At 49.5% G+C, this 70,882-nt stretch overlaps 2 long non-coding RNA genes across 2 annotated transcripts; both read left to right on the top strand.

The window, feature by feature from the left end:
- The first annotated feature begins 16,333 nt into the window (after positions 1-16,333).
- On the top strand, positions 16,334-19,627 carry LOC309449705. The gene is made up of 3 exons (XR_014185992.1): positions 16,334-16,367; positions 17,041-17,138; positions 18,001-19,627. It is a non-coding gene; the product is annotated as an uncharacterized lncRNA (long non-coding RNA).
- An 18,632-nt stretch (positions 19,628-38,259) lies between these two features.
- LOC309449619 lies at positions 38,260-70,574 on the top strand. Its single transcript, XR_014185978.1, has 3 exons — positions 38,260-38,346; positions 69,113-69,221; positions 70,466-70,574. It is a non-coding gene; the product is annotated as an uncharacterized lncRNA (long non-coding RNA).
- The last annotated feature ends 308 nt before the right edge of the window (positions 70,575-70,882 follow it).

The following is a 70,882-nucleotide window of genomic DNA, read 5'->3' as shown; positions in this document are numbered from 1 at the left end:
CACTGGGTCTGAACTGCAGCGGGAGAGGAGCAAAGTGTGCAGTGTGGAGGAAAGGACACAGCAAACCAAAGGATGCGAGGGAGCCTTGTTGCACTGACTTTCAAAAGCCAGCGCCTCCAGACCTTATAGATTAAGAATGGAGTAGTTTAACTTATTTTAGGGCTGGACTCAGAGTTTGAAAGGTCTAGAAGTGGGTGGCATGGTCACTTTGGGGACATCCCCAGGGCCATTTTTTCCACAGAATCCCAGACTGTCAGGGGTTGAAGGGCCCTGGAAAGCTCATCCAGTGCAATCCCCCCATGGAGCAGGAACACCCAGATGAGGTGACACAGGAAGGTGTCCAGGCGGGTTGGAATGTCTGCAGAGAAGGAGACTCCACAACCCCCCTGGGCAGCCTGGGCCAGGCTCTGCCACCCTCACCCCCAACAAGTTTCTTCTCAAATTTAAGTGGAACCCCCTGTGTTCCAGTTTGCACCCATTGCCCCTTGTCCTGTCACTGGTTGTCACCCAGAAGAGCCTGGCTCCATCCTCCTGACACCCCCCCTTTCCATATTGATCCCCAGGAATGAGTCCCCCCTCAGTGTCCTCTTGTCCAGCTCCAGAGCCCCAGCTCCCTCAGCCTTTCCTCACACGGGAGATGCTCCACTCCCTGCAGCATCTTGGTGGCTGCGCTGGACTCTCTGCAGCAGTTCCCTGTCCTGCTGGAACTGAGGGGCCACAACTGGACACAAGATTCCAGGTGTGGTCTCCCCAGGGCAGAGCAGAGGGGCAGGAGAACCTCTCTGACCTACTGACCACCCCCTTCTAACCCACCCCAGGTCCCATTGGCTTCCTGGCCACAAGGGCCCAGTGCTGGCTCATGCTCACCCTGCTGTCCCCAGGACCCCCAGGTCCCTTTCCCCTACGCTGCTCTCTAATAGGTCATTCCCCAACTTACACTGAACCTGGGGCTGTTCCTGCCCACATTCAAGACTCTACACTTGCCCTTGTTCCATTTCATTACATTTTTCCCTGCCCAGCTCTCCAGCCTGTCCAGGTCTCGCTGTGCTGATTCCAACAGACCATCTTCAATTTGCAACCTTCCCTATTTAAACATGAGGAGGAAGGTACCTTGGCAGGTTACACCAGGTAGAAAAGAAAGCTTCTCTTCCTGATTCACACCCATTTTGCATTGTACAAATGACCCAGTTGAAGCTCAGGTGGGTGACAGGGGTGTCCCCGCAAAGCCAGGCTTGTGTAGTCCCAGCTCTAATCACAAAGTTTCTCTCTGAAGGAGGTGGGTTTTGTGCTTGGAATTGAGCCTGAAATTGGCCTTTTCGCCGGCACACCGGGCGCTGGTGGATGCGGCTCCGGCTCCGAGTGTGCGGGAAACGCTCCAATCTCCGGCGTGCGGCAGCGTCCCAGAACGCCTTGAAAAGCACAAAAAGTCAAACTTCGTGTTAGCAGCTCAGCTGCTTCGAATAGCACAGAAGGAGATAGCAGAAGAAAATAAACAAACCCAGATTTTAACAAATATCTGCTGCTTCGAGCCCGTTCTGTGTTTGTTGGCAAGGTGAGCGCGCTTTCCAAAAAGCCTCTTAGGGCTTGGATTATTTTTTGAATGGTAAATTCAAATCTTGTGCTCACTTGAGGGGGAAATGACAGAAAGCAGGAATGGGGCAACAACCCACACACACTTTATATAAATCTCATCAGCAGCCTGAAAGTAGACATTAAAATTACAATATAGCTCTTGACTTTTGGTAATTAAAAGCATTTTGTGATTACTCGCTTGATTAAAACGAGATCACCCATTTAAAATGAAAATTCAGAATGAAAATTGCTTTTGTTGCTCCGATTATTCTATTTTAAAACTCCTTGCTGTTATCACCCTAATAAAAAGCTGTCACTTCTTCTGTCAAGTAATTCACAACACGAGGCATTTGCATTTCTCCCTGGCTTGTGTTTATTGCAGTAATTACAAATGGATTCGTCTTCCAACCCCCTTCTCCCTCCATCCTTCCCTCCAAGCCCAGCACAGGGTGAGCTGCTCCCTCCATTCTGGGCAAATACAGAGAGATCCCATGTAGGGAAATTAAGGAAGGAGGAAACAAATGATCTATCAGCAGGGTTGATGCTTTTTGCCTATAACAAGCAGCGGTGGGTTTAACCTAAAAGCCAGCAAACCCCCAGCATTGCTGCTTGGCTGATGGGGGTGTTGCAGGGGCTGTCCAGGGCTTGAATCAGACACATGGCAACTATGGGTTTATGTTTTTAGGGGGAAAACAATATCTCTGTGCTGAATGGAATGATAATTCCCTGCCGTTAATTGAGATTTTGATGGACTAGGCTGAACAAGGAATGATAAAAGCCGGTTTTGTCTTAAAGATCATGGATGAGATTGTGGGGGTGTGTGAGAGAGCGAGCCAGGCTTGGGGAAGATGGGAAATAATTCCAGTTCTGCTGTTAGCCTTTCCCTGTTGGATTCAGCTCCCCAGGCAGAAATGGAGCCAGCAGTTCTCCTCCTCCTCCTCCTCCTTCCCCCAGATGTGACTGTCCCCACCAGATGTGACTGTCCCCCCCCCCCCAATGTGACTGTCCCCACCAGATGTGACTGTCCCCCCAGATATGACTCCCCCCCGATGTGACTATCCCCACCAGATGTGACTGCCCCCCCCCAATGTGACTGTCCCACCCCCAGATGTGACTGTCCCCACCAGATGTGACTGTCCCCCCCAAGATGTGACTGTCCCCATCCCCACCACCTTCACCTCCGTGCCCTCCCAAGGGATGCTAAGGGGACCGCCACTTGCTAGATGTGAAAGGAAGGAAATAAAGGAGTTAATCGAAAGGGATAATTAATTAAACGGCAGGTGACGGAGGAGCTGCCGCGTCCATCCGGTCTGAGCTCGGCGCTGCTCGGCCGTGGGGAGGCACAAGCATTGAGGTTGTGGGATATTCCTTGCGCTTGTGTGTATATATATCTGTATGCATGCCTATCTAATTGTATTTTGTACACGTGGAGCTGTATGCGTGGGTGTATAATATACAAATAAATACATATGTTTCAAAGTTCTGCGTTTTCCCATCTGAAAATCATCCCCGGCACGCAGCTCAAGACATAAAGAGGTCTCCCTCTTGGCTTTTTATCTCCCTTTCCATAGGCAGCTGCTCCTTTTCCCCTTCTCTAACCTGACAGCACCACGACACGGGTCTGTATTCCAGGGCTGGGGGTTTGCAATGTATCTGCACGAAGCACTTGTGCTCAATCCGAAAGCAGAGGGACAGGAGCAGGGCAGCACCGCGGGGCTCGCTGCTTTGCGTTCACCTTTCCGTTCTCCTTCTTCTTTTTGGATAAACTGGAGCCAAGGGCTTAAAAAAGGAAGAAAATATTAGAAAAACAGCCAGCTTTTGAAGGGCAGAGTGCTTGCTACTGGTGGGGTTTTCTTTCTCCTTTCTTGCGGTGTATTTTGCTCTAATATTCCTGGTTCTTGGACACAGCATAACCCTCCTCCTCCACCAGTTCTTCCTTGTGATAGAAGCATCTTGCAAAGCTGTAAACTCTGGGAGAAAGGCAAGATAATGGAGAGGATGAGGGGAGAGCCTCTGAGCCACCTCCGAGCCAGGCCGGGGAGGGAGATCCTTGCTCTTTGTGCTTTCCACGTATCCAGAAAGCTCCTGTTCCTTCCAAGCATCTCCCTACAGGAGCATCTCAAAGCACCTCGGCCCCTTAGTCAAGTACTGAGGTTTCCCGCTGGGTACCACCAACCACACAAGTTTGGGATGAGCCAGATCTCAATACTTAAACACAAGTGAACCTTTCCCTGGGGGCTCTTTCAGCTTCAACAGAGGAAAACTTGCTGAATTTGGCAAAAATAACCTCTTTGGAGGCTTTTTTTTTTTCCCCTGCTTTCCTGTGTGCACAGCTTGCAGTGATGGAAATGAGAAATAGCAACAAAAATACCGGTTGAGTCTTGCATGTCCAGGTTAACAATCAGGTGGGAGAAGGCAGATCCAGCCAAGGCACCGGTACAACTTGCGTTACAGGAGCACACGGAATCGTCTGTGTTTCTTTCAAAGAACAAAATCAAGATGTAAGGAAGCAGCGAGGGGGATGAAGGGGGCACTTAGCGGGCTATGATTAATCTGTAACCTGCTTAATCGGCCTCAGGATAACTGAGAGTTGTCTCTGGATAATTGAGATCAATGGAGCGTCATTAGAGACCGCGTTAAAGAGCACCCGGCTTCAAACAGCAGCAAGGCAGGAGGAACCAGGGGAGCGAGGACAGAGCCTGGGAGCGGAGGAGGATGCTGAGCAGCGACAGGGAAACGGCCCTTGTGCTACACAGGGGGTGTGCAGGAGAAGCTGGTTTGCCGTGATTTCATTTAAGGTCAGGACCTGTGAATTTCCAAGCACCTGATCTCTGCTGGGGGGAGAATATTTGGGAAAGATGATTTTCTTGCAGAATACACGCTAAGGCTGTAATTCATCCTCGTGCTGTGAGGCCGGTGCATTACAGATGTGCTGACGAGTGTGCGCTGTGTGTCGTGCGCTCCTGAGTGCACAGATCTCTTAGTGCTTCCAGCTGCAGAGATGCGTCTGCTCAGCCCCAAGGGCAGGATGATCTGGGGCTCTGGGGGCCACACATTCCTCCCGTCCTTCTGCAGCAAACCCAGAACCTCCTGCAAACACGAACCTCTCAGTTGATGCAGCTTCTTGTTGGTCTGACGTGTCTCCAAAGCACAGTGCTCATGTTGTATCAGGGGAGCCCGTGGTTACCCCAGATGCGAACATCCAAACTTCTCGGTTTTGCAGGTACCGCATCTCCAGGTTTGATCTGTGGATCAGGCATTGCCATGAAGGGTTTGCTTCCCTTCTGCCTAAACTGCGTGAAGAGAGAAAATGCTTCTAGTTTTTTGCCCCGCTGTGCCAATGAGGTCAGGGAAACAGGGCTGTTATTTCCAGAGTGTACAGGAGGAAGCTTTTAGCCATTGGTTTCTGTCCAAGGCCTGGCACAAGAATCAAATACCCAGAAAACAAGACCCTAGAAAGGGGGAGAAAGTGTCATTTCGGATCAGGGAAAATCCAACGGCTGCTAGGCACAAACAAAAGGCGATTTGGCAGCCGTTGACCGGGATGGCTTTTTCTTTCTCCTCTTCCCCAGTGGCTATGGAAACTGGCACTGTTTGTCGCCTTCCCGAGGACGGTGGCACGGCTGGGACGCCGAGCTCCGCGCGGACGAGCCTTCCCAAAGCAAAATAAGCCAACACTGGAGCTTTGCCCTCATGAGCACGAAGGGCTGCGGGACGGGGAGGTGCGGGGTGCCCAGGCAGGGACAGACACCTACGGCCACGTGTGACGGTGCTTTTCACCATCTTATCCAGTGAGGGCTTCTTTTAATGCAAATCCCTTGACTCCAGAAGCTCTGGAAAAGGAAAAATAACTCTGGAGAGAGTTGAGCTGCCAGGCTCAGGGATGGGCGTGAGAAGCCGGAGGTTTACAGATTAAATATCAGAGAAGCTGTCGCGGCTCCGGGGCGGTTTCGGATGAGCGTGTTCGGGATCAGCGGTGTGTACAGCAGGGACTCGCTGTGAGGAATTGCTCTCTGATTAGAAATACAAAGGGCGGTTTGGGACCATCCCTTCTCTTGCCCTGTGTGTTTTGGGCTATGAGAGGCTCCTTCAAGCCCCTACATAAGCCCTTGCTCCAAAGGAAGTCGTTTTTCAGCTCTTTTGAGCGGTTTGCAAAGGTTAATGAATAAGGAATCAATTAATGGTTTCTTAGCCTTGCACTTTCTCTTTTCATTTAAAGGGTTCCCTTTTTGAAGATTAGTTTAATGTTAAGAATAATCTGGTTTGGCTGAGAACTAATTAAATGTAGCACCATCTCTCCTTGCCCTGCTCTTGCTCCTTAAAGCAGACGGGGGCTCCGGGAGCTGCTCTTCATGGGTAACAGCAAGGGGCCCCCAGCCCCTGGGGGGTCTGGACCAAGGGGCAGCAGATGGGGGTTCAGCTCCCCCCCAAATTTGGTGTTGCAGCAGGAAATGCTGAAGTATTTGGGGGTATTTGGGAGCTTAGACAGTTCCCTGCCCTCTGGCTCTGGCTCCAGTTTGTGACGGTTGTGGCTGCAGCCACAAATGTCCCCAGTGACGCTCTCAGACACTTGCCGGGGTTGCGGCACCGGGAGTTGCACGGGGTTAATTAAACTCACACGTGGGTGAAGGAGCCAGGAGCAGTTTCTTTCCTGTCTCCAAAGGAATCCAGACTGAGCCGCTCAAAACTGGGCATTTCCTCCAAAAAGCCAAACACGGACCAGGAGCAGCATCAGAGGGATGCGGGAGAAGCTCATGGCTGTGACCCCAGCTGGATTCAAAACTGGGGTTGATCCCATTGCGATGCCCAACGTGACTCCTGCAGCCACAGCTCACTCCGCATTTCTTCGCACCAGAATGTTAAATTCCCGCCGTCCCTCATTTAGGCCCTGCTTTTCCAGAACATCTCCCCACCGAGGAGAGTCCAAGTCCTCACCATTTTCTGTGGTCTGCATCCATTTACCCACATCCAAAGCCACCAAACGCACGGGCAGCCACCCACCGAGCTCAGCATGCTTTGGTTGAGCTTCTCCATCGATCTGGCCCGTATAATACAAGACCAACCTCAAAGTAAAACCCTCAGCGCACATTAGCAGTGGTAGTAGCAGCACCAGCCCCTGAAAACTCCGAGTTCAACCTGGCGGCGGTATTTAATCAAGAAAGTGCTTTTATCTCCCTCACCGCATTGGAAACCCATCACACCTGGTCAGAAAGCCGCTTGGTTCACGCTGCTTGGCCAAGATTTTTCTCTGATTTATTACAGCAGCTTCCCCTCTTACCAAAGCACTGGAACAGAAACACCCATCAAAGGTTTAAGAGCCTAAATGGGTGTTAATTAGCCCAGCAGGGAAGGCAGAGTTTCAATGAGGTTTATCTTTAAACTACTATTAAGTTTGACAATGAAAAGAGATAAATTTGGTACTTAATTCAAGCCTCGCCTAATCAAATAGATTATGGTTGTTACCCGTATCTAAAATGTAAATAATCTTTAACTTCGGGGAGAGAGGGGGATGGTTTATGGAACAGTATCATACTGGTACTGGTGACAAAGCCCTGCTGTCCTATATCTGCCCAAGGGCCCCATCTCTGTCCAGCCCACAAGGAAATTCTCAGCTTGAGCATCATGTTGGGGAGGAAAAGCCACTTTTCGAAACCTCTGATCCTTTTATTTCCCCCCTTGTGTTAATCTGATCATTTTGTGCAGGAAAGGAAAAATAAAAGGGCAGATGGGAATTTACACGCAGCAGGATTTTCGCTGGGAGTTTTGGACACTTACAATACTGTAAGGAATTAAAAAGCCCGTATAGATTATGGACTTAGAAACCAGACAGTGTGTATGGGCACCGAGATATTAGCCACAGACACAGAAAAAGAGCACACAACAAATTTATCTTTACCACTCTTAAATTATCTTTCAGTTGACACTTATTAACCTCCTGCCAAACTCATTATCTACGTGAATAAAACCCGAGCTATCAAACAGAAACGGTTCGTAAGGCTGCTGCCCATGCTCGGCGAAAATTTGCTTGTGAACAGGCAAGCTGAAACAAGGCTTTTTGCTATCATTTTATTTCACTCTCAAAAGCAAACTCCCAGACCTTGCTGAAAGGGGCTCCCGGCACGCTGCACGCAGAGCGTGCAACGGGCAAATTAACAGACAGAGAGCTGTGAAATGCATCCTGCTCTGATTTTCGGTGTGTGTCTCGGAGCAGAGTCCCGCGCCCCTTCCAGGCTGCGGTGGTGGCTGCGTGTTTCCTACAGCCCAGGCGTGACATTTAGAGATCAGGAGCAGAGGGATTTCACTTGCTAATAAGGAGGATAATTTGGATCTGGGATTTGCAGCCTTGGGGAAGAGGGAATATCTGTTACTTTGTAAATATCTCTTAATTCATCAATGGAAATGGGTGTTTCTTTTTGCCTCAAGGATTTAACTAGTGGGTTTACTCGCATTTTTCATCCTGCTCTGGCAATAACCTTCTGGGCGACTTTGCGGGGAACAAACATTACAGACACCTTTCAATACAGTTCCCGCTACAGGCACAACAAGCGTTAATGCCTATAAAGACCAAGGCATGGATATTGTTTAAAGGAAATAAGGGGCTTTGCGTACCCCACATTCCGGAGAGGAAAAAGCTCCCCCACCCAGCAGCTGCGTGTCGAGCTGTGGCATTTGATGGCTCCAAATTAATCGAATAAACAAGGTACCTCCGTGCAAAGAGCAATTAGAGGCAGCGAGTCCTGCTCCTTTCCCAGCTGCCTGTGTGACAGGTTAAAAACCCTTCGGTAGCTCTGGGAGCACGGTCGGGCTGACAGCCGGGGTGAGATTCCCTCGCTAAGGCAGAGCCAATTAACCCGATGAAAAGGAGGGAGACGGAGCTTCTGCGGGGCTGGAAAAACCTTTTTGAGTGGGGGAGAGGAGCAGACAGAGAGATACAGAGAATTTGGGGGTCCCCAAACCCCTGCTTTGCCTGGGCTGGTTGTTTATAGGATACCTTTCTCCAGATACCCCTACAGAGAGCAGTATGTGATATTCCAGTCCTTTGTTTCCTATTCCTCGTTTTCCAAGCACTGTCTCCTCCCAATACATGTATCCCAGCTACGATTTCCAGACCAAGGTCACCGTGGCTGTTTGATCCACGTAAAAAACATAACTGTGCGGGTGGGATTGGTATTATACCAGTGCCCACGCTCACGTTTCGCATGTAGTTTCATGTGGTGGATGTGGCAGATATCTCCACGAGCATCCCAGTTACCTAGATACACGTAGAAGGGGACAGCAAAAGCAAATCAGTGGGAAATGGGAGTGTGGTCACCCCCGAGCACGAGGGAACATGTTCTGGTGTGTGCGGGGCTGAGCGGACTAACAGCGACACACCAGCTCATTGCAGCTCGTCCGTGCATGAGCGGCATTTGTAGCGTAATTGCGTGTAGTCGGTGTATATGACTGTGTCCCCACACGCCATCTGGCACACGCATGTGTGAGCCATGTCACAAACGTGTTTTAATGTGTGAACTGCGAATGCTGTGCATCCTCTGAGAGGGCAGTTAATGAAGCGATGCCAGAGGTGGGAGGGAGAAGCCATCCTGATGCCGAATCCCCATGTGTTACCCTTCGTGAGTTAGGAAAACTTGTTCATCTGCAAATCCAGCTGAAAATCGAGCCCTTTCTCAAGCAAGCCAGCTTTCAGGCTGAGCCAGGGCTTTGTGGATTTCCCCTCATTAGGCTCTAAATTACTTCCTTCATTTTCCCCATCGCTCTGGAGTTGTCTCAAGCCCCGGGGCTGCAGGCATGTGCGGGTCTGATCCTTCCTGAGCTCTGCTGTCTGCTGGACTTCGGACACACGCAATGGACTGAGGCATCATCCATCACATCCACTTGAGACAGCTGTCAGCGCTGCTGATCATTCGCCGCCCAAGCCATGTTCTCCCTGCCTCTGGGACAGGCTGGTCCTTCCTCTGTGCCACTGAAGGGAATCAGACAATTGCTGAGCGCGGAGGGAGCCAGTGGCCCCAGGGCTGAGCCCTTTCCTCCTGCCTGTGCCACCGTCCCACCCAAGCGGCAGTTGGCAGGAGCACGGATGTGAAATTGGGGAATTTGGTGGCGGGGTGAGCCCCCGCCTGTGTGCTGTGCTGACACCAGCCAGCAGACTCACATCCACAGGAGCAATAATCACAACCAATATCAGTTTAAGATGTTAAGCCCGTCCCTGTGCTCCACTCCGAGGCTGGGAGGCACCACAAATAACAGGGTGATATCATCCCCTGCTATGGGAGGAACCTGTAGATTGAAGTCCTAGCTGTTTTCATATCCAACAGCATCAGTAAAGAGCCGCCTGTCGCATTATTACACATCAGTTTGGTCGTGCAGGGTGCTCCCCAGGGACAGTGTCCTTTTGCTGAAGCCTTGGTGACTGTGCCCAGCTGAGCCACAAGCATTTTGTGCCTCCTCAGTCCCCATTTGCAGCAGAGCCGCTTCTGCATGGTCAGACACAGGGGTCTCCCAGTTGGGATTTGTGAAGGGACCCAGTGGCTCCGGCTGCAGATCTCAGCATGCTCTGGGGTACCAAGGAGCTGGGAAGTGCCTGGGACTGCTCAGCTCTGTCCCACAGATCCCAGCAGTGCCAGGACGGTGAGGCTGGCGTGGGAAGGGGACACTGGCACGGACACCTGCCCACCCGGCATCCATCCGAGCAGAGGAGCAACCTGCCCTGAGCTGAACTCCCCGCTGGAGACAGATGAGAGATTGCGGCGTGTTTAATTCATGGCCCCGTGTTTCTATTTCTGGTTGCTCTCAGGCCTCGCTGTACTAAGGAGGTACCTCTCAGGCACTATTTTCCTTCTTCGCGTGCTTCTCTCCCAGCCGTGCGTGTCAAGTGCAGGGCTCTTGGTGGGTTTGGGGTGATCTGGGGATGCAGAAGCAGAGAGGACAGAGTCCTGCTGGAAAGGGACACCCAGATGCGGAGGGGCTGCAGCTCCAGGGAGGCTGGACCCGTTTGAGCCCTGTCTGAGCACTTGGCACCTCTCCGCACGTTCATCCTGTTGGTGCTCTAAGTGCTGATTCCTGTTTTAAAGACAGGAAAACTGAGACACGGAGGTGTCAAGGTCACACAGGAGCATAAATTTGAGTTCAGGTTGCCCTGAGTGTGAGAGAAGGCTGGGGATGAGCTTTGATGGGCTGGGGTTTGCAGCACCGTCCGGGGATGCAGCCACCGCCGCATCTACCTTTCCTCCTCAGACAATTGCTCAGCCCGAAGATTAATCTTTAGACAGAGCGACCTGCACAAGGGCAGGTAATTCATGGCTGCAGATGGGCTGTTGCATCACTGTCTGACCTACAGCACTGCAGTCTCACCTGCCATTGGCTTCTGCAGGAATTTCCTGGGCCAAGGCAAGCTGCAAGATGTATATATATATGTATATATATATTTCTCTCTCTTTCTCTCCTACAAGCTGCTCAGGAGCAAAGTCATAGGCACAGCATAAAGATGGAGCACGCTGGGCGTCCGCCGGCTAAGCTGAATCCCCCTCCACCCCATGCCGTTTCCAATTTGTAGCCCATATTTTAATTCCCTGCCCCATTGTTCCCTTCCTGCTCTCATAAAAGAGACCGGCCCGCCCGAGCAGCGGCTGGCGAAGCAGCTGCCATTTGCACTGAGATAATGATGAAGATACTTTGGTTCTCATTGGGGTTCCAACTGCGGGAGCCGGGCGCTGCTGGCACCAAAGGACAAAGTTGTTTCTCCTGCTTTTATCCTTTCCCCCCCCCGCTCTCCTTTAACTGCGGGATTGGTTTTATTTATGTATTTTTACTTACAAACTCTGAATCCCGTTCTGTTAGTGATGGAGGAAGGGAAACATTTGCAAAGTAGACACTGCACTAGAACTGCTCGTAAAGCATCCTCGTGCCTCCTGGGGTGGTGCTGAGCAAAGGCAGAGCCAGGCCTGATTTAAGAGCAGAAAAGTGCTGTTGCATCCTTCCTCCCCAGCGCGTGATCCAGGATTTGTGCCGAGAAGCGAGTCTCGTCCCACCGCCCGTTTTGAAGTGCTCGGTGGATTGTTTTTGCAGGCAGAAGTCTGGGAGGGGACAGAGGGAAGAAAACACGGACGTCACACAGGCAAGAATGGGCACGCGGTGGGGACCGCGCTGGACGGAGCATCCTGTGCCCTCCAGCTCCCTCCATTTCAGCTGTATTACAAGAACCAGATCTCCCACAGCACAGCTCTGCTCCTCCTGAACAGCAGGGGCAAAGGGCGAGGGGACCTGCAGACTGGCAAACATTAAAAGTCCAGATTAGACCGCCAAGGAGGAGAAGTCCTTCCCACCGCTCCTGGAGAAGCAAGATAAGTCCCTTTTCTTGTGTGGTCAACAGGAGGCAGCTGGTCCTGTGAATCCTGGGTTGAGAGGAGCGGAAAACATCGTGCTGGGCTCCCTGTGGTTTTACTCTGTGCTCTGGAAGGGGAAGCAAGACACGAAAGGCAAAGGGATCTGGCCGGGGTGATTCAGCAGTGTCACACTACAGCTGAATATTGTCCTGGTTTCCATCTCAGCTCCTCTGGACTATCTTTGCCTGAGACAGATGGACAGGCATCAGTGGATACTCTCTCTTTTTCTTTCTTCTGCTGGCTCATGAGTAAATTCAATAAAACTGTGAGAGATTTGTTAGGATTAAGGTCAAATAAAAAGCGAAAAGGCGATTTGATTTGTTTTACGATTGATTATAGAAAGTGCAGATATTTATTAACAGCCAACGGGATAACTGTCAAAATGATTCTACATCAACAAAAAAAATCAGAAGATGAGTCAAATGTTTTCAGCATTGTGGGAACGAGATTAAACCAAATAAAATTGATGCAGCAAATAAAGATGCCAATGTTAACAGCTGCTATATAATTTCAGCTGGTCAATCTCATCTCTATTTATTTAAATATATAAATGCATATATGCATTTTTTATCCTTTCCTCTATAAGGAGTCTCTGCCAATTGCAAATACTGTTGGTGCCTTGGGTCAGGAGTTGAGTCATCTCGTCTGTGCAGCATCTGATATGTGTCAAAGACACGGAGCAATGAAGAGCACCCAGTGTCATGGGGAGGGTGTCACGGGGACCTGGGAGACCTGCTCCTGCTCCAGGTGCTGCCACACGACCCTGGGCCGAGGACTCAGTTTCCCTGTCTGTAAGCACCTTTGCTTTTTAAACAGCGCTCTGAAGTCGCTGGATGAACCAGTACTTGGGGGAACCCGGGAAGCCTTGGATCATGCTGCCTCCTGCGCCCACAACGGCCCATCCTCAGCCAATGCCACCCCAGAGGGTTATTATTTTCCTCTGCAGCCCCAGAAAAGCACATCCGTGGTGGCAGGGGGTGGCCACCCAGGGTGCTGAGCCTGCCCAGCCTTGGACCACCCAGCCCTCCCTCCCCTGGGCTACTCTGATCCTCCTCCATCCATCTGCAAGTGGCTTTCTATTAGTACAGGCCCATTAAAATTCAAGGTCGGATTTGATTCTATATTGATCATTACCAAGGAAATTAAAGACATCTTTCTTCTCTTCTTCTTGTGTTACAGTGCCAAGAGGCATCCCGCTGTTCGCTTTTATGGGCTGAGCTGCTGTCTCGGTGTCTCCTTGGACGGGAGCTGCTCCAGCCACGGAGGTTTCGTGTTTCCTGTTAAAGAGAGTTGCTCCAGGTTTAAACAAAGCAAAAGTGATTGTAAGTTTGGAATATTGTTAAAGCTGTTGTTTAAGGAGAGGTCTGAGCTGTAGCTGAAGTCCAGACTTATTGCATGCCAATGTGAGAAGGAAAAGTCTCTGACAAGTCCCTTTCTAAAGCACCAGGACAAGCATCTTCCGCATTATTTCTGTTTATACTTTGCCAGTGACTCATACTTTGATGTTCTGTCCTGTAGGTTACTCTAAAAACAGGAATAATTACACTGCTAATTATCATTTGAATTATTCATTTTGTCCCCCTCTTCCTTTCTCCTGGAAGAGGGAGATGCATTGTCAGTTGTGGCTGTCTTTGTGCAGCGTGATTAGATGCTTTCTGTGCACTGACGGGAGAGATCTCATCAAAATCTGCTTCCAAAAATGGAACAAGGACGAGGAATTTCACAGGTTTCGACAAGCTAAAAACCTTTCCCCTTCAGAGACATAAATATGCACCTACATATGCACACGGATGCACACACCTTAACCAAACACAAAATCACATTCGCCATCAAAATAAACCCTTTTGCTCAGCTGGAGGAGAAAGCAGTCTCTAATGAGACTGTGAGTGTGTGGCACATGTGCTTGTGTGTGTTTTCCTAATTATCTCTTTTCAAATAAGATTAAACAGCCTTTGAAGCTGGACATCTTTCCAATAGGTGAATGAACTCCAGGGCTGATGGCAACATGAAAAATTCTCCCTGTCGCAGGCAGACAAACAAATTGTGGGGTGGTTTTTTGCTGTTTGTTTGTTTTCCTGGTTTTTTTGTTGTTTTTTTTTTTTTTCCTTAGGAAAAACATTGCAGTGAAATCACGGTTCTCTTGTTGTTAGAAACCCAGTTGAAGGCAGCCTGGCTTCTCACTCAAGCTGGGGCAAATTGGGACAAGGTGCAAAGGTTTTTCTAAGATGAAGGAGGCACAAAGCTGGTTTGAAAGGTAACTTTGGCACCTGGTTCTTGTTATCAGACGGAATATCTCAAGGTCAGGGCCCTGCTGTATGGATGCTATAGCTGGGGACAAATCCTTTATCATTCCCCTTCTTTCCAGAATGTGCATTAGCAGCCACAGCCAAGATCCTCATTCGCTTCACACATCCTCTCCAAGCATCACCCCAGGATATCCATTAACTCCAACAGGCTTTTTCCTTTATCAAGGATTCCTTAAGACGATCTCGGCTGCCTGGAAAGCCCTGCCTGTTCTTCAGACAATATGTCTGCACTTCACAGCTTTATTTGTTTAACAGGTCTGATAACAGCTCTGCCCATTGCACCAAGAGCCGCCTGCTCAGGCAACAGGTTCGTTCCTTTATCATGCATCAATCTAAACTGATTCCACCCTGGAGACTCAGGTGCTCAGTCAGGTTATTCTTCTAACAGCTTTATGTTGATATCATGTCGTTTTTTCACTGTATTTAAATCACCAGGAAAAAAAAAAAAAAGGACAGCGTCTCCCCGTCTCTCTCTCTGTACCATTATCCTTTGCTGAGACAAAGTCTGAGGAATGTGCCAGGGAAAGGATTTATCAAAGCCAACAATCCAATAGTTTTATTTCCTTCTTGTCAGACACAGGGGCCTTATTCAGCTCTTTTACAGGAACCCTGGGTTTGCCAGTCTGGATCAAGCCCAGTGCCTGGCTCTGACAGCAGCAGTTTTGTTGCTGCCACGGCAGAACGCGGATCCTCGGTGGCAGAACGCGGATCCTCAGTGGCAGAACACGGATCCTTGGTGGCAGAACGCGGATCCTCGGTGGCAGAACACGGATCCTCAGTGGCAGAACACGGATCCTCGGTGGCAGAACGCGGATCCTCGGTGGCAGAACGCGGATCCTCGGTGGCAGAACGCGGATCCTCGGTGGCAGAACACGGATCCTCGGTGGCAGAACGCGGATCCTCGGTGGCAGAACACAGATCCTCGGTGGCAGAACGTGGATCCTTGGTGGCAGGAGCGCTGGTGTGACCCAGCAGCATCCTTCCCACCTCCGGGAACACGCAGCTGATGCGCCGGAGCAATAAGGTTTACGTCCTTTCTATACATTTTAACGCCCATTGATCCGGTGCCTTTGCCTCGTGCTATTGTTTACTCCAGGAAAAAAGCAAATAAACCCCTGCAAGGTGCCCTAAAAGGCCATTATTGTGATTTGAAGCGGTTTGCACTGGTGTAAGTCATGTCGCAAGGCAGCCAACATGTGAAGAGGTGGGTTTGATCCTTCCCGTTGTGACCACTGAATATTTTAATGACCTGCACGTACAGCCAAACATTAATTGTGTTAGTTTTGCTTTGCCCTTGGTCCAAATGGGATTCTGAGACCAGGCATCCCACAGGTTAACAGTGAAGCGTTGTGACAATTTCTTTCCCCGTTAACTGCCCAAACTACCAGCCTGGAGCTGGAAGCACCAATATACACCCCTGGAAACAGGGAGAGGAGGAACTCACTGGGTCCCACTCAAAAGCAACTGACTGCGAAGGGAAGCGGGTGTGGGGACAGAGAGGGAAGAGGAGGGAAAGCGCTGAACAGATGGCGGGGGAGAGATGGTGGAAGAGGCGGGAAGCAGCCAGATGGAGGACAGAGAGGAGTGGGGTGAGTGACACAAGCAATTCTCTACGCTTGTTCATATTTAATCAAGAATTTGCTGCTGCCACTATTTGCATTTTGGCGTGATTTGCTTTACAGCAGCATTTAATCAGGCCCTAGCAGAGGCCGGGCCCTGGGAGCGGTGCTGACAGCGGGTCCTGCGGCCCCAGCAGTCCAGCTGCCTTGCACAGCTGGAACCGGAGCGAGGGCACCCCTCTGACACCCAGTACAGAGCCACAGCATCCACACCCATAACACCTCAGGAAGGAGGCAAAAAGCAGCACACTCCCCTCAGTGCCGGGGCTCGAACTGCCCACACAGCCCCTCACAGCCACCACTGAGGGGAAAATGGCAGCTCCCGGGAGGCGGGGGACAGCTCCCTTACTGGCCAATCAGCTGCTGCTACGGCGTCACCCCAACCAATCCCGTGTAGCCCCGCCTCACGGGAGGCTATAAATGCTGCTCGGCCGGAAGGCCGTCACACTGTTGGTGGCTATTGGCAGGTGGTCGGTGGCTTTGGACAGGTAAGATGTAAAGGCTCGGTGTGAGTTCTCTGGTTTTGCCAGCTGAGAGCGGACAAAGGTTGTAACAGCGTCCTTTTTCAGCTGTCTCTGCGCCTGTCCTGCCCTGCTAGTCACAGAGGTGAGGCCACTGTGGGCCTGGCTGGGCCTTTAAGTGAGGCCTGTGTTCCCTGTGCAATGTCAGGGCTAGTGGGGAGTTGAGAGGGATCCTCAGTGGTGTCTGTCACTGTTGTGGCCAGTGTGGGCTGTTTAGGGGGTCATCGCCTTCTCCCAGCCTTTCTGAACACTGTATGTAGTGACAGTCTCTTGCAGCTTCACCCTCAGGGCAATGCAGGGCTTTGTGCAGGAAGCTGTGGGCAAACTGGGGCATGGTGTGGTTACTGCAGGGTTCCTCTGCTCTCACAAGGGACTCATAAGCCAGTCTGAGAAGGGACCCCGGGAATCGGGGTGACTGGCTTGTGATGCGCATAGAATGCGCTTGGGGGCTGAGGGGGCAACACTGGCAGCAGAAAATGTGGGGTTTTTCTGCTCAGCAAAGGACTCTTAGACAGAAATTCCAGCTATTTCATTGTCCCACATAGAGCATAATGTCTTGCTACTTTGACATATCTCTAGCTGATTATGTCTTAGGTCAATTCTAGGAGGAATAATAAGAATAATCATTATTATTTGTCAGATCTAATCCAGCCTTATATCCTGTGGGATCTCAAAGCCTGTTAGCAGAGAACAGGGCTAGTTCTGCTCATCTCTGCCACCTGTGTCCTGCTCCTAGAGGTAAGTTTTAAAATAAACAGTATATACCTGTAGATCTCCTTTGGGTAAAAATAGCAAAACAGCGTTAGCTCCTGTAGTGTCTTCTACTCCAAATGTGAAACTGAGGCACAAAATGGGTAAATTTGCCTGTAAGCAAGTTAGTGGTAAAATGCAGAAGTTACCAGTCTAGTTTTGCATCTTACTGGAAGCTAATGTTGCCTAGTGCTTTATCAAAAGGGTGGGGGGGAAAAGAGAGCAGGTGGCTTAAGGAGGTAAGGAAGGAGGATGGACTTTCCAAAATGAAGCTCAACTATAATAGTTTTTGCATAACAGTAAGTCAAAACTGCCCTCTCCTCTTTTTAATATGTTTTTAAAGCAATTCTTTAATTTCTGTGTGACTGAAGACAAAAGCATTTGAAAACCTCTCCAGTTTTCTCTTGCTCTGATTTTTTTTTTAATTGTAATTATGAAACTGTCCCATTATCATATTGTGATGCGGAGCTTTTCAAGTAATGAGAAATTCAAGTGAAGTCTTGATTACCTCCCCTGAGAACAAAATGTGATGGGGAGGACAGAGGGGAGGGGGGGGCAATACAGACAAGTTTTATAATAATAAAATAAAGAAAAAATTAATCATGGATCCATTAGTGTTAATACAAATGCTTTATGACTCACCTCAATCATTTTACATTATTTAATAACAGAAAGTCATTATTTCCTGAGAGAATTAGGATAAAGCCTGTTGGGGGTTTTTATATGGTTTTTGGTTTTTTTCAAACTAACATGGTGACTAAAAATTGGATTTTAGCTGTAGTCATGACAAGGTGGGGGGAAGATGTTTTAACCCCTCCCATCTATTACCTTTGAGCTTCTTGTGTTCCAGGTGCCTGTGGAGGTCATTGCCCACTTCAGGTGATCCAAGAAGGGAGAGATGACACCTGGAGGAGTGGGGGGAACATCTGAAGAGTTGCCCTGGAGCAGCTCCTGACAGCTCAGCCCGTCGCTTGGTTTTGGTGGTTCCTCAGGTGTTGGCTTTGCAGAAGCAGGAGGAGGGTCAGCTGCTGGTTCGGGTGCTGTTGTGTTTGCTATAGATGGTTGGTGTGAGCGGACGGACATTGGGACAGTGAGGCCTGCAGACTGGCTCTGTGATCCAGACACCCAGGCACCTGTAGCAGACGTGGGCTTTTCCTCTGAAGTCACTTAGTCTCTTTTTAAGCTGACCTCACATCTGTCTCCTCTACTTCAGGCTTTCTCTTTTTTCCAGAGATGGTGCTACACTCATTAATGTTGTTGCTTTGTAAGTGGCTTCTAGAACTATTGCTGTCTGCCTCCAGGCTGGAATTATGACAGTTGTTCTATGGGAGAGGCATCCCCAGAATGAAGCAAACTGCCTGGTCCTTGGCCAGGTGAATAGTTCCCAACTGTACCACAAAAGGAGCACAGAGAGGCCATAATCTGGGGCTGGCCAGGGGACCCTCCACTGATTTCAGTGGCCCAGGGTGATCCAGTGTATCATTGCTCTAGGAAAGCAGATACATGGAAAGATGGAGGAGCTATAAGCAGGATATTATCTGTACCCAGGCTGCTTTCCCTCAGCCTGTGCCCAGTGTGGGTGCTGCCTGGCTGTGTGGTGACATGGGGACGTGTTTCCTTGCAGCTGGGACTGTAGCTGAGCCCTGTGCGCTGGTGGGCTCTGTGGGAGGTGAGTGAGTCAGCTCCTGGAAGTGGCCTCCTCTACGCAAAGCCTGTGTGAGTTACGATTCTATAAAGGGACCGGAGGCATCTCCCAGCATGGGAAGTGGAGCAGCACAAGGGTGCTCTCTACTGATTCAGCTTTTCAGGTTGGGGGAGCTCATCTGCCCCTGAAATGCAAAGGCTAATGGAAATTGTGCTTGTGCTTGCTAGAAGGCAGGTTTTAAACCAGGAGGTTACATGCTACCCGCACACAACCCGGTGAATTGCACGCTAAAGGGATTACATGCCGCTTAATCTGGAGCTTTGGCTCTGTGAGCAATTAAACTCCAGTGATTCCACAATGATGAAAGTTCAGCCTGGGAGCGTTGCATTCCTCCTGTTGCCATTTTGCCTTTTCTTAATGAAAAGGAAAATGAATGTTACCTGTTTTTGTGGAAACTTGCCACATGGGAAAACAACAAAGTCGCCTTTTGACAAAACTCCTGCTGAAGGGAACCTGCTGTGGTCCTTGGGAGAAGGGCTGGTTCAGGGTGCTGGGCTAACCCTCTGATTAGCTGAACTGTTGGTTCTGTGTCTCTGGGAGGGGATTCAGTTGGGTGACACATGTGGTTTGGGTGCTCAGGAACCAGACGGATCCACAGCTGGTTCCTTCTAATCTACCACCCCACTCCTCTGTGCCTCAGTTTCTCCACCTGTAACATGGGCAGAATTAAGTTGATACAGATGTACTCTCTTGTAAAATGCCACGGCATCTCATTGGAAAGCATTGCTTCTTGAAAACCTATCTGTCCATCTGAAAAGAAGGTTAAATTAAATATGTTCTACTAAAACAGGATTTTTGTCTCATACTCACAGAATCCTGTGTGAATGTTGACTTAATAACAGCTTGAAATGACCTTGCTGTTGAAACCGAAGCTGTTTATATGATGAGCATCTTCCTGCCCCCTCAGGTACTGCTGTCGTGGGGTCCTGGGTCCTTTACGTGCTCAGGCCAAGAACAAGTATCTGCCTCAAAATGCTTACAGGCAGTAGGCTAAGGAGGAATTATTCTTCTCACCTCATCATAAGGAGCTGAAGGACAGAGGCGGAGATAATTTTCCAGGGAGCTCAGCTTCTGTACCAGGGCCAGGGAAGGCACTGACTTCTGTGTGACTCAGTCTAGTATTTTAAAGAAGAAAAAACCTCCATCCTTTCTATTTAGGGAGAGACCAGCTGCTTAATCCAGCTGTGGGAAACACAACATGGGCTGGGGAAGCTGTGAAAAGCTCCTGCCAGGGCGAGGGCATCCTGAGGACACCTTGCAAGTGTCTGTTTACCTGAGCACTGTAATTGCTCCAGCTATTTGCTACACCGGGAGTTGAGGAAGTGACAGAGGCAAACAAGACACCCAATTTTCCGTGGAAAGTTAACTTTTCCAATTGCAGTTGAAAGCTTGGTTCTTTTGACCTAATTTCCCACTCCAAGGGTTAACTGCTCTCTGTGGTACAGCAGGCCCTCCAGTGAGTGCAGCCAGACAATGCCATTTAAGTGAATGTTCCTTGCCTGCAGAAGTCCTGGAGATAGCTCCATCTTGCTCACAGTAGGTGTTACATTAGCTGCTCAAACCATATTCCAGTAAATTAGAGCTGGGCTGATTTAGACAATCACTGGGTCATTCTTTCCTCCAATTCCCAGTCTCACACAGAGATAACAGCAGCTGGGGGAAAGCAGGGAGGTGGACGAATAGCAGTTTGCTTGCTTATTAGGGGTTAGATGCAGTCTTGAGTCTGTGATTTGCAGAACACAACTGATACCAGCAACAAAAGCCTCAAAGTTAAATGATGCAGTATTTGTTTCAGGTCTAATAAAGACACTTAAACAAACGCCAGGCACTTTCTTCCTCCGAGGCAAGTCAATGTATTAAAATGCCTTTATAAAGCAGAATGAAGCCTGTGGTGAGCGGGAATTTAGGAGTGAGAACTGGTTGGTCCACAGCTGGGCTGTGGTGCACGTGGGAAAGCGTGGCCAGAGCCCTGGACTGTGAGGGGCCACCTCGTCGGTGCTGTGTGCTGGATGACTCCTGATGTGTGTGTGCCTCTTCATATCCTCTGGCTGTCATAAAACTTTGCAGCGTTTTTGTACATCAGCTAGTGCCAGAGGCACCTGATTTTCCTTTGGCCTGTGAATACAACAATAAAATGCTGTTATTGGAGTGAGTGATCTGACCTGCTTGTGTTGGCTGGTGAGTAAGCAAGAGAGATTATGACCCTTTTGAAATCCTTTTATGTGCTTTTTTTTCTTCAGTCAGAAATGTGTGCTATGTTTTTTAGGAACTCAGTAAACTGATATCAGAGAAATGTTGTACCAAGGAGTTCTGCAGGTGTTTGGGGGCCTTTTTGGGTCCAGTTTAAGCCTCTAGTCCAACAGAACATTGTGCTGAAATAGAAGAATCTGCCTTAGGGTCTGTGACTGAACAGATTGCTTGAAGCTGAGCTGCCGCGGTGCCATGCAGAATATAGAGAGGGGCTGATGCTGCTCCCCAAGGCAGCCAAGCCACGACCTCTTCTCACATTGGAATGTCCCTGGCAGTGTAAGAATGCAGCCCAAATGCTCTGAAAAGCGGTGACTGCAGGTGTGCAACAGCTTCAAGGGATTAAGAAGTAGGAGGAAGCAGCAGAAGACAGGAGCCAAGGTGATGTGTAAGTGCCTGCAATTTAAAGGGGAAAAGGCTGTTTAGCTCTGGAGGATTGGTTGCTGCTTACCCTGATGTTTTCAGCTCTGGTGTGAAATACTGTATTTCTGAAGGTGTGTCCAAGGCAGAGAGCTTCAGCATACAAATAGAAAGGGCACCATGGAGAGAGAATTATTTCCCTATCTATTCCCATTGCTCTCTTTAAAACTCACTGTAATGATGTTGCTATGACCCAGGCCTTCATAATATGTGCCTCAGGTAACGCAGATTGATATATAAATACCTGGGTTTATTACACTTGAAAGACCTTTTGAAAACTCAGGGGGAGAGAGAGAAATTGTGGGATCTAATGTACCATCCCTGAGGGAGAAAATTAGCCCATGGATAGTACTAAATGATACAGTGGCATTTGGATGTTGAAGGAAGAGTGCACTGTTTATGAAGTGGGTCAGCTCTGTCCTGGGGAGAGGACCCAGGCTCAGTGGGATTCAGCTCTGAAGCCCCAGTTCTCAGCGTGCCACCCTCTGGGGATGACATAGGATCTACTTAAATCCCGGTTGGGTTTATGTGGCCCTGGGCTGTGGCCTGTGGTCCTCTCTGCTCTGATGTCAAGCGCTGTGTGAGATTAACCCCCTGCCCTGCTCGCAGTCTGTGCAGTGAGCAGCAGTGGCCCAGGGTGGCCCCTGGTGCCAAGGGGTACCAGGTGCATGTCCTGGGGTGTCCCCTCCCCATGGGACACCAGGAGCTTGGGGACAAGGGGTGACCCCCTCTGGGTAATCTCTAACAGCTCTGTACTCAGTTCCTAGCCGTGTCCACGCTGCCATCCCACCCGCTGGCACCAAGCTTGGCCCAGGGCAGAGCCACCACGGTCCCCGGCCCCACGGGTGCCAATGGGCTGTGGGCAGGTCTCCCCGCCACTACCACCTCACTTGCACACCAGAGACACTCATTTACCTCTGGATTGTTACCAACCTGGGCTGGATCTGGATCTGAACTGGCTCAAGTCTCCTCTGTACTTCCGCAGCCCTCACTAGTGGGCAATCTGCAACAACAGCCTTTTGTATAATGTACTCAGTAACAGATAGACCCATATGAGAGCCTTTTAGATAAGACTATAATTCATACTTAAAACAAAGGTTATAACCTGGGTGTTAACTGAATCCAAGAGGTTCCTGTGTGTGTTAAACTGATGCTGTCCATTACAGGAACTTGATCTTATCACAGACACAGCATGCAAAGTGGCCTTGATGCCGTTAGTGTGTGTACTGGGGTCACCCTGGTGCGATGAGCTGAAGAAGTGACAACTGGGGGTGGTTCTGGTTATCAGTGTGAGTTAAGTCAGGCCTTGCAGGAAGCTGCTGAAAGCTGCTTGCATGCAAAGCCAGGCCCAGCCTGCACCAAGATGTTCTGTAAGAATGCTGGAGAAGGGTTAGACTTAACATGTGAGAGCTGCCCTGGCAGGACCTGCTTTTATTCCCTGCACTGCAAACACTTGTTCTGGTTATAAATGGATCCATGAAGAATTTATTCCTTGCGCTGTTTCTGGGTTCTGTATTCCCCTGCTCAAGTTTTAGAGCACAGAGGGGTATCACTCTTGCTTTGTGTTTTGCTGTCCATCTCCTTCCTGTGCTCTTTCTCTTTCCCTCCTACAGCAGAGCCATTTAGGCATCCATAAAACTCCAATAAAATTTTCTCTCCCACATGCTTTTGCAAGAGCAGAAAAATGTCTGCTTCACTTCACAGACATTTTGATGGGGGGGTATGGACTTCATATTAAAAAAAAGAAGAACACTGAGTAAAATAACAAGCACGGAGAAAAAGGGCAACTTTCACAGAGCTGCTGTACCCCCACCCGCTCACCTTCCGAGCATTTCTGCCCTGCAAATCTCCCTTTTACAGAAAGAACCATGGCAAGCCCAAACCAGCACTAGTCATTTCAGCTTGTGTCCTGCATGGAGAAACAGTATGAACACAGCTTGGCTGTGGGCCAGATGCCTGTGCATGGAAACATATTTAAGCCATCAAATATGCAGGGTATAAACAAGAATTTTCAAAGTTTGGTGTTTTTTTTGCAACTCCAGGCAATACGAATTAGAGTCTACAGTTATTAAGTTCCCATCTGGTGGCTTCTTTATGAAGGAATGATATTTGCATGTTTCCAGCAGAGAAAAGCTGTTTTTAGCTCGGATAAAATGGAACATTTTGCGACGGTATGGGAAATAACAGATGATGCTGATTTTAGCAACTGGGGTTGTAGGTGTCACCAGCTGCCCTTTAAAAACAAAGATTCCTCTTTAAGTAAGGGGAGCCAATGTTTTTCCTAGTGCCCTTAACACCCATTGACTTGGAAGACTTTGGCCAGAAGGAACGATGGCATCTTGCAGAGAAAGGGAACAGCCCATCAGGTTAACTTCTGGGTATGTTGGCCCTCGGTGTGTTCTTTTGGTCTTTTCATTTTGGGAAGGTGCAGGGCCGGTGTAGCCAAGGGCCTGATTATTTTCTTTCTTGTTAGAGAGCGGTTATCAGGAAGGATTCGCAGGCACTGCATTGCTGCTGCAGGGATTGTTAATATTCAAAAACGCACAAGGCAGGAGCCGCATGGATTAACCTCGAAGGAAGCCAGTGCCTGGATTGTTTTGAAACATCCTCCTCCACCACTGCAAACTGACTGTGGCTCTGGAACCAGCCCCGGCTTTCCGAACCAGCCTTTTTCAGGCAGGCGCTGCCAGCTTCGAGCCTTGCAAACCGTAAATACAGCTTGGGCAGCGCCGGCACCGCAGCGCTGCTCGCACACAAGTGCTTTCCCACCCAAACAGCTGCTCTGCTTACCCAGCCAAGAGCGAGGGGGAAATAACATCCCCGAGGAGCTGCAGCTCTGGGACCAGAGCTCCAAACCGTGCCAACAGCATCCTCCCCGCTCCGCACCCAGCTCGGCAAATGCAGTGGAATTAAGGGGGAAGAAACGGTGCTTTGCACACAGGCAGTGGAGAGCGTTAGCTGCATGTTTGCTTCAGCTGTGGACACAGCTATTGGAACATGTGTGCGCAGGCTCTGTTGGAAGCAGCTTAGCCGTACAGCGGTGCCCCATACTGCCTAACTCTGTAAGGGTGGCAGTTTTCAGTTGGAACTTCAGATATTTGGAGCCCTCTGCTAGTGGAGTGCTTTAGAAGAGGGCAAGTCAGCTATTCCCAGAGAAGATCGCTTAAAAGATCATTGGGGTGTTGCTAGGTGTGCGTAGGGATGCTAAAGTGGGATTTGGGGAAAGCTTTGTCTTTGCCGTGCTCCTGCTCTCCTCTTTTGTGGGAAGGAAAGACACGGATCCTGCTGAGCTTGAGACTTTTGCCAGCGGTGGTAGTGTCCAAGAGACCCCATTTTGGGAATCCCTTCAGCTCTGTTCTCTTGCTCCTGTCCTAAAAAAGGTCAAATCCTTCCTCCAGCACTGAGAAGCCTTGGCCTGGCTCTGGTGCACAGAGTTGTAGCCTCCACCTTTCTCCAGCTGTGCACGAGGCTGGAGACGAGCTCAGCTGGTGGGACCTGGTCCTGGACTAAGTGATGCTGCATTGCAGAGCTGCAAATATTAGTACATGGCTGCAGGGTGAAGGGGAGAAAGGAGTCAGTTCTCTTCAGCACACTCCTGAGGGCAGTTCAGTGAAACTTTTCTCCTTCTTGCCTCTTCAAGGTTTTCTATTTGTGCATAAACACAAGAAGCAACAAGTTTGTGGTTCTGACTGGCCTGGGAGCAGCTCTTTCCAGAGATACGGGTACCCAGACGGCATTCGAGAGCTCAACCAGGTATGTGTGATCTGGACCCTGCAGGTCGCCTCCTCACAGGTTCTGACAGCGGAGATGCCCGAGCCGCTGAGTTTATTTCATTTTGAACTGCAATCCAGCAGATCCCACGCTTTGCTCCAGGCTGGCTGGGCTGCTCTGCAGATGATCTTGCAATGTTATGACAGTCCAGAGAGCCATTATTCCGAGCGCTTGCCAATCACCAGACTGCTGCCAGTCTGTGTCAAATGAAGCATCCCAGGCCCTGTCACATTAAATCCAGCAGCTCTTTCATTTAGGGTAGAGCAGTTTGTTTATTTGTCTTCCCTCCCCTCCTTTTGGGATGCCATACTCAATCATCTCAGGGGTTTGCTCTGCCTGTGTGGAGCCTGTAACCACAGCGAAACTCAGTGCCCCTTAAAGGGCCCCTCGACCTGGGGCAAATGATGCTGTTGAGTGTTTTGCTGTGGTTTTGTTTTGGAAAGAGATGGGTGTAAATAAGGGGGAAGACGCAGAACGCTGGTGTGGCTGGGAGCGCTGTTCCAGATCCGTCCTCGTCAGCCAGTCGCACCAGTTCAAGGGCAGGTTGCCTCAGCCCCATGAATTGCGCAGCTGCTGGGTTCTGTTGTAAATGAGAATAAAAGATGCGGAGTAGCGTCACATCTGTTTGCACCAGTCAAGGCTGTGCAGCACTTCCGTGCCTCAGTTTCCCTGCTTTGAGGGAGGAGTGGGGAGTAACCCACTCTCTGGAAAGGGGAAGATCAAGCCATCTGGAGCGGGGGCTTCTCGACTCTGCTGCTGCTCGGGCAGAAGTGACTCAAATGGTCCAGTTCATGCAGGAACTGCAGGTGGAGGGTGTGGAGAAAGGTCTGTACAGAATGGAGAAAAGAAGGGAAAAATGGTGATGAGCTGGCTGGAAATGAATACAGGGATGGATCAGGATAGTGCACGCAGTATTCCTCAGTCATCAGTTCAGATTACCCTGGCCCTGCAGGAAAGCCTCTTGAATCAAGTCTCTCTATGTAGAGGATGTGAAGCCTGGTCAGCTTCTATTGCCTTCTTAGCTTGGGAGAACGGGAAAAAGATATTTATTCTTTTATTCATTTATTCATTTATAATGCATCTGCTGTAAGAGGTGGTTCATTTCTTGTCATTACTTGCTTTAGTGTTTAAATTGCTTCCTGTAGGATTTGAATTCAGATGTTATGATGTTTTTTTTTTTTCCCTTTACAAGAATTAAAAGCAAATGCACAGTTAAAAAACAGAGTTCCAGGGCTTCCAATCATTTGACAGAATGAAGTCTGCAAGCCAAATTAACTGCGCTTCCTCATTACTGTTGTCACTTTGTGTGCTGCCTGAATGCTCTTGAATTCAGCCCTCATCCATTACAAAAAATATTTCCCTTTTCTTGAAGGGGCCCCCAAGCTGATTAAGAGCAAAAGAGATTTTAACTGGGGTTTTTTTTCCCCTTGAAGAGCAGCTTTTATCTGTGGCTCCTTGTTTCACAGGATAGTTTCTGGTTATTTCATGGTTATTGTGCAAATTCATGGGGAGAGTTTCCCTATGGATGAATGGAGATCTCTTCGAGGAAGAAGGATGCCTGCTGCTTTGAAGGACTGTCTTTTCACAAAACGCTACACAAATCCCCATTTGAGGTGTCACTTCCATACCAATGTCTCTTTAAGGAAGTGTAATGATAAATCTAGCTTCATTATCCAACATATCTAACAATCAGCCCAGTGACATCCTTTCCTTTCATTACATGGAATAAAGATTGACTCATTGGGTGACTTTGCTTTCAGTCGAAGCCACGTACAGTAACTGGAAACCCAGGGAGACTCTGCGGTCTCCATGGAGACAGCACACTTACAACTTAATGTGATCAACAGATGCTGCAATAATCTTGAAAGATGGAGAAAATGTTTCAAACCGAGTGTTGTTTATGGTGGTTGGGTGGATGTTCGGATTTGCTCTGTTGTGACTGGGCCCCGTGTAAATGCACACGCTTTTGAAAACACACAGACGTGGGTTGGGGGAGCGATCTCTGGTGTGGATAAAGCGAGGAGAAGTGGGCCAGCGCTCTTCTGTTTGCAGCCTCTGTCCTTGGGGAGGTCACCGTACCTTCCTCTCCTATCCCTATCTGTCTGTAAAATGGGGCAGTGCTAATCAACCCGTTAATGGCTACAGCATCGTTTATGCTCTGGGGTGGGTGACTGTAATGAGATGAAACTAGAAGGATTCTGATGAATGAGTCAATAAGCTCAGTGAATTGAACAGGGATCTCCCTCTGTGCTGCATGACCTCATGTTGGAGCTGACGTCAAGATTTCCAGTGCAGATTTATACTTCTGTTTCATTTTCCTGTGAAACCTCTAATGAGTGATCATTTCTCCCTGAGTCTTATAAGCTGTTGTAAAGAAATGACTTGTTTTCTATCCCTCCCTGTCACCCCTTGCATCAGTCCCAGGGCAGGGAGCTGCAGTCTCAGAAGGAAGGGCCTGCAGGTGCTGGTCCCCAATCAGAGGAATACCTGCAGTGTAGCTATTAAAAAGGATGGTCCAGATGCAAGGGCTGGCTCTGAGAACCTTCATTTCAGTGATTGCTGGGAGCTGGGAAGGGATAAATTCAGGCTGTACTTGTTTGTTTCTTGTTCTTTCCCTAAGCATCCTCTGCTGGCCACTCTCAGACACAGGCTGCTTGGTGGGGGGGATACCTGCTCTGAATTCCTATTTTGCTCTTCATATCTAATGACTGTGGAGAGTGGAGGGATTTTTGTGTTTTCCTGTGTTCATTGGGTTTTTCATGAGGGTGGAATAATCTTTGATCGTACAGTGGCATTTAGAGCTGTGCCAGGTGCCTTACAGACGTGAAATAACCAGCTTGCCCTTGTTCAACCTGGCTCGCTGCTAAAAGGTGCTCAGCATTGTGAAGTCTCCCCTTCCTCGCACCTCGGGGCCAAGAGTTTCCAGGTAGAAAACAACTCTTGACACTTCTTGGACATCCAGCTTGGAGAGATCCTCCCCCGCGCAGTCCAAGCCAATGGACTCCCCATCCCGTACTGGTTTCCATGTCACTGTACATGGAGCAAGGAACTGGGAGCCACAGTGCAGCTAAAAATATCAGCGAGGGTTATTGATCAGAAACTGCCTCCAAATAGTGTCAGGAATGCATCTCCTTTCAAAAAAGCACAAGATCTCTAATTCAATGAAGGGAATTCCTCGATGAAGTCCCAGATGGGCCCATAAGAACAGCCTGATTATTTTTTGAAGCCTTGGTTGCTCTGGATAAGGCTGAAAATTGAATTAGCTCCGAGAGAGGCAGCCCTGGCCAATCACTCAGGGAGGCTGAAGGACAGCTTATTGATTTTCATGTTTCGAAAAAAAATTAAATGATATCCCTTTTTGTTATTTAAAATGCTGCTTAAGCAATTTAGTAATGTGATGTTGGAGGCCCAGTTCCAGGCTCTAGATGGGATGAAGGAGGGGGAGATATTTCCCTTGACAAGAGAGCTAGGTGGGAGAAAGATTTAGTGTAATTGCCTTCCCTTCCAAATAATTGATAGCAGCAAAAGAATGGCTATATTTTGTCAGCTTCCTTTCCTGCATACCATTTATTAAAGATATAGTAATTAACTATGTAAATAGTTGATTTATAATCAACAGCACTGGTAGTTAATTGATTTTTTTTTTCTTTTTACGTGTGTATTTATATGAAAGGAAAATACTGATATGGTGATTAAACTGTCCTGCCGAGCTGCGGCACCCTCGGGGAGAGGAGGAGGTGGTTGGTGGATTTTTTTGGTCCTTTCATTGAAAACGTGCCCCTTTTCCATGTCCGGAATGACGCTGGTATTTTGTCCAGCACAGAGCCTCCTTATTCCAAGGGGGTGTGTGCAAAGAAAGCATCTCCCAGGATCTGCTGGGGTTTTTGGTCAGAAATGAGCTCTGCCAGCCGTCTCCGACCCTCTGCAGCGCCACTCGGATTAAACTACTGCAGGATTTCTCTCCCCGCCGCCCCACCCCTTCCCTTCACATTGTTTCAGGCAAATCTTTCAGAAACAGCTCTTAATCAAATGAATGTGCAGTTATAAATAAAATATCTTCTCCTCCCTCTTCTCCCCTCCGAGCTCCAATCTTGAGCCTTTGCCCAAGCAGGAGAAGGGGAAATGCTTCCAAATGCAAACGGTGGCTCTAAGGCACCGCTTTGTGCTCTCTGCCTATTTCCAAGGGCCCAGTTCCACACTGGGAGCGGCTTGAGGCCATCTGGGTGCTCTTAACCCTTCAGCATGGAAGGTTCGGAGTGAGCTGAGTCTCCTTAAGCTTATCCTAATTCTACTATGGCTCTTTTCACCTATAGTCCAGGTGGTGTGTGCTTTTGTTGGCTGAGGGTGAAAATGCCCTTCCATCCCAGTGGTGTGGCGTGGGGGAAAAGCTCGCGCTCTTCTTCCCTCTCCCAATTTCTGCAGCACTGCTGGGTTTAGGATCAGCCACCTTGAGCTCATCTAAAAGCTCCTGTGCCTTGTGTGCTGCAGGTGATTTGGGAACTTAATTGGTGTGTAAATCTGCCCCATGCTGCCTGAAGTTCCTTGACCTTCAACTAAGACCTGAGCTGCCTCTTCTCTGTGATGAGTCGATGCTATTAATTGAAAATCCAATTTTGGAGGATGGCCAGGCTAATGCTGAGCCAGCATCACTTGGCTCTGCAGGCAGGATATAGGACATGCCTTGGTCTATCTATAGCTGGGGAAAGTCAGCTTGTTCTGTCATATTGCAAGGGAAAGTGGGGTAAGTAGGTCCCAGTTCCTCCCTCACCAGTCTGGCACTTCACATGGTTTTACTTTTTCATGTTACTAACTTGTCGCAAGATGAACTGCACAACAGAACTGCCAAGCCGAGGTTTTTACCTGCTCCCTGTCAGCACACAGGGCAAAGTGGCATCAGTCTCTGCAAGCAAGACATCCCATCAGTGTCCTTCCAGCATCGGTGGAGAGCGGGCAGCGAGTGACCTTCCACCCAGACACTGATCTTGGGGCAAGTTCATCTGCCCTTGGAGGGGCTGATTCTGCTCTCCCTTGATTGCAGACGGAGCTGTAATTCAGGGCACTGTGGTGAACTGCTTGATGTGATGGCAAAGGAGCTGCTCCTTGGAGTGCTCGCTGCTCGCGTGTGTGGCACTGAGGTCGTTGTGCTCCCGTGTCCCACATGGGGCATTCTTCCGTGTGTCCTCAAAATGGGAAACAGTTGTAGAGCTGCTTTTGGAGGAGCCTGTTGTGTAACATCACTCGGGGTAAACAAGACACACCGGGCACGATGCTGAGCTTCTCCAGTCCCAAAAGCCACGCTTAGCAGAGACCTCGCAGTCAGAAGGGCAACTTTTATTGACACCTGAATTGAAGACTGATTGACACCATGTGTCGAGCAGCAAAGAACAGGGGGTGAGCAACGTGTGTTTGCAGTGTTTCTGTTTCTCGATCCCAGGGTTTAAGCACAGTGCAGGGCGAAGGGCGGGCTGCGGACTGCGGTACAGATGGGAAGCGGGCAATAATGAGAAGACAAAGCTGGACAAAGATTGGCATGGAGGTCAGGGCTCAATGCCAGGCATGGACACGAGGCTGGTGACAGACATTCACTGCTGCCTCACATGCGATATTTTCTGTAAATCCTCTGCCCTCCCTTTCTTCTGCTTAGTTTGGATGATGTCAGGGATGCATTGCGCGTATCGCGTGGCATGGAAGGGGTAGGGAAATGCTATAATGGTTTAAGAGGCCATGTTACGGTGTCCGGACAGTCATTCCTGGGCTGAGCCGCAGCACAGTTGTGTATCTCAGCATCAGCAATCAGCACCGAGATGTGAGAGGGGCTGACAAGGGCTGCGCTGAGCCGGAGCTGATCAATTCCAATCTGATTAATACTAACTGTTTATAAAGTGTGTCAGACCCAAACGTGTATCCAATATTAATTAATCCTCTGAACTGCCCTGGGAAGTAGAGAGGAAAGGAAATATTGTGTCTATTTTTATAGAAAGGAAACGGTTGGGGGTAATTGATTAGGCGGTGCTCGGAGCTTGTGGGTTATTTCTGCTTCTCCATTTGTCTTGGATGTTTGCAGGGAAGTTTGGGAGACAAGGTCCAGCTTTGAGTCCAGCACTGGGAGTGGGGGTGTCTGCACATCTGGGCTCAGCTCCCGGACGTGCAGAATGCCTGATGCATTGCAAGTCCCTGTCGAATCGTTCAGGAACTCCTCTCTGCTTATTTCCAGGGATCATTGTGTTATCTCCCATTTTTGTCACATCACTGAGACAGCAGATGAAATTACAAAGATCTGGGCCTTGGTTTCGTTTCAATCGGGCTTTTGACTGATGCCATAAAGCCAATGAAAACCTCTGGTGCAGGCACAGCCCTGTGACTCCCGTGCAGCACATCACATTGTGTGCCCTGCCAGCTTCCAGGGTTCCTGGCAAAGAGCTTCCAGCCCCTGCAGGTGGGAGCAATAAGTTTTTCAGCTGCTTTGGCTGAATGCATGTGAGTTCCAGGGCCCTCATTTAGTCTCTGTGCACTGATGTGGATGGAAATCGATGTTAAAACAACAGCACCTTAAACAGCCCGGTTGAATCCTCGGGAATCCCTCCAGAGCTTGGGCCAGACCCTCTGCAGCTTGTGAATAAACAGAGTACTTTCCTCTCCATGCTGGGGAATCCAGGGCCTTTCACAAGCACTAGAATTTGCATAAAACCCTTAAAACTCACATAAATAAACCTAGACAGCCAGTTCTCGCAGAAGCCAAATGAAATCATAAAGCTCTGGGTTCATAAATGTCGGTGAAACGGTGGAGCGGGCAGGACTTGCAACCAGACTTTAGGTGAAGTGACAGAGTCTCGACCAGCAGCGCGATGCTCCAGAACACGTCTCTGTGCCATCGTTTCCCACCCGTGCGCAGAGCCAGCTCTGCCGCAGGGCTGCGCCTGTGCAGCCGTTGCGGGGCTGATGCTGGCTTTATACCTCTCATTTATTTGATGAGTTTGGCTGGTTTTCTTCAACATCAAGTGAATGCATCACTCTCAGCTTTCTTTTTTTATTATGCATATTCTTTCGCTGTTTTTTGCTTAACCCGCCGTTCCCGTTGCTTCCGTCTCAGAGGTGCTGCATTGGGTGCGCGGCTCAAAGGAGGGAGGCACAAGGGCAGCTCAAAGCAGGAGCAGCTCTCATTATTTTCTGGTTACTGTTATATTAGCTGAGATTTAAACAAACATGTAATTGTTAAAATGCCTGCATTAAGTGCCTTAATACAAACAGCACTACAAGAGCAACAGCTTATTAGAACTTGTTTGCATTAGGGATATTTGCAGCGGGTTGGCTGCCGCGTGTGGTGCTGCTGGAGCCTGCTCAGAGGGACGTGTCCACTGAGGGGGCTCCGGAGCCTTGGTCAGCGCAGGGTGCCCAGTGTCTCCGTTTGCCCAGAGTATTTAATTGCTAGCTCACTGCCTGGCGTAGTTTTGGCTGGTCCAAATACCACCATCCCAGATGGCACATGGGCAGGAGGATACAGGGACTCATCCCAACAGGCACTCGAGAGCTTTTGGGGAGGAGGAGTTCAGCTCTGTGGCAACTAGCCAAACCGTGCTATTTACCCTCAGGCAAAAGACCAATCTGTGACCGCTTTGTTTTCCTTTGCTGTATTTCTAGCCCCAGCCAAAGCCCCCGTGGGGTGGGGAAGAGCTGCCAAGCACAGGACAGCTCTTGGTGGGCTGGGCTGTAGCTACTGGGGTCTAATCTACCGCATTTGCATCAGCACAGGGGTGATGAACTCAGCCGCACGTCACCTCCGCAGAGCCCAGCCCAATGCCAGCAGTGTGGCTCTGGATTGAAGAGCAGATTTGGCTCCTGCTCGACTGTCAGTGTAGACACATCCTTAGTGTTTTCATTGGTGGGGGAAACAAACCCTTTGGCGTGTGCTTCCCTTCACACCCTGCGCGGATCCAGCTGTCTCTGCTTTCCCTCTCTGCTCACAGCAGATGGTGGAGCGAGAGAGGAGATGCCTCAGGTGAGTCGGGCTGGGAGCCGCATGGAGACACAAGTGTGAAGAGACACATCCTGGCGTTGTCAAAATATTGGGATGTCTGGTGAAACTGGAACAGAAGGGATTGCAAAAGCCACCAGCTCCACTGGTAACAGCCCACAGGTTGGCGTGTGGGCCGGGAGCTGGGGGGCACACAGAGGTGGGGGTTAGTGCCGCTGTGGGTGTCCCGAGGGCACCCTCGCTCTGCAGACAATAACAGGAACATTGAAATGCCATAACGCTCACTTTATCAGGGAGATGGTTTGTTCTGAAAGCGGTGGTTGCGCACGGTTCCTTTGATGGGTCTCGGCAGATAGTACCAATTATAAAATTATTAGCAAACAAATGCGCTCCTTCGCTCCAATTAAATGATAAGAGCCAAAGCAAAGGGGCAGATTTTTATCATTATCAGATTACAGGCCCATATTGCGCTGATAATAAAGCAGGCACTTTCTAATATGTTACCTCCAATATGGCTTCTTAGATTATTGTTTGGCTGTAGAAGAAATAAAAAGAACTTTGCGAAAGCATTAACAATGCTGGAAGTGTCTTTAACACAGGCTGTTCTAGGGAGCGTAACAAAAGGGGCACAAAATGACTCGGTCCGATGAGGATGAGGATAATAAGAACATCAGGAGCGGGGAGAGCGCTGGGCTGGAACATCTCGAGTCTGGTAAAGAGATAAAACCTTCAGAGGGAGTTCACTTCAATCAGGGCGGCAGTCTGCTGCGGCCACAGGAAAAGAGCCACGGGAGGAGGAAGAAAGGGGTATTAAAAGATCTTCTGGGGGTGGGAGGAGTGTTTCTTTCCTATTCTTTTTCCTCCAGAAAGTCAGGTAGGATTTGGGATGCAGCTACAAATACACAGTCCCTCTTTTACTCTGCTGTTGCAGAGGTGATCAAATGTAATTAGCGTAGGACTAATTCAGCTGCCATGTGAGATGTTGAAGGAGGAGAATAGCAAGTGCATGGGAAGGGGAGGCAGAAGGAGTTTTCCTTTCCTGACCCTGGGACAATCCGTACCTGGGAGCCTGAGAGCTGATTTGATTTTCCTCTCTGCAGGGGAGAGACAGCAGTTTAAGAAGAGAGTCCTAGTCTGTATTTGTCTCTGCCTCGCATGTGTAAGGTTGTTAGGCTGGTAAAATATGTAGAGGATGTGATTCCCTTCCTGTACTGGCATAAATCAGAAGTCACTCTAGCTGTGCAGATTTACACAAGCTGAGGGTTTGGCTTAACAAAATTATAACAGCGTAAAGCTGGTGAGGAGGAAAGGTCAAGCCTGCCATATCTGTCTCAAAGCATGGGGGTATCAACCATGAAATGGTGATCATGACTGATCAGGGAAGCTCGTCATTAAGTGATTAATTGTTATTAATTATTATTTATTACCGTAGCACCAGGGAGCCCTTGTCACATCTGTGTTAAGTTCCCTTGAACCTGGATCCACTCCAAGTTCCCTCAAGTCCTTGAGTTTGCAAAGCAGAGCGGCAGATCTTGTAGGAACAGGTCACGGGGTTTAATCTCCCCTGGGACCTGCAGTTCTCAAAGGAAAAGTGCCATCACGTGTGTATGTCGCTTATGGAGGTGCTGGAAGGAGCCCAGCAAAGTAGAACTGGAAAATAAGAATGTTGTGAAAACGTGAAAACGGTGAGCTGAAGTTAAACACACTTCTGGTGCACTCGGGGTTGGTGCTTTGTGTGTGTATGTGTGACTGCAGGCTCAAGTGGTTTTAATTACCCATCCCTAATGATCAGATCGAATTATCTCAGAGGGCTAATTCCAAGGAATTTTGCTCTCATTTTCACTCATGTAAATCACAACTTCTCTCCTGTCAGTGGAGCTGGGCTGGATTTACACCCAGCATAACGGAGGCTGGAAAGCATCTGCACTGAATTCCTGCCAGTTCTTTCCTGAGTCTGCCTGCAGAGACTCCAGAACCCAGTGACATTGGCTTTCCAAGGCATCAAAGGGCCACTTGAAAGGCTAATTAATGTTATCTCTGTGCCAGATCAAGGAGGTAAAGGACTGTTTGCTTGTCCTGATGCAGCACCAACATGTGCAGTTTTACAGCCCCAGCCTGTTGGCTGCTGATTCTGCTTTCATTCCCCGTTATTTACAACCCTGCACACAAAAAGGTCTATTTTATTTATTTGTATGTTTTTGCTTCCCGGGGAGAACTTCAGCTGCGAGCTGAGTCAGCAGGATCTCCAGTCAAACAACGAGCCTCTTTCCCTGCAAGATACTGAAACTCCACGGTGTTTTAGCCTGATGGGAGCGAACTCTCTGCTTTCAGCGTGCCACATCGCTCTGTTTTGCCTCCCGTCTTTCCCTGCAAGCAGGAAGCAGCCCTCTTGAATATAATTTCTATTGAAAGCAAATGGTGTCTACGTCTGATTAGTTCTGGCTTGAGGCTGTATCAACAAGCTCGCTGTTGGTCCTGCGTTTGCAGCCTGGAATATTTTAGGGCACTTGAGTCTGACAGATTCATGTTTATTACATTAAACTATTTTATCATTGACTCGCCAAAGTGTTATTCTCTCAGCTGGAAAGAGGCAGTTAAAGAAAAAGGCATCTACCCCATCGCCCCAAGTGCTGACAGAAAGGCCTGATCCTGCAGCCTTCATCTAGACCGGGCCTCCAAAGGCCTGATCCTGCTCTTGCTCAGGGCCTGATCCTGCCTCTGCTCCAGTAAGTGCCAAAGCTGTGGTAGAAGGGCCAGGCTGTTACATTCTATTGATGTCAATCCACTGAAATCAGTGGAATTCTATTGAAAGTCAGCGCAGGGTGAGTATCAAACCAGTCAGGTTCTGGTCTGTTGCGTGGGCTGGGGGCTCTGCTGGTGTTTTGGCACCCATGGTGCGGGGGGCTCCCCGCAGTGTGTCCCTGTCCCCGTGTGATACACTCCAGCCCCTTCGCCCACCCCAGGAGATATAGCTGGTTCGTAGTGCTCACATCAGCAAAACTTGGCTGTGTCAGCAAATGAGACTCGCAAGACAAAGCTGTGAGAAGTGCCTTTGTTTTATTCTGCTAAGCCATTTCTGTCACTGCAGCTGTACAGTCACCTTTTCCCCCAAAAAAGCCCGAGGGCCTCCAACACAGGGCAAGATCCTGTTTGCATTTCCTCCCTGGGGCCGGGGTTTCCATTACACCAGGGCCTCTTTGCTTCGCTCTGCCGGCCTCCAAAGGTCTTGAAAGGGCTGGAGAAAGCCCCTGGCAGCCCCTCGCTCGCAGGGCTCAGCCGGGGCTGGCAGGAGCCTGGCTCTGCGCGGGAATCCCGCGGGGACGAGCTGTGCGCTCTGTGAAAACAAAGGTAGGCATTTCAAACATCCTGTGGAAGGGAAAATACCAGCTCCGACCAGAAAGAGGGGTTGAAGCGAGCAGACTGTTCCATTGAAAAGCAAGCGGAGCCTGGCAGCCTCCTCCGTTGTTTCTCTTTCTTGTTTAACATCTCCAAGTCTCTGAGGAGTTTCCTGGTACATGAGACCTGCTTCTCCACAGGTCTCCATGGAGTGGCTGTAACAGCCGGTGTGGGGCCTGGCATTTCACTTTGTCCCTCTGCTTGTGCTGGTATTCTGATAGAATAATTGAAATAATATTTAATATTTCCCAGAAGTGACTTCTGTCTCAGACTCCTACATTTTACCAATGTTATTGGCAAGTTCACACCGTCTCAGCAAGACAAGGGAGACCGAAGAACAGCAAGCGCTGAAAGTAATCAGAAGTGAGCCAGAAGTTGAGAATATTAAGCTAAACTACTTGTTCTGGATTTGTCTGTCAACAAAGGTGAGAGATCCAAACTCCCGGAGTACAGATGCCCTGTGCCATGGGGGTGAAGGGTGTTTTAGAGACCAGAGAGCAAGTGGATGCTTGGAGTTGGTTGATGCTGCTTATCCAGAGCAGTTTGATGTGTGGGGTTCCTGGGCACTGTAGCTTTACCCTCAATTTCTAGTTGCAAGACAGCTGGGAAGTGACAGGTTGGGGGTGGCAGAGCTCCCATGTGCATCGAGCCGCGTCCCAGCCCGGTTCCTTGCCCATTAAACAGCACAGCCCTCCTTGCTTCCTGCAAATTGCCTTTCAATCCAAGGCTCTGCTCACAGGCCGAGTCATCTGCAAATTTAAAGAACAGGCAATAAAACAGATGAAAGCCAATCGGAAACTAAGTAAGGTTCATTAAGATCGCACTCGGTAACCCTTCATTTAGCTAACCCGTTCTTTAAAGAAGCTGGCTGAACATCTGAAGTGTGTTTGCTCTGTAGACAGATAACTCTGGAAGTAGAACCCGGTCTCTAAAGAGCTTTAAGCTTTCTTAAAAGGAAGCAAACGACTCTGTGCCGTGCCACATAAGACATTAATCTTTAAATGTTACGCAGATGACTGGGGAAAGAGGCCATTTGTTACAGGAAAGGAAAAAAGAGAGAGATTGGTGGGTTGGTTTTTTTTTGGCTGTTCTGCCGGGAGAGCCAATTCCCATCTGTGGGTTTGATGCATTATTTCATAAGTAACAGTGTTGGTTTTGCACGGGAGCAGCTCTCAGAAACCACAACGTTTAATGCAGAATGAAATGTGTTCTAGGAGAGAGGTTTTCTTTGCTATTCTGCAGGCAGAGGAGCAGGATGTGTCTCAGGAAGGTGCTGTCCCTAATGGCCTCTGATTCTGCAGCGAAGGCATCAGCTGGTTTGTGGTCCTCGTATCAAATGTTGTTCCATACACCACAGACCATTTCTGGGGTATTTTTGTCTTCAAAAACTGTTGCCATTGCAGAAAGCGAGCCAGAAAACACATCTATTGTGTTGTCCTGGGCAAGAGATGTTATTTTTGTTCTTTGGTATGTTTTCCTTTGAAAACAAAAGTACCTTGGGCTAACGGAAGGTGCTGTTGCGTGCAGGAAAGGGCGCGTGGCTCTGAAAGTGTTGGAAACTGAAGCTGATGTTGGGATCCTGTATTTATGCTGAGGTAGCACAACAAATTATGGATGTCGAGCGGTTTCCAAGCCAGGCGGCGATGCCGTGAAACTTGGTCACCGTCCTCTGCTGAATGAGCTGGGTGAGTTCCGCACTTTGCTGCTTGATGCTCTGGCTTCTTGCCCACACTAGGAAATACTGTTGACTGCCCTTGTTGGGAAGAAACTGGTGCTGGAGTCAAGAGTCCTCGAGGCAATTTTCTTTATGTGGATGTACAAACACACTCAGGGCAACTCTGCGTTTCTTTTTGCAGCGATGCACGCACGTAACTGTAGTTATCGTATTGAGCAGTAACAGTGCAAAACGTACCCGTTTCAGTGTGGTTTATCCCAACCTGTCGTCGGTCTGACCTTCCCGTTGGAGCTGCCTCTGCTTTGCATGCAAGAAGTGTGACCAGATTGGTGCTTTACCCTCTGGCACGCTCACCTCTCTGCAGGCATTATCAAAGCTATCATTGCTATCCCGCTCTAGCACAGCTCCTCCTAATGATAACATTTTTCTCGTCTTAAAACAACTCGAATGACCATGACTAAGTACCCAGCAGGTCGGTCGGGAATAATCAGGTTTCTGCTTGTGTCTTTCAAACAGAGCAAGGCCTGTAAGGCACCTTCGGATCTCTGCGTCACACACCCGGGCTCTGGGGGAGTTGCCATTAATGGCTGGGAACGTGTCTTGGCTTTTCTCTTAATCTCTTATCATAAGATTAGCTAATGTCTGTGAAGCCCAGGAGGATTGGGTAATGATAAGGGATCATCAGGCGAGATGGAAAGATGAGTATTGTTCTCTAATAAACCAGCCCAGTTGCTTCCAAGGAGATAATTATCTCCTGCTTTGCTGGCACAGGCCCCATCCCGGAGGCTCTTCTGACATCCTCCCGCTTGCGATGGGCCACAGCGGCACAGCAGCGAGGGAATTATTGCCCGGTTCTCTTCAACCCTGAGGAGTTTCGCCCTTCGGGTGAGTGTGGTTGTGCCCTCCTGCTCAGCCTGGGCTGCTCGGGGTTTTGCACAACCCCTGCAACCTCTGGCTTTGGGATCAAAAGTACCACGTGGGGCTGGAGACCACCCTCCTGTGTGGGTGATAGTTGGCACCATCAGCCCCACTGGTAAAAGGCGACAGAAAAGCCACCTCTCTTTTTGGCTGCTCCAGAAGAGCAGGGCGAACATCCCGCTGGATGTCTGTGTCTCAGCACATGGAGCAGTGGAGCCGTCGCAGGTGATGGAGCGGTTTGAGACGTTCTTTTCCATCCGCTGCTTGTAACCTGTCTCAGCTGAGACATCGCCGCCCACGGTGCGTGCACATTCCCAGCTGTTCCGGTGGAAAATGAGACTGATTCCGCTAATCCGCCTCTCCCCGGGACTGTGTCTCAGGGCTCCCCGGGGCAATTACTTCTTCAGAGCTGATGTTTTGGTGAACAATAGTGCACATCATCGCAGAGCGAGCGTCGGGTCTGCAGCAGAGCAGGAAGGGCAGGAGCAGCCATCCTAAAAGTGCTGGTGATTCTGAACGGAGGAGTTGGAAATGGGTTCATTTCTTCCATGTTCTGGTGGTTGCGGCATATGCCACAGAGTAGGTTTTGGAGGGGCACCGGCTTCCAAACGACACCATCTTCAGATGGTTAGATTTGGGCTGTCCCTTGTTCAGAGTGACCTGGGGACTCCATGGAGATGGAGGCTGGTCCTGCTGCCCCCTGAGCAGCCCCGGTTCTCCGTCCTCCTGCCCTCCTTGCTGTTACCAGCACTTTACACCTTCAGATGCTCTGTCTGTGCTGCTGACTATCTGTTTCATTATCTGCTTGTAATTGTTTTGTCTTCCCTGATCCTTTGTTCACCTGTGATGAGTGTACAATCAGTTTTGCTCTCCTCTGACATGAGTTACATGCCTTTTGAACCCCAACTGATTAAACACTCTTCCTTCTTCAAGTAAATTAGTTCCATAGAGCTGTCCACAAGCGCGATGCCATTCAGTGTCTGAATTACATCTTCCCAGCTGACAGACGGATTGCTCGAGGGTTTTGTGGTCGTTGTGCTCGCCTTAGAAGTTTGGGGATCATTACATTCCCAACCTGGACAACTTGCTTTTGTTGGTTTGTGAGTTTTTTCTTATTCCACTCTAAATATTAGTGACCACTGACCAGCTCAATGGGGCACATTAAACTCTGCTTCATTGTTTCCAGAGGCTTCTGCAGCCCTGGCCTGACTGATGAAAACACTTGGGAAGTTGACCAGTAGCCGTGTTAATTGGCTAGTTTGTACACTGTGTATTTGAATGTCAATTTGATGAGAAATCAGTAAAAATAATAAGTCTTAGTATGCAACTGAATAGTGCAGCAGTAGTAGAATTAGTGGCACATTTTTAGCAGGAAGAAATACTTTTTTATTACCTAAAACAAGCTTAAATTAACAACTGCAGATAATGATCCCCCAGAGCTAGATAAGGGGTTAAGGATCGTTGCTCTCAGTGATGACAGGCCACTCACTAAATCTGGTGAGTTATGTTTCGAGGTTCAGGTTTATAGCTCAGATATATTGTCTCTAAGTGACTGAAACTTGGTTGAGTGGCAAGCGAAATGACTCACAAATTGACCTGAAGAACAGCACCCCCCCCCAGCCTCTGCTGGGTAAATGACGTTTGGAAACCACCACTTACGTGACAAATTCAAAGATTCATCTTATTTGAAGGAAAAGTGGAAGAGATGAGTGTAATGTGGAGACAAAGGATCTCGTGTCCTGAGATTTTGGCAGCGGATCCGAGCGCTGCCGTCAGTTCAAAGGCTGCTGGTGTGGCTTTGGGAGGCGATGAGGCTTACACCTATTTTGGAGATACAGGTCTGGACAGCATGTGGCATCATGCAATGAAGTCCATGATGACGGGAACAAACTGGCATGTTCCTGCTTCTTACCGATCCATCTCATCCCCAAAGGATGCGCGTTGTGCGCTGCCCTGGCGTGTAAAGTGGGTGGTGGAACTGATCTGGTTGTGTCAGGGAGTGCAGGACAGGGATGGAGAGGCCAGCGGTGACACCATCAGCTGAAATTGCCACTGAAGGTTTCCCTGAGCGAAACCACAGCCCTGTTCTCTATTGCCTTAAGCTCGGCTGAATATGCATTAGGCCAGAGTGATGCTACCCACCGCTCTTCGGTGGGTTCAGTGTTAATGGATTAGTCATGAACTTAGATTAGAAGTTGGGTTTCAGTGGAGTTCTGCCTCGCTAGCACCTTTGCAAGATGAGAGTCAGTTTGGGATGAAAAGCTAAAAATATCAAATAACTCTGGCAAACTGACAGCGGCAAATGCTGCTGTGCCCTTCGTGGGGACATTGATCCCAGCACCGAGTGCCCACGGTACAGGTGCCAGCGTCCAGCACCAGAAAATCAGTCCTGTTCTCATCCACATGTCACCGAGGGGAAGTTTCTTTCATGTTTCTGTCATATTTGATGGTGTCTGAGCTTAAAATAAACCTTCTAAAGGCTCAGCTTCACCTTGGATTGCAGCTCCTCTGTAATCATTTACGCAGGTAAAAGCGCTGTAATTCCCGATTCATTCTGCCCACGACACGGGCCGTGCAGCAGCAGGGGAACGTGGCCTCTTTTCTCACTGGAACCTTTAAGGTTTCCAGCTCTAAGTGTAATTGGACACTATTACAGTGTTTTATGAGTCTTGTTTCCCTCTGCTAAGAACAAAAAGTAGTTCTGAACTCAAGCTAAAATAGCAGTGAAAACGAAGCAGTTTGCATTGTAACGAGCATTTGTTGTGGCAATTAAAGCATCCTGGTTTGCTGGGGGGGTGGGTAAGGACCCCAACTGTTTTAGCCCATACGTGCAGCACAACCACAGCAATGGGCCAGGATTGCTGCTGGGTCCCCATTGTCACCAGTGCCCGTAGGCTGCATGTTGGCCCTTGCTTTGCTTTGATGTATTTGTGAGTGAACCCTTATCCCTGCTCATATTTATTGGGGTCTGTCTCACTGTAAACATATCCCCGTTGAAGCTGTTAGGTATAAACCAACTCGGGTAAATCCAGTGCAGACAAGGATATACTGGAGAAACGTAGACTAAAGCCTGTCAGATTTATTTTTATTTATGTCGACTTCTCCAAACATAAAGCAGCTCTGCTAGACTTTGAAGGAGTCAGAGAGATTCACGCCGTATTCCCCCGTACCCTCAGGAGTTGAAGCAAAGCTACACGCTGGGTTTTGACAGCAAGGATTGAGCCCACAGCCTCAGGTTAAAGCTAAATTATTTGAGCAAGAGAAACAATGCACAGACTGTGGAAAACAGCTTAAAGCCACCCATATGTGAAATATATGAAGCTTGAGCCAGAGCTTCCTGGAGCTGGTGGTGTGTGTGGCTTTGGCTGCAGGAGGTGACCAGCCTGTGGTACCCAGGTACAAACTATCCCCATCCTCACTTCTTCCCATTTCAATACACACGACAGGCGATGGCTGTTCTAACACAGATTTCCAGTTGTTCTTTTCATGTGAGCAAGTAATTCCATTTCAGTGCAAGACTACCGGAGTCGTTCCCTGTCCTTCAGTCTCATGGTGATTAATTGGAACTCTTTATGATTTATGGAACCATTTCAATCTTCCCAACAAGATGCAAGCCAGTCAGGAGTGGTTGTTTCTCGGGCAGGTCCAAGCGGGTACGTAGCTGAGCAGGAGGGCAGTCGATTCTCAGATTCTGTGTGATTTTGAGCATTTTTCCACACCTCTTTCAGGTCAGGCATCTTCAGACAGCTCAGGAAACCTGCATCTGTGTCTCTGGGACTGAACTCGTGTTGTCACATCTGACACTAATGGAGAGGACGTGTTTCTCCGTTAGAAGTTTACCGATAGCGAAGCGATTTCCGCTTTGCTGGTAGTTCCAGTTCCCCTGTGGGTGACTTTGGAGGTTAAAGTCTGTCAGGTCTGGATCAAGGTCAGGAAACCTGCTTTTGATTCTAAAGATTTTAATTAACTTTGCACCACATAGAACCTGGGCATGCTTGAAAAGAAATATAGATAAATTTTACATTTAAATATTTGAATAGTGTCTATATCTTATGGTGGCTGTAAAAAAGCCCTGTTCAAGCAGGCTGCAGGAGGAGAGGAGATTTGCATAGCAGAATAATTGGTTTTGCAAATAAATCTGGTTCTTGAAATTTGTAGATTAGCAATAATATGTCTCCAGATGAGAAGGAAAGGTCATGGATGAATAAAGCAACAATTAAACTTTCAGGAGATTATTAAACTAAACACAAACCTGGCTAAATGCATATGAGAGAATGTCAATAAAGGACAGGAGTGGCCTGTCAGGACTCAGGAGCCTCCTGGATATTAATGTTACTTGGAGATCTTTTCTTCCAATGCAGCTGCTCTTCTTGAAGTAACAGCCTTTGCAGATTCCTCCTTAATCTGGACAATCCATTAAATAACCCAGTTAATTTAAGCCATTTAAATCCAATAAGGCTGGTACGTAATGCTATAAAACTCTAAACAAAATCCTTGGAGTATTCCCATGTTAACTGGTGCGCTGCAGGCTGCGGCCGTGCCTGCTCCTGGCCCAGCACGAAAACAAGACTGTTGATGCCTCTTCCCTCTTTCTCCTGGGTCTCAGGAGTGGGGCAGGTATTAAGACATAAGGTGGAAATGAGAGTCCAGGAGGATTTCAGTGGAACAAGGCCCAGCCATAACTCATTTTAACCTGGTGTGGGGCCAGCGAAACTGCCTCTTCCAAGCAAATTTTGCCTCTAAATGTCAGGTCTGGATGACCCCAAGCTGCGCAGCGGCCGCCTGTTGCCTGGTTTCCAAGCAGCTTATCACCCTCTCTTCTCTCTCAAAGCCACAGAGCGCTGGCTAAAAAAAGCAACATGCACAAGGAGCCCTTCGTCCAGAAACAGAGCCCACCCTGCCGAGGCGAAACACGCCACCACGTGTCTCATTTTGCCTTTGGGGATCACAGAGGAGTCGCGTGTGACAGACACGACCCGTATCGCTCTGTGCAGGTCTAGATGATGCTCAGATGTTATCTTGAGGAGGGCAGGGAAGGAGTTGGAGCAATAACTCTCTGCGATGCAGTGCTGCTCTTTGCTAGCTCTGAGGACATTCTGCAGAGGAACACGGTGTTGGAATCCTTGTTTTCAAAGGGGCACTGAGAGGAGGAGTAAATTCCCCAAGGCCACACAGCCCCAGTGTCCCAGCACGGGTTGGAACCCGGGCTGCCGGCCCTGTGCCCAGGGCCCCGCTGCCCCACTCCTGCTCTCGACATTGGCGTTATTGCCAGAGCAAAACCCTTGTGCTCAGCCTGCAAAACCCATGATCACACAGAATCACAGAATGGACTGGGTTGGAAAAGACCTCAGAGCTCATCCAGTCCAAGCCTTGGTCCAACTCCAGCCCATTGACTAGATCATGGCACTAAGTGCCATGGCCAATCTCAGTTTCAAAACCTCCAGGGCCGCTGAGTCCAGCACCTCCCTGGGCAGCCATTCCAATCCTGACCACTCTCTCTGCACAGAATTGCTTTCTCATCTCCAGCCTCAATTTCCCCTGGCAGAGTTGAAGCCCATGGCCCCTTGTCCTATTGCTGATGCCTGGGAGAAGAGCCCAATCCCCCCCTGGCTAGAACTGCCCTTCAGGTAGTTCTAGAGAGTGCTGAGCTCAGCTCTAAGCCTTCTCTTCTCCAGACTAAACAAGCCCAGCTCCCTCAGCCTCTCCCCATAGGGCTTGTGTTCAAGTCCCTTCCCCAGTCGTGTTGCTCTTCTCTGGACCCTTCTCTTCTTCTTTAATTACTCTCTCTGCAGATCGGTGGGGAATACTTCCCCTGTTCCTCAGGACAGGAGCGTGGCCACGTACGGGCTTGTTCATTCCTTTAAGTGATTCATTTATATGTAAAAGCATATTATCCTTTATTGGCTCTCTCCACAGACCCTCCCAGCGCAGCCAGATCTAAACCTTGAAGTGCCATTAATCTCGGTGTGCTGTGCCCACTCTTTGGCGTGGTTCCGTGTGGCTGGTGACCTTCAGCAGAGGATTTGTGGTGTTCTCTTTCCCCAGGAGCCCTGGCAACACCTGCAGCAGCTGGTGCTGATCTGCCTGGAGTGGGAAGGAAAGAGGGGGGGTCAGGGCTCCTTCACGTGTATCGACAGCCAAACGCCGAGCTGCTTTTCCCCTGGCAAAGGACAAATCCTGCCCACGGATCGGAGGCACCGCAGGGGTGTGAAAAGATGGTGATAAGGTGAGATCGAGGCCTGGGTTTAGGAGAGAGCAGCTGGTAACTCAGTCCTAATTATACAGCGGACCTATGACCTAAGGCTTATGTATTGGTTGAGCCAAATTCAGGTATGTCAATAAGTGGGCACATTCATGTTAGAATCATAGGTTCGTTCAGGTTGGAAAAGACCTTTAAGACTGAATCCCTTCTTAGGGGATATCTCTAGGGTGTATAAGGGTTCAGCTGACACTTCAGATTTTCTCTTCATTGTAATGTCTGCCAACCTTGATCAAATATATATTTTTGTGGTATCTCTTGGGGTTCAGCCTCTTTGAGACCTGTGCCTCCGTCGGATTAGACTTGGATTGGCCAGTGAGTTAAAATTTCAGGGAGATAAGGAAAAAGGGAATGGATATAGATGCATATACGCGAATCACCTAAACCTGGTTTAGGCTACAAATAAATCTATTTGGCAATTCACTGGCTGTACTGAGAACAGGCGATGAGTTGGAAACTTGCTGTTTTGGAACCAGGAAAGCTGTGTGGTTGCTGCTCATGTCAAACCACATCACGTCCGCTCCACCTTGTGCTGACACAGGAGCGACACAGGACCCTCCGTGTCCTGCCTCCCCATCGCTGCCCCCATCGATCGCGTCTCCGTGGGTCTGACTCAGGTTTCCTGCGTCACACGGAACCTTTGCAGATGCCAGAGCCCCGGCAGTGTTTGCAGAGGAGCGTGCTGTCTGCCTCAATTAAATTCAAGCCCTTGCAGCTCTCTGTTTTACTCAGGAAGGATTGATCTTTTGTAGGGGAGTGCTGTGGGAAGCAGAAATTAGTTGCTTGAGACTCTTAGCATTTGCACCCAAGAAAAGCACGAGTCACACTCAGAAATCGATGGTACTACACCAGACTTACATTATCATTGCCAGAAACAGGAGCTGGTGTCCGTACTAAAGACACTTATGAAGGAGATGCTGCAGTTTTCAGACAGAGAGGTGAGGTTACAGGGAATTATTCTCTGCGAGGGGGAAAGTCTTCCTCCAATAATTCACTTCCTAAGCTCTTACACTGGGGTGCAGAGGCAGGAATATCCATCCTGCCTGAAATGCTCGTGGAGGAGCAGGCTTGTGAATCAAAACTGTTCTTTATGTGTTTTCCTCCTTTCTCACACTCCAGCAGACCTGGAGCCCTTCATCTTCACTATCACTGGCTGCTGGCTTTAGAAGCTGAAGAGACAAGGGGAGTTTTCCCCCCTCAGTCCTTGGGTGAGTTGAGAGCCATCAAAAAGCAGACAAGGCAGCGTTGGTGACACAGAGGCGTCAGCACTTGGTGTGCGTGTTGAAGGTGCAGGTGTGAAATGGGATCTGGTGGGGAATTGTGTTCCTCAAAGTCCACCTGGGGTCGTTTGGAAGGGACCCCCACACAGCCCCGACAATCAGAAGCTGCTTTTAGGAGCTGTTGTGAGTGAATTATGGCCTGTTACTGTATGGTACTTTTGCATCAGCTGGGAAGCCATAAGGAGGTTTTCATAACCATCGTTAGGAATTTGCTTTAGGAAAAATAGCTGGGGAGTCAGTGTGGCTGGTTAGATAGGCAGACTGCGAGCCAGCTGGGCTGAGGGCAGCGCGGAAACCGCTCTGCTGGTTCAGGACCGAGGGAGGAGTTTCTCGTTTGTTCGTGGTTTTAACCGGAGGAGACTGGAGAGCGATGCACTTGGGGGAAGACCACCTGAAACAAAGCTTTCCATTATCCCTTCCCAAAGCAGAAGTAATTGGCCTCAGAGAGTTGTATTTGTTTCACACCTTGCTGTTGCTTTCTCCGTTGCTTTTACCCTGTTATTGCGGTGCTAAACAAAACACCTTTTTTTCAAAGTGAAGCATTGAGAAGGTTTTGTTCTGGCTTCTTCCAAAGTGAATCTTTCCCATGCTGCCATTTTGACCCAAGTGCATGAGCACTTTTTGCTGACCTGCTGCCCAAACTGCAGATTTTATGAAAAGCAGGGAAAAAACCCAACCCTGTTCTCTAAGGGATTAAAGGTTTGGCCGGTACCGTGCAGGCGAGCCCAGGTTGGCTATTTCACCAGCTTCAAGTTGAGGATCGTCATCTAATTACTCCATGCGACGCTTAGCAAGGTTATTTTTATCTCAGGCCCTTCAGAACATACATAATCGTTCCACCTTAATTCTTTCAAAACTTGGTCTCTATGGAAACCCTGATATAAACGACTGCTCCTTTCATTTCTGGACATCTGAGCCGCGTTGCAAATTCCCTCTGTGCGTGCGTGTGCCCGTACATACACCTGCGAATACGCACACGCAGTGACACCGGCCTGATCTGTATTCTTTACTGCTGGTCTTCCTCTCCACCCTTCAGATAATAGCACTTGGGGTTTCTTCCTTCCAAGCACTGCGTGTTTAGATCTGCAAAGCTCTAGGGAGGCGGGGGTGGGAGGGAAGGCACCAATGTGTGTGATGCTGGAGCTGATGCTCAGCCCGCTTGTGTGGGATTTGGGGCAGATGCCTGTAGGATGGGGTTTGGGGTGTGGAAAAGCCACTTGTCTAATAACTCTCTTGTATTTAAGAGCAGTTAACCGTTTTCTCCAGATTTGTCTTGTGAACACAAGAGGGCCATGTTTGTGGAAAGAAAGACCGACAGCAGCTTTGCAAAGGGAGAAACAGGGAGGCTGAGTGGAAGCAGCAGGTGGGGTTTGCTGCGTCGAGTTTAATTGCTTGTGGCTCTGCAGTCGTCGGGCTGGGGAGGATGCAGTGCCTGATGATGATTAGCTGCACATCAGTCACTCCAGCATCCGTCCCTGCTGCCTTCTGCTGCTTTGCTGTGGCAGATGAACACCTCTCAGGTGTAACATACCCCCCAGCACTAAGCGCTGTCGTTTCCTTTCTCTACAGTGCGAAACTGAAGCATGGGCAGGTTGCTGGTTTGATCCACTGAAGGCCACAGCGCGTCAAAATTAGCCTTACGGCATCGTTTTTAAGCAGCTGACTTGCGCATAGTGATAGGACTGAAGTGCCTCAGCTCTCATCATCCTGCCGTGGGAGGGTTTTCCTCCCTCTTCCAGGAAAATCTCTGCTTCTTGTAGGTACCTGCCTGCTCTCTGGGCCTGGGACAGCTACATGAAGCAATATCACAGGGGGTAGTAAGAGTTTCACCCCACACCCACTCACTTGTTAACACTCGCGTTACCATAAAACATCTCTGAGAAGCCAGTGGGGCTGGGAGTTGGCAAAAACCCACTGACAATAAACCAGCTGAATGCCTTTGAGCAGCGGTGGGGTCCTCGTTCTCCAAGGCTGCCTGACCTTTATTCTAAGAACTCCTAAGCCCTTCGCTAATTCCCCTGTCCTTCTGCCCTTCTACGTTAGCTGGGCAGCTGCAGGGCACCAAAGGACGTGCTGGTTCCCTCACCAACCTCATTGTGGTCTCTTTAGAAAGGACGCGGAGCTGCCCCAGCAGTTTTAGCTCTGCCCTCAATTCCGTGTCCCGTTTACTGTTGGGACCATAAGGCCCCGGCTGCCACCACCCCCAGAGCGATGTTCAGCCCCCTCCTGCCATCACGTGCTCTGGATAAAAAGCAATTCCATCAGTTTGCAGCCCTGGCTGTGAACCAGAGCTGGCACCAGAGATTGTTTTTATGAATAACACCCTGGCAAAATAGAACCGGTAGCAGCTTGGGTGGGATGTATATATTTAATTTGTCCCCTTTCATTCTTGGGCTGGCAAACTGGCAGCTTGCGTGGCCGGGGCTGCGCTCCTGGGCTCTGCACGTCCACGGTGTCACCAGCTGACGTGGGGACAGGGCTCGAGGCTGCAGATCGCATTCCGTGCGGGCTCCCGGCGCGCCGGGCGCTTGCCGACCAGGGCTTAGCGAGAAAGCCTAGGAAATGAGAGATCTTTAAGAAACAGATAACACTGGATCAGCTTCAAATTGCCTTCTCTTAATCCACTAGGCTGAAGTCTGTTGGTTCTCGCTGCAAAGCCCTACAGAGCTCGTAGCTTTTTGTGAGCAGACGGCGTTTGGTCTTCTACACAGTTAATGAGAAACTGGAAGAACAGCGGTGAAGACTTCATGGAGGCATTCGACATCTCAGCAGAAACTGTCGGGCTGCGTGAGGAAATTCTGGTTTGCGCCTCTCTCGGGTATCTGAGCAGCATCCAGAAATCACCGCTTACAGCTCATAAATGCCGCTGCTCTGTGCTGCACAGAAGCACGGCAGAGGTTAAACTTCACAGCCTGAGCAAATAGGCTCTTCCTTGGCTTGTGCTGCGGCACGCTCGCTTTCGGAGGCCGAATGAGCTTTTCCAAGCTGCCAGAGTGATTTAGGAGCTCCCAGGCAAGTTCATAGAGCGCGGCAAGTTGTGCAGCATCTCCTCTGTGCAGCTGTGCTGCAAGGCGAGGAAGAGGCCGAGGTTTGAAACCACCCAGGCGCAGCTTCCGAGCTGCCAAACTGGGGCTAAGGCGCTTCTCTGGCCTAGAAAAGGGGGGACCCAGCAGAACTCCGGCTATGTAAATGTGCCATAATCCCAGCCACAGCAGGGTTGTTCATACTGGGCTCTCACCGCATCTAATTGGAAGGTTTTTCTTCCAAGAACCTTATTCTGAGAAAAATGTGCTGTTCTCCGTGGGGGTCAAGGCAAGATTTCTGAATTTGATCTTAAATTAAAAGAGGGGAAATTTAAGGTGAGAAATGGGGAAAACTTCCTGTAAATCAGAAAACAAACTTCAGTGACAGGCAGTGGGGTTGGGCCCCACAACCCTGAGGATGCTCTGTCCGGGGGGTTTATGGAGCGGGGCCTTTGCTTGTTTACAGACACAAAGCACTTGCCAAGGTGACTCATTCACCTTGAATTGGAGACAACTTCTCGTTGCTCTGCTGGAGAAACATGCAAAGACCAGTGGCCTTCCCTTAACCGTTGAGATGATATCACTGGCTAGAAACAGCATCCAATTTCCTGATCCTTTGTTTGAACAACAAACAAATAAGATACGGGCGCTGCAGCTACAGGCACATCTTCTTCATAAATATCCAGAGGCACGAGGCTCTCGCTTTAAATACCGAACTCTAAATAATGCTTCAAGCTGGAGTTGTTACCCGCTACCTTGAATACAGCCCCACTTCATCAGCAGGTTAAAATAATAACAAATAAACCACAGAATTATAGCTGTGCAATACTCGAAAATGAGCCTGTCACTTTGCGTCTGCGTTGGAAATCAATCACCAAGTCTTCGAATCGGGTTCCACTATTAAGGGCTGGAAGCGGGAAAGATTAAAGACATGTCCGTGAAAGGCTTTTTCTGCAGGTGTGCTGATCTTCCACAGCTGTCAATGGATCTTTTTTCTTTCCTTAGCCGTGGTTTCTGTCATTGTCTTCCAAGTCAGTGTCCTTTTTGGCAGTTATTATAACTGTTATATGTTAAAAGGATCCAAGAGAGGATGGTGTTGATTCGACCGGGCGTAGATGGTGTAAGAGACACATGCAGGAGCCCCGTTCTGCGCAGCACCAAGCTGGAGGAGCTGGCAGCAGAGCCCCAAAGCTCATAGCACCCTTTTTATTGACTGCAATTCCATCATCTGCATCCCTTCTGTCAAATTCTCTGGGCTTCGGAGCCAGCTCTACAAAAGGTCTGTTGGAGCGGTGTTGTGTTTCACAGAATCAGAGTTTTAGGGGTTGGAAGGGACCTCCAAAGCTCATCTAGTCCAATTAGCAGGTTTGGGGCAGCGGTGCGTTGGCACGCTGCAATCCCTGCTCAAACCCCACAGCAATGCCAGCGCATCCCTGGAAAAGCATTTTCCTCCTGCCGTGGGAGACAAGGCCCATGGGAAAGGGTAGGATACCTTGGGACAGGAGTTACACTTGCATGGATCCAACACCTCATTGGTGACCGTTCATCACAGTCCCATTCGGCACTGTCTCTTCTCATTTTCTTCTTGGGGCTGTCTAAAACAGGCGTCTCCCCTGTGGTCCCGTGGGTGCTGTGGCAGAGGAATGGGGTGTTGGCGGTGAGTGGGTGGCCGGCGAGCCCTATAATCACCAAGTAATTCCTCGTGGGTGTCGCACGGCGTGTGCTGGAGACACAGCCGGGGCCGCACACACCTCAGCGCCTTTCTCCATTTCAATAGCTTTTCACTGTAGAGAGCAGAGCGCTTTGTGCCGTTACCTCGTCCCCCTCCCCTCTTCTCCGTTCCGGTGCTTTGAAAGAGTTTTGTTTTAACTAAACAGCGTTTTACATTTCATGCAGAACCATCATGTATCGCGCGTTTGTTTTCCCTCCGCCGTGACAGGCTCTGACATTATTTTGATAAGAAGATTTCTCAGCGTTTTGAAACCATGTTCAGTCTTCCCTTGCTTGGGGTTGCTTTTTAACCCTCTGAGGTTCAGCAGCCCTGTTGCAACTCTGGGGTGATCTGCGGGAATTTGGGGGGCTCCAGGGACCAATTCCCTTTTCCTCTTCACTTACCAGCCTGCGAGATCCTGTCCACACAGAGAAATCTCACATGGTTGTGCTGGATGGATTATTCTGCTGTAGAAATGCTGGATTAGCAGCCTGCAGAGCTGAATTTAGTTTGGAATAAGAGTAAATCCTTCCCATCCAGGCAAATCCTCCTCGCAGAGACACAGTTTCTGTCCACAGAAGATAGGAAGACAGCTGCTTTGCCAAGTGCAAGGGAAACGTTGACTGGCTTGGCAAAAGGACTCAGTATAAATTATTTCTTCATGGCAGCAGCCAAGGTGTGTGGGGCTGATGGGGTGCGGGTCTGTGCGTGCTGGGGTGGAGACAGGGGAAAAAGCTCGTGTTTTCTTACGTCTGATTAACGTAAGGATGCCAGCAAGCTTGGCTTGAGAGTGTCAGTCAGGCAGAAAGGGACCTGGGGGACTAATGGACAGGAAGCTCAACATGAGCCACCAGTGTGCCCAGGTGGCCAAGAAGGCCAATGGTGTCCTGTCCTGTATCCAAAAGAGCGTGGTCAGCAGGACAAGGGCAGTGACCCTTCCCCTGTGCTCTGCATTGGGGAGGCCACACCTGGAGTATTGTGGTCAGTTCTGGGCCCCTCAGCTCAGGAAAGAGATTGAAGTGCTGGAGCGGGTCCAGAGAAGAGCAACAAGACTGGGGAAGGGACTTGAACACAAGCCCTATGGGGAGAGGCTGAGGGAGCTGGGCTTGTTTAGTCTGGAGAAGAGGAGGCTTAGAGCTGAGCTCAGCACTCTCTAGAACTACCTGAAGGGCAGTTCTAGCCAGGTGGGGATTGGGCTCTTCTCCCAGGCATCAGCAATAGGACAAGGGGCCATGGGCTTCAACTCTGCCAGGGGAAATTGAGGCTGGAGATTAGAAAGCAATTCTGTGCAGAGAGAGTGGTCAGGATTGGAATGGCTGCCCAGGGAGGTGCTGGACTCACCGGCCCTGGAGGTTTTGAAACTGAGATTGGCCATGGCACTTAGTGCCATGATCTAGTCAATGGGCTGGAGTTGGACCAAGGCTTGGACTGGATGAGCTCTGAGGTCTTTTCCAATCCAGTCGATTCTATGATTCTGTGTGATTCTGTGTCAGTGCAGGGACCATTTTTGGAGCAGGTTTGCAGCCCCGTTTCACTTCTGTAGCTTTTGCAGAACTGCCGCTGCCCGACGCTCGCTGCTCCCGCTCCCTTCTGCCAGCGCAGGTTCTGACTTACAGGAGGATGCAGTTGCCCATCAGGGTCTTGAAATGTGTTCCAGCGGTCCCCAAAATCAACAGAAACCCCAGTCATGGGCTTGCAGGTTGTCCCGCAGGAAGGTGAGTGTCCTCCTAACATTCCTGCCGTTAACTCAGTTCCCTTGGCTTTGGTCAAGCTCAGTCATTTAATTCTGTCTTCCTGTGGGTTGGGGGAACAAGTAGGAGAGGAAGAGAGAGGAGACGAGGAAGGTGCTTAAAGATCAGTAGCGCTGGTTCGTGCTTGAAATTGGAAGCTTTTCAAAGCCTTCCAAAGGAGCTTAGAGGAGTCCGCAGGTAGGACGTGCTTTTAAATTTCCTGGCATCTCTTAATCATTAGCTGCATCCAAAGGGAATTAAAGAATGTCAATCAACATAAATTATTCTTCATGGGAGCATCAGCGGTGTGGGCAGTTTTTATTGTAACTTAAGCAGGAAATTGAAATATCAGCATCGGAGTGTGAAATACGCCATTGCGGAGAACTGTTCTTCATAAAGCAAGAGGAGGAATGTAAAGAAGATTACACACTATTAGTCCCACTAGAATTTTGCTCTTAATCTGCCTTAAATTGAAAAAGTGTTTGGAAGGGTTAGCAGGTTTCTCGTGCCATAAAACAGAGGGGATGTTGTGGGGATGTGACACCCAATGGGGATCTCAAGGGTGTTGGGACCCCAGGGATGTCGGCACAGAGCCCTGGGGGTCTCCTGCTCCCCTTCGCCATCGCAGCCGAGCGGTGTGACCGTCTGTGCCGTGTCACCGGGGCCAGAAGGCAAATCGGGAGCCCCATCGGCATGTTTGGTTCCATTTGAGGTGCTCGAATGCACATTTCAGTTGGATTCCTAATAATTTGGAGGGGAGGGGCTGTCCACCCATGAGAACAAAAGAATGACATTGGGTAAACACCGAGGGAAAGCAAATTCCGGGAAAACACATCCCTGGCTTTGGTGGATTGTTTTGTTTCAGTTGCGCATAATCATTTCACCCGATAATGTTGAAAGATTTCATTTGGGTTTTGATTGTATTAAAATATTAAACATGGAATATGAAATTATAATAAAACGTTAGCATCAATATTTTAATACGATCCAAAGGTTGAAACAAAACATTAAAACTGCAGAGGAAATGTAGGGTGGGGAAGGCAGCGTATAGACAAGGGGATTTCTGCACGAGCCGTGTCTGTCTTTGCATTGCAATTACCTTGACGTGCATCCGACACCCATCTCTGAGCCGCGTGCCACTCGCCGCCCTCCTAATCCGAGAAGCTCCCCCTTTCTCCAGGCTCTGGGAGAGACTCAGGCAAGAAGAAAATGTGTCCTCACTATTTTTGTAAATGAACGAGTCTTGATATTTAAGTTCACACCAAAGAGACAGGCCCTGCGCTCCGGGCACCGCGGAGAATGTCACTGAGCTTGGAACTCACGGAAGATGGAATTTCCTTGCAGGGAGGGAGTTTATGTCTACAGTATGTCAAGAGGAAAGGGAAAGAGAAAGAAATAAATCTGAGGGGTAACTTTCATAGCGTGCGTTGAGAGAAGAGACAAACTTTGAAAGCTGACAGTCTCTTATTGCTGGACAACTCCTGTTCCCTTTCTGCTTGGGAGAATATGGGTGATTTCAGAGCAAATGCAGGGATGATGTTATGTACCAGGCCTGGCCTTATTAGAGACATTCATTCTCTTGCTTTTAAGCTGCCCTTTTGTTTTGAAGGGGGCTGGGACGTGGTGGACGTGTGATACCTGCTCTGCCCCAGGTGTACTCAGCACACCCGGGATTTGGGGGTCGCACGTGCGGCTGAACAGGCCAGTGAGAAATCAGAGCTGGTTGCAGACGCTGTTTGTCACCCCAGGGAGTTTGATTTTAGTGGGAACTGGGGCTGTGAGAGAAGCCAGAGCTCAAACTAGGGGTTCGTTTTCTTCTAGGTGTGTCTTGTTTTTACCATCAGTAACTGGCTCTGTTGGGCTGTAAAGAAATATCCACTGAAGTTCAAAATTATTTGAACCAATAAGCCTTGAACCTCCTCCTTTAGGTGTTCGGTGCTAACAGCATTAAATCTCATATTACTGAGTTGAAGATTAATGGGTTGGAGAAGCCTAAAGACATTTCCCTTGGACGTTTCCCTCGGAGAATATGTGCTCATGGATTTTCTGATCTTCACACGCTCAGGTTTCCTGGTGCGGGGCAGTTCCTGGGGGTTTGTCCAAATCCTCCAGTCAAACCCTGGGAGTTTTAGCTCTGGTTTGCTCAGATGGGAGCTCCAGCGTGGAAACGGAGCCTCAGAGCGGCAGCGTGCTCGGCGCTGGAGTTCCATGCTGTATTTAACCCCTGCTGAGGATAAGCCTTTGAACAGGGAACCTCTTTTGACCTTTGGTTGTGCCTCTAACGCTTTATTCTCCATCCAGTGATGAATAAAAGTCCTGGAAAGTCCTCAAAGCCTCGAAGCAAGCGGCTTTCAACCAGCTCTCCCAGTGGGTTTGCAGTGAAGTGCTGAGGAGGGACACCTGAAATTCTGCCTGGAAAACCAAGAGCAGGTAACACGGCGTCACCCCCACCCCGTGCGGCCGCTCTGCTCCGTCTGCACTGGTGCGGAGCCTCTGCTTCCCAGTCAGACCAGTGCAACTGCCCGCTGCGTTGTCCTTCCCTCCTCTTCCTCGCCTCCATTGTTGGGGCCGTGATTCAGCACCGGCCTTACAGACACGCTTCAGCTCGCCCCTGTGCGCTTTGGCAGAGGCTCAGCCTGTGCCTCAGGATTTTCCCCGGTCGCAGTGGATTAACGAGGGCTGGGGCAGGGCGCTGGTACCCCTGAGCTCATCCGCTGCGCTCTGAAAAATCCCCTTTTCACTTTATCAGCAGCTGCAGGGCTGTCGTGGGCAGCGGAGAGGAAGGGAGGAGTCACATCAGTTCTTGCTGTTGGGAATCAAAAAGGCACAAGAGATGCAGAAAGCAGTGCTGATTAGGAGAGGTAGCCCAGGCCATGGCTTGGAATTGCTGGCCCCAATTTTATGCTCTTTCCGGGGCCATCTGCTGTGTCCCAGTGCTGGCCGTAAGGCAGACCCCTTGGAGCTCTTCAACACACCACTTACCCTTGTTAGATCCTTAGAAACTGGGTGGCAGTTTGGAGCACACAACCTTTGTGGCTTTCTGGGTTAATTTGTGCCGTACCATGCAGGGCTGAGTCCACACCTAAACCACAGAACCCCAGAATGTCAGGGGTTGCAGGGCCCTGGAAAGCTCATCCAGTGCAATCCCCCCATGGAGCAGGAACACCCAGATGAGGTGACACAGGAAGGTGTCCAGGCGGGTTGGAATGTCTGCACAGAAGGAGACTCCACAACCCCCCTGGGCAGCCTGGGCCAGGCTCTGCCACCCTCACCCCCAACAAGTTTCTTCTCAAATTTAAGTGGAACCTCCTGTGTTCCAGTTTGAACCCATTGCCCCTTGTCCTGTCACTGGTTGTCACCCAGAAGAGCCTGGCTCCATCCTCCTGACACTCCCCCTTTCCATCTTGATCCCCAGGAATGAGTCCCCCCTCAGTGTCCTCTTGTCCAGCTCCAGAGCCCCAGCTCCCTCAGCCTTTCCTCACACGGGAGATGCTCCACTCCCTCCAGCATCTTGGTGGCTGCGCTGGACTCTCTGCAGCAGTTCCCTGTCCTGCTGGAACTGAGGGGCCACAACTGGACACCAGATTCCAGGTGTGGTCTCCCCAGGGCAGAGCAGAGGGGCAGGAGAACCTCTCTGACCTACTGACCACCCCCTTCTAACCCACCCCAGGTCCCATTGGCTTCCTGGCCACAAGGGCACAGTGCATATTGCGTATTCGTGCAGCTGTCAATGGTCCCAGTCTGTCCCCCTGTCCTCCTGGTGCCCAGGAACTCGGGGGAGCAGATCGGTTACAGATCACTGGGATCTCCAGCCCGTTTGTGCCACAGCGCCGGAGATCTGCCAACTTATAATTAGCCGTCATGAATAATTCATTGCAGATGCTGCGTCCATCAGATCTGACAGCCGTAATCGTTTTGCCAGCAAAATATGGGGTTTGTCTTATTTGTGAAAATGATTCAGGCAGCATTTTTTTAAATAGAAGAGGGAGGGGTACTTGTGTCTGTGCCTGTATATAAATATATATATTACAAATATATAAAACATATATATCTCCAGGCACACACACGTATATGCTTTGCATCCTTGTTCTATAATAAAAACTGTGTTTGTATAGCGTGGATCAGACCTATCAGTGATGTCACTGATTAAGCCAATTGGATTGCAGCAGGAATGAAGACATATTTATATCTGCTCTCTTTTACAGTCTAAAAATATCCTGTAATTCTGAATGGGATGTGGTTTTAGGCAGCTGCATTTAGAAACACCTCCAGAGCCACGTTTGGTGGTTGGGTTTGGAGATGAGAGTCTCAGGGTCCTGGCAGGAGCCCTCGATCTCCTGTCTCTTTAAGGCTCCGTCACACTCTCCTTCTCTGCGCTTTCATTCTTAAATACGGGATGTGTCCAGGCTTTATTAATTTATAACAATAGCTGATGGTGCTAGGGAATGAATGGGGCTATGAAATATCTGACATGGCAATTAGGGCCGCTAGCGCAGCGAGGCCTCGTTTTTGCTGGAAGGGAAGTTGCTGTGAACCAAGGCTAATTAATTGCTTTTGGAAAAAAAAAAAAAAAAGAAAAGAAAACACACACAGATGATCTGGGCCAACGTTCCCTTCCTGTCGTGGTGTAAATCTGGAGCAGATCCACTCATTTTTGCATGGTTACGCATTGTGTGTGGCGGAGCCCTAGATAGCACGCTAAGGGTGATAGTGCAGGCAAAGGTGTGTGGTGCAGACCAGCCGTTTCCTCCAAAATCAGCCGCTATTTATTGCTGCACACTCTAATTCCAGAGGCACATGAGCATCAGAATCAGAGAGATGATCTATGGTGGAAGGAGAGAGACGTCGATCGGCTCCCGGGTGCTGCGTCTTGGGTGGTTTTCAGTGTTCAGAAAGGGTCCCCAGATGTGCTGTCCCAGAGCAGGGTGGACACCGACTACATCCCGACTCACCCTCGCTTGCCGGCAGCTTGAAAACAAGGGTGACTTCAGTAATCAAATGCTGTGCAGTGACAACCGGCAGCGGGAGAGCCGCCGGCAGGAGGTCACCTGTGTTCCCAGCTCCTTTCCCCAGCTCTGCTCAGTGATCCCAGGCAGAGTGTGACACCACCTGCTAACACACCGCTCAAGATGACTGATCCGAGTAGAAGTGACAGCTCCTGGCAACACATCACAAGCCTGAAAATTCAAACCAGGCTCTCCAAAATGTTGAGCTGAGAGTCAGCGAGGTGGATTCTGGCTGCTGCCCCCTGTGATGGGCTCCTGAGGTACGTGTGGGACATGGAGAGGGGACGTGAGCGGTGGGACAGGTGGCTGGGAGCATTGTGTCTGCACAAGGGCTTCCGATGGCCCCATTAGAAAGAACATGGAGCACCGGGACCCTGGTTGTTTTTTCTTTCTCAGCCAGCACTTAAATGCCAACACAATAAGAAACACAATGCATTATTTAAAAGCCACTGTGCTTGACCCTACAAGGAGCTTTTCAATCGCCTGAATGTCAAGGAGAAAGATGTTGCTGTTTCACCGATGGCCGGTGGGTTAAACTCCTCCTCGTTGACAACGTGACCGGGGTGAGATGGTGCTGAGGCGAACGTGTGTGTGGGTGCACGAGGGGCTGCGTGTGAACCCCATGGAGACACCCCATGGAGCAACCACTGGAGCTGCCGCTCTGGGCTGGGAAAGCCAAGGGAAAGGAAGGAGAACCAGTTTAGGAGCAGTAGCTCTTAGAAGAAGCCGTTCAGCTCCTCAGCTGTATTTCACCTGCTGCCCCCGCACCCTTTTCTTGGGGCAAAGCAGGTTTGGCCATGGGCTTTTTATTGCTTGTTTATCAAGCTGCAGACCCGTCTTGTGCACTGACTGCTGTTAGCAAATTGTTTCCAACCTCCTGTCCCGTTCTCTGCCTTCAGAAGAGACTGTTTCCTTCGCACAAACTTGCAGTGAAACCCCTTGCAAGGCTGCACGTCATTAGCTGCGAGTCACTGCTGGAATGAGGTTGTGAGCGGTAGCAGGAGTCAGAAACTGGGATCTCTCTGTAAGCAAAAATCCTCAATCACTTTCTAACAATCAGTGGTATATCTCTATATCTAGCAAATGTTGTTTTGGAGATGAGAAAAGGTCACCAGTCGCAGTGTGGCATTTCACCCTCTGACCTCATTAGAGGTTTTTCCTGAGTAAATCACTAGTTTTGTTTGTTTAACAATGAGACTGACTGTTTTTTCCCCTGTCTGCACGAAATATGAGCCGAAGCATCCTTTGCAGGATGAGATGTACCATGTTAAGAGGACAGATACTTAGTGCTTTAGATGCTTTTCACATCCAAAGCACCTGAAAGGTGATTCAGAGTAAAAGTGAGAATTAAGCCAATGGGTGTGTTGATGTGAGAACATGTTTTACTGGGCAGGGCCATGAACTCAGGTGCTGGGTGCATCACGGCCTCTCTGTCCTGGGTAACCACCGTGGAATCATTCAATATTCAATTGCTAAATAAATGGAGCCCTCTTGGTCGCAAGCTGTGGTTTTTATTATTCTTTCCTCCATGGTTATTTTGCTGTATCCCTGAGTAAAGTCCCCCAGTAATCAGCAGCACATGATGGGGAGGGAACTGGGGGTTGTTTCCACTCATGGGCGGTTTGGAAATGCCTCGTAGGCAGCTTGATATTTTTTGGCACCTGCAAAGATTTGTGCTTCCCTCCTTTATTTATATTGTGGAAAGACCAAAAGGTCACAACTATAGTTCTGTCTTTGTAAATGCCACAAATACCGTATGTCATCTCTCCTCTAGTGTTGATGATGCTGTTATCTCCGCTGCCGCTCCAGGCAAGGCTACCAGGTTATACGGGATGAAAAGTTGCCGAAATCGAGCTGGAATGAACTCAAACTCAGGGTGCAGTAGACAAATAGTGAATTTCCCAACATTTTGGACTCATATCTAGGCACATAACTCACAAAAACGAAAACTTAGAGCAAGGCTTAGTCTCCTCACAAGAGCCTTTTAAAACTTCTTCTCAGAATCCAATATGGATTATAAATCATTAGAACAGATGAGGAGGGATCCAGAATGGATGAGGCACGGGTAAAGTAGATTAGTTAGAATATAGAGCAGATCTAAAAGCATGAACAGCCAGGGAGATTATTAGTTCAAGAAGATGAGATTAGATAGAGCAGCTCTTCTGCTCCCCTGGCTTTCCTGTTCAATCTCCCGGCCAAAACCAGCTTGTGCAACAATGCCAAAGCCCGCAATGTGCTTCTCTGGGCTTCAAAATCAGGCAGCAGTTGGATTTGTCCACAACTCTGCCCCCATCCCAGCCCACCTGTCTGTACGGAGATGAGGAAAGGGAGGTTACAAAGGTCTCTGGAGCTGGGCTGCAATGGACACCTGCTCACAGAGCTCATCAACCTCCGTTTTCTGGAGCTCAAAGAGAGGGGAAGAGCCAGACGGGCAAAATCACTCAGTGCCTGGTGTTATTTATATCTCTGGTCCACGCTGGTTGCTGGAGTTGACCCTTTGTGTATCTTGCTTATTGTTGCTGCAGGTTTTGAATGTTTGTTTTACCACAAGCCCTAATTCCAGCGGATGGAAATGCGGTTAAAGCTTCTTAAAGCAATTAACTCATTTGCTTTGGTCCACACTGCTGGGTATTATTGTTATCTGGAAAACGTCATCCATTTGTTTGCATTAAAAGCGAGAGATTTGCAAAGAGGAGGTTGCAATGAGATGGTTCAGTCCTAATGTGCCATAAACTGCTCATCTAACAGGGGCGAGACAGCACTCGCAGACTCCACATGCAACCCGTGTAATCACCTTGTTAACACCTTTCCAGCCGTAACTTCCCCGACTCCTGCCTGCTCTGGAATATTCATGTGCTCACGCATCATTTTAATGCACTTACCAACACATTCATAAGCTATTAATTCAACATTTATTAGTAATTATGCTTTGGGATCGCCGGTGTTTAAGGACCCCTGTGCTCGGTGCGAGTTTCCTGCCCTCCCTCCTTCCCCACGTTACCAAGGCAAATGTGCAGAGCCATGGCAGATCGGATCCTCGCTGCCGACGGCGCAGGGATTTCCAGATGAGAATTAATGGACTCTCCTTGGCTAGCGTAGGAGAAAATGTTCTATGTGCGGTTGTTTATAATTTCTCTTGCACTCACTGTACTTGCTTATTGCTTCCATCTGTTGGCATCCAGCTACCGGCTCTGGTCTTATCGCGGGGATGTAAACCCATCGCGGGGATATAAACCCATCGCAGAGATGTAAACCCATCGCAGGGATGTAAACCCATCGCAGGGAGCTGCTTTGGTGAGAGGCACTACAAGAGGGGTGCTTAAAGACAGGGATGCTTTGGAGTCACTTGGGGGTTTTTTGCTTCATTTTCTATTTGTTTACTTTGGGGTTTTTTTTTGCTCTGTACTTTTTGTTGGCTTTTTGGGTTTTTTCCTGGCTTTTTGGGTTTTTTCCCTGCTTTTTGGGTTGTTTGTTGTTTTTTTTGGTTCGGTTTGGTTGTGCTTCTTGGTTTTCTGTATTTTTCTTTGCTGGTTTGGGATGGAGGATGCAGCAGGGTGAGCGTGTCCTTTCGGGCTCTGTCGGTGCATATTGAGCCTCCTGTTCCCTTTAGAACAGAAATCTTTGCGATTGCAACCCACCCCTTTTACTTAATTCTCAGAGGTTTCATTCAGGAAGAAATATGTTCAATGGCCTGAAATATTAAGTGCATAAATTGTTACCCCTTAAGTCTTGTGAAGTCGTTCGCTCCAGACTGTCATATCTCAGGTTGGTGCCTCCGGAGATCATTAGGTTTGTTGTATGTGCTTCTTGGGGAACCGATCGCCCCAGACAACGTCCAGCTTAAAGAATATTTAAACCCTTCCTTGGGTGTAAATTGTTCTGTTTCTTCTTCCGTGCTGCCATATTAGAGAGCACAGCAGCAACTGGGCGATCCAGAATCGCCATTCAAAGTAAAGCTGCTCTCATCCCCGTTCTCCAGGCTGGATGCACCAGCTCATTAGTGGAAGGAGTGCAGACTGATTTAGAGGGGCCATGGGACCCGCTGGTGGGTCGTAGCCCCCACAAACGAATCTCTATCCAGAGCGCTGGCTCTCAGCTGCAACAAGGGACCCACTGAATAATCCTGTGCAGGTGGCCTCAGCTCTGCCGCTTATATGTGGCAATTTGAGTGAATTGGCAGGACCGGGAGATGCTGCACTAGGTCGTGTGCTGTTTTATAAATTTTAATCCTCGCTTTGAATTTTCCAGCAGAATGGGTTTGCACTACCTCTGGGCTGGAAGGAAACTTCTTTTTGTTACCCTGGAAACGTGAAGACGACAGATCCATCATTCATCAGTGAGAGGATGAGAGAGAAGCAGGTGCCAAAAAACTATCGGGGGTGGGAAGACCAAGGGAGTAAAGGGGCCTTTTGAAGGAGCCAGTTTCTCCTGCTGCATCCAGGCTGGGGCAGGGAGTGCTCAGCATTTCCCAGCACTTTGCTGGGTCTCCCATAGCAGCAGAAGACTCACTGGAGCGATTTTGCTCAACTTTGACAACAAAGCAATCGGTGATGGATTAATGTTAATATCTCCTTGTTCCTTTCCCAGCTCTGGCAGCCTGGAGTCAGCTCACACTTTACATACTTCATTTTTTAGCCCATTTAAACCTGAGATGTTGTGTATGTGGAGCACATCCAAGGTGATGAGGAAGATGAGGATGAGGAGATGGCCAAGCTGCAGTGGCAAAGCTCCATCCACACTGCAAAGTTTAAACTTAGGGCAGGATCTCTGCGCTCAGCTCTTGAGTTAGTTGGTGTCACCATGTGTCCTGGAGGGCACAGGGCGAGGAAATCCCCTGTGCCACAGAGTCCCCTTTGTTCCCTTGTGAACTTAGAGCTCTGGAGAAGATAAACCACTCTTTAGTGTCTTCGTGAGCTCTGAGCTTCAATTAAAGGGAAAAGAATGCAGATTTCTGCCCTTGCCGCTGAACGTGCAGGAGTTGGACTCAGGAATTTCTGCGGGAAATTGGAGCCAAGAGCAGGTGAGCAAGGATACTGCAATGCAACATCCAGCTGCTTAAAGTCAGGATCTGCAGTTCCTGCCCCCCTAAGTTCCCCGTGCTCCCCTCCTGTTTCCATGCCTTGATGATATAAGGCCCCCTCCTGCACTTTGTCTCCCTGCTGCCCTCCAGAGCACCAGCTCAGATTAATCTTCTCTCTCCTTGCTGAGTTGTGAAATGCTTAAAGGCGACGGCTCCGTTTTCCTGCTCTTATAAAGTCCCCCGTGCTCTCGTGGCACCGTGCAAATAAATACATGGTAATAAGCAGTAGCCACACTGCTCCCAGGGCCACAGAGAGCCCAGGATTTACCCCAGCGCTTGCAGCAATGCCGGGAAGGTGTGTTCCCCTTGCCCGGCATCCTCCTCCATCTGCTCCCTCCCTCTGCTCCCCCAGTTTTGCCTTCATGCCTCCAAGTTTCCTCTTGTCACAGCCCCATGTCCCCTCCTTCCATTGCCACCCTGTACCTCCTGCGACTCTGGGAAAGGAATTATTCCCCTTGAAGCAAGAAGAGAACCAGCGTGAACCAGGAAAAAGTTGTTGGCTTTGTCAATATTCGAGGAACTGTGTGAGGCAGAGCGCTGAGCTGGCTGGATTTTAACCTGCCACTGCCATCACGGGGCTGCTGCTGGTAGCGGCGACGCCGGGCGCTCTCGGGAGGATGCTCTGGGTGATGGTTATTACCCTCTTCCCCAGGGAAGTTTGCAGCCCCTTTTCCCTCCCCGGGCCTATGGCTGGAACAGTGTCAGTGTAGCTGCCAGGCAGAGTAGCGGCAGCGAGAGACAAGTGTAGCAAACACCATCCGACAGTGTGTTTTGGATGCATTTCAGGTGAAAACACAAAAAAAACCCAGGCGTGTTTGATCCTGGCTGTACCTGCCTTCCATATTCATGTTCGTGCGCCTCCATGTCATTATGGAATTAAAGCATCATTAAGCACACAGCGCAAGCCTTTGATAACACTCTCCCCCATGCTCCTCCTCGCCTTTTGTTTTGCATTTTCTACCCCATCCTCTTTTTTTCAAATCTAGTCTCTTTCCACCTTCTTTCTTCTCCCCAGTCATTTCAGGGATGCTCAGGAGTAATAACTCGCCGAGAAATACAGTTGAAAGGGCTGTATCCTGACTGTCCTGTACACCAATGTGTGTATCGGTTTTAGGGTGACAAATGGGCAAATCTGCAGCCCCACAGCAGCTCTGCCAGTTTGGGAAGCACAGGACGTGTTGGTGCAACGAGCTGGTGCCCAGTGTTAAGCTGCAATACAAATCCAGGAGTTTTTCTCCTGCTATCAAAGAAGCTGCTTCAGATTTACACCGGGATAGCAGCGATCAGCATCTGCTGTTCAACATCCACTTGGCAACCTCGTTCCTGAGAGCCGCAGAATTTCAAGCCACCGCTGTAGAATGCGAGTGGTATTTTTAATAAGGGTGCTGAGACCAATCTACTCCTGTATGGCAAACGTGACAGCAATTTAGATTGAAAGCCTCTGTTTTCCAGACAGACACTCAGCCAGTTAGTGCAAACAAAAAGGCACTTGTAACTCCAGTCCTTTAATCTTACTCTTTGCTTCATGATAGATAAGGCGTCTTGACATCAAATTGCACTAATATGGTCCTCTGAAGATTAGCGCCGTGGACAATGCTCGTCGTCTGGCTTTCCCTGATATGTGTTTGGAGCGGAGCAAGGTCTGGTGGGCAAAGCGGGGATGCTGGGCTGGAAAATGGGCCGTTCTCTCTGTGCTCTCTCTGCTTCTGACTCCTCAGCTGCCACTGGCTGACCTTGCCTCTTGGTTTTTGCAGTTGGAAAACGGGCATAATAGATAATAATTGCGGGAGGGGGGTGCTCGTTGGGGTATGGCTAATGATTATTGGCTTGAAAATTACAGAGGGGAGAGGGGAAGAAACAGAAGGAAGATTTTTGCAATGAGTGCGGGATGCAGGAGCTGCTTCTCTAGAGATCTCCGAGCTTTTTCCTACAGATGGTCTCATTCCTCTCATTTGAACAAAGGGGCAAAATAACCGTGAGGTCAAGCGGTTTGCCCAAGGTCGTAGGAGAAGTCTGGGAATGAACCCAAGTGCTGCAGGTGCTGCCGGCGTGTTGGAACCGGGGGTCGTGCCGCCTGTTCGGGTCCGGGCTGAGAATGCTGTCAGTGCGCAGACATTTGCGTGGTGAGTTGGGGGGCACTTAGCAAAGCCAGAGCAGCGTTTGATGGGGAAGCGCTGGCTGCGCAGCAGCTCGTCCTGCACATCTGGTGCAAAGCCAGGGAACATAGAGCATGGGTTACATTCTGCTCCCAGTTGCCTTCCATGTAAACCCAGAGCAGCCTCTGGGAGAGGGGTGCAGAATAAAGACTCAGCGCCGGAGGATCTGGGAGGCAACATCAACCCAGCCGGCTGACTGTAGGAGACTGGGTAAAAAGGACAGGGGAGCAGAAGAAAGAAGGAAGATGCCTCAAGCCAATTACACCCAGAAAAACTCTGCGTGAGGTGAAGGAACTTCACAGCGGAGCCGAAGCAGAAGTCGAGGAGCAGATGAAAGGCCAGGAATAGCAACAGCCCTGCACGAGCGGCCGCCGAGGGAAGGGCCCAGCGGGCGGTGTGAGCGCCGGGGGAAGGTGGTGGTTAAACACGCCGGCCCGGCAGACGGTGTTAGATCCTGAGAGCTCCCTGCTGGGCGCCCTGCGGAGAGCCCTCGCTCAGCCGACCCTCCGCGGATGGAACAGCGGTGGGTGGACACTGAGGGCTCAGCGCGCTCACAGGTACCGCTGCTCAACGACAGCAAAGGCTGCCGGATAAAACACCTCTGAGTGAGGGATCTGCCTGCACGCTGCCGACACAGCGAGCTCAGAGGTGTCTTCTGTGACTGACTTTGTCCTGAGAGTTTGCGGTGGTTAATTCTTCGCCTGGGCAGTGCAGGCACGCTACGGGCTGGGGCAGTTGCGTTAATAGCTAAATCCCCATGGCACTGGCATTAATAGCTTTGTGTGTGAGTGAGGATGCTCTGGAGTTGAGCCCCGCTTGCTCCCTGGAGCAGGATGAGCCCCGTTCCTGCCCGCAGGGACCCGTCTGTGGGCACACAGCTCCTGCCAGGCCTGTGCTAGCAAGAGCTTCTTGTTGTTTCAAAGGCTTTGAAATGCGTGTTTCATTCTTCCTTGTTCTGACATGACAAAGGGCTGTTTTAATAGCTGTGTATTAAATCTATTCAGGGGGAGAAAATGAAGGACTGGTTTAGCCTGCGGTTCAGGGAGTTGGTCTGTTATCAATCGCCTGTTTCCACCAGCGTTCAGCAGGACGTGGTGTCAGCCTCGCCAGGGTCGCTGTTCCCCAGCCTGATTCCCTGCGTGTCCATGTTCAGCCTCCAAGAGGGATACAGAACAATGCAAAGGCCTAATTCTTCTCTCCTGTCCCTCCCCTCCTGCTGAAAGCCCGGAGATCCCTGACTTAAGGCGCTTCTCTTTCAAATATTTCCTTGCCAATACAAACAGCTGGTGGTTGTGGGTTCGAGTCCCAGCTGCAGTGACTCGTACACACTCCCACCAGGTGCTTGTGTTGCTCAAGCGTGAGCAACCTGGATGGGAAATGCAGCAGCTCCAGGAGTAGGGGGCAGCACCTTCCTGCCTGGAAGAAGGAGGGTTCGTTCCCAAATAGGACCGATCCTACCAAAACCATGCGATGCCATGCAAGCAGAACCAAAATTGAGCAAGGTGGCAAGAGGTGATAAGGTCATTCTTCATCACAAAACTAGCTCCCACAAAGCAAAAAACAAAAACAGGTAGGATGCATAAATATCTAAAATAGGAAAATTAATATAGGAAAAATAAAATAATAAAATAAATCACAGAATCACAGAATGTTAGGGATTGGAAGGGACCTCAAAAGATCATCTAGTCCAATGCCCCCAATATAGGGAAATAAAAGGAATCTTGCACAAGGGAAGGTTTTAGACAGCAGGACAAGGTTATTCCAGCACAGTTCTTCACCAGCCTTGAAGAGAAGAGGTTGGACACAACACTGCACCAGCCACGCGGTGTGAACTGGTGGTGCCACGGCACTTTTTGGCACTTTTTGCCCATGGGGAGAGGCTGGAGAGGTCGGCGTCGCAGGGACGGACCGAGAGAGCGACTCAATGCGTGAAACCCGGCAGCTCTGTGCCGGGTCTGGCCGCCGCGCGGGGCCGTGGGGGGAGCGAGCCTCGTCAAATCCAGCCTGGGAAGCTTTCCAAAGCCTTGTCTTCGCGAGAACGGCGGGCGGGTTTGCATAAATATCTCTCAAATTCATCAAACGGCTCAAATGAAATACACCGAGCAAGGAACTACTTGTGCATTTCAATCCGCGCACGGTCGCTTCCCTGCCTTTGAAATCCAGCGATGCCGCCCCTCCATCAGCCCAGGAGCAAGGTACATTCCAGATGGTTCCCCCATCCTAAAAAACTGCACTGCACAGCCGATTAAATTCTGCTTGTTGTAATTAAGCCCGACACAATTAGCTGTCAAGCAGGGCACTCATCTGTTTTATGTTGCAATCTCTTCAACAGGCGAGGCTGCTAGACAAGATTGTCACTTTTCGAGAAGATTTTCATTAGTTACCCTGGGCTCTGTGTCAGACTATGAAATATAAAAATGTGCTCTGTAGCCAAGTCAGGGAAATTCTCATTTAATGTTCCACACAGTATTATGAAAGTAATGTACTCTGAAAATGAATGCATTTTGGAACATTTCGGAAGAAATGTAATTTGTCTGCTAAGTAATAACTGCATGTTCATGAATTTACTGATTTTTTTTTTTTTTCAATATGCCTTTCGTAAAGTTGGGAAGACTTTTTCTGACCTAAAATAAGAGGAAGAGAAACTGTTGATTTTCATGTTACTCCTTCTCCCTCCTCCTCTCCCTCCCTCTTTCATTCTTTCCCATCGCTTCCATGCACCCTCAGCACAAGAACCAGGCGCTGCCCCATAGAAGTGGAAGTTTGGCAGAGAAGAAACACACAACTCAAGCTGGAAAAGCCAGAAATAATTGCGGTTGGCGAGGAACAAGGGAGCTCCATCTTTCTGCGCCTTAAAAACACCGAGGAAGAAATCCCCCGATTGTGATGAACCGTGGGAAAAATGGCTTCAACCGGGCGGGAATCTGGACAATGAAAGACTGGTTTTATGGCAACAGGTTGGGAGAAAAAAGAGGGGAAATAGGTGAGGGATTCCAGGGAGAATTGGGACTGTGGTCACAGCCGGAATGGGTGAGCACAGCGGGCTCCTGCGTTTCCCTCGGTGGTGATTTTGGCAGCTGAGGGTGCCACGAGCCAGCGGAGCCCAGACCGCGGTGTCACCGCGTCCCTCCGAGCCGTAGGCAGAAGCTGTTCTCTTCTGATCTCTTCATACCGCCGCACTCGTGTATTTACAGCCCTGTGTGGCCTTGAACAGGGACAAGAGTGGCACATGTTACTGTCTGTACAGATTGGGGTTGTCACTTTATATGTTGAGATGAAATACAGTTTTCAGCTCATAAGAAGTTCCGTGGTGAAGCGTGAGCCCTGCTGTGACCCGCATTACCCGCCTTTGTTTGCTGCCTGTTACTGGCCATTAACTCCCCGGGCACACTCTCTTCTTCAGAATTCAAGTGGCTTTAATCAGACTTCGTTTACCCTCCTTGGGAAGGAATATAGTTCATTCAAATTAACACCACTTTATCTCCAGAGAGAAGCACCCCCACGTGAGTTCAGTGTGCGTTTTAGAGATTTATCTTTCATGGTGCATCTCTTCCTCACTCCGACTTCCTTTGCAGTGAGGCCTTTTCTTGAAAAAGGCTCTTTGTTTTCCCAGGAGCACTTCTGGAAGTTGTCTGGTTCCTGCCATGGGTGCCTGTTGAGTGGAGCCTGATCCATCAGCATCCAGTGCAGGAAAAACTCCCCAGGAGTGTGAGGCAGAGCAGGTGAGCAGGAAAACATTGTCTCCTAATTGAGCTGGGGGAGAAGGAGGAGTAGTGGTGATTCCAAGGCTTGCAGCTCTTTGTGAGAGCTGGCAGAAGCATCCCAGCTGCCCCTGAGAGCGCTTCACGCCGGCGGAGCTGAACCGGAGCGCTGGATGCAAAGCCAGCGGGTGCACGGCTGTGTACGCGCCGTTTCAGGGCTGTTCCCAAATGCTGCAAGTGCTTTTGGTCCAAAAAGCAGAGAGCCGGAGTTTCTCCACTCCAGCAGGTTCCCTTGGAGCAGTGCAGAGTAAAGCCGGGCTTGCTGTCGTTTCCCAGATGCTGGTCATTACGACGGTCACATACGCTGTGGTTTGAATGGATGGGGCAGAACAATGCGGAGTCACAGTTCGTTTACCACAATGACAACCTGCATAAACAGAGTAAATCTAACAGGTCTGAGACGGGAGAGCCCCCGGCTGTCCATGCTGGAGGGCTCAGCTGTTTGCCCACGTCTCTGGACATCTCTCCACCCTGAGCTCCCGCTCCGGCCCAGCTGCCGGTGCTGTGACATCCCAGAGAAATGGCTCATGTCTCGTTTTACACCGCGATGAAATTTCTGGGCAGGAAGAGAAGGTCTGTGGCGGAAACACAGATGGACGGCAGCTCTGCTCCCAGCTCCTCTGGCCATCGCCTCCTGAGCAGCCGGCGCTCAATCCGGCGGACGCTGCCCCGGACACCCGGCGCTCCCCGCGCGCTGCCGGCCCCGCCGAGCCCTCGCCGGCCCTGGCGCCGCGGGGACGGTGGCTCCGGCGCTGCAGGTGGCCGGCACGCAGCGGGGCTGCGCTCGCGGGGACGCTTGGCTTGCTGCGACTTGCTGCTCTGTTGCAAATGGCTTTGGCCAGAGCTGCCGTGATAACACTAAAAACCAAACCGCAAAAACAATCCCTTCCTGCTCCATCTTTTAGCTGGATCTGCTGGCCGAGGCTTTGCCAGCACCAGGTGCGATGAAACCCAGCTCTGCTTTTTTCTGCGTTTAACTCTTTCCTCCCTCCATTAATACATGTCAATGGGGCTCCTTCCCTTCCTGAAGGGGATTTTTCCCCTTTTGTGAGTGTTTTAATGCTGCTTGCCACAGCTGGGATACACAGGCAGCCCCTATGGGTTCTAGTATGACTTCGGTTTGGAGCATCACTTAAGCATTTCCCCTGTGCTTGAGTTGAATTCCACACTTAATGCGACTCTCATCCCTTTTGCTTCCTCCTCAGCATCTCTCTGGTGAGGGCCAGAGTCCATCAGTCCCAGCGGGTTTATCACACTGGACCATCAACTGCTGCACATTTCAGCGCTGGTCACAACTCCCCAATGCGTTCAGAGCCATTTCAGCCAAACCCCATGTTGGCAAAGGTTTTACCGCAAGCATCACCCCAGCTCTCCAAACAGAACCTGCAGGGATGGGAGAGAAGCTCTCCGTTGTCTTTCAGGTAAGCAAATTTAAATACATAATTCCGTCTGACAGTTTCAATTATTATTCTTTTAACCACACTACAAGAGAGGCAAAAAAAAAGATTTATCACAAAAGATTGCTTTGAGGAGAGCGGGGGGAGGACAGAGGAACTCGAGAATGTTTTATTTATGGGAAAACTGCAAATTACCTTAATAAATTCCTTTACTAAGCTGTGTCA

Source organism: Streptopelia decaocto (genome assembly GCF_964273445.1).
Source record: "Streptopelia decaocto genome assembly, chromosome: 24".
Lineage (NCBI taxonomy): Eukaryota > Metazoa > Chordata > Aves > Columbiformes > Columbidae > Streptopelia > Streptopelia decaocto.
The sequence above is the reverse complement of the archived record's forward strand: the minus strand, read 5'-3'. Positions and strand labels throughout refer to the sequence as shown.